Genomic DNA, 61,173 nt, shown 5'->3' with positions numbered 1-61,173 from the left:
ACTTCTCTATGGTCCCATTAGTAAGACCCGAAGTCCCCAAGTTAAAGATCTCTGGCTCCTGGGTAAGAAGTGTTCTGAACACTTGCTACACATAAGCTAGGGACATACGTTCAACCACTCATTAATTCCAATGTGTTGAGCAGCCACAGAACTAATGGTGGGGGCTAGGGGGTTCATTTATTAATCCATCCATTTATTTAGTCAGTTTTTTGAGGGTCTGCCATGTATTAGACCCTCAGTGGGGCACTGAAGACAGAGAGATAAATAAGGAGCATCATGAGACCTGTGCCCCGAGGCCTCATTGGCTAGTGGGGACAGAGTAGGGTCCTGTCTCTCCCATTGACTCCATCTCCACCTTATCCCAGCTCCCACTTCCCAAGAATGCATGCAGGATGGAGGTAAAGCTGGTGCAGTCAGGGAGGCCTGAGCTGACCACAGGGACCTTACCCCCTATTCTCAGTCCTTCGGCTCCGTCTCCACCCATGACCCCCAGGCCTGCCTGTGTGTTTGACTAAAGGGTAGGGATTGCTGAACCTGCTGGGTGAGTCCAGTTGAGTCAGAGGCAAATGGGGTGAGCGGGCAGGAGGGCAGGCGGGCAGAGGGAGAGCCAGTCGCCCTTAGGACAATGGCTCTGACCGTGTGTGTGCGGCGACTGACAGGGCTGCCGGGCACCCATGACCGACAAGTGAGGCTCAGCTTTCGGGGTGAGGCTTTTGTAGGGGTGTTCTAAGGATTTTCTTACTGGGGGGCTCCCATTTCTCCATTCCCTAGGCCCCCAATCCAGTGCCTAGGCATCTCTCCAGGCTGTCTCCTTCCTCCCCAAGCCCAGTTCTCTGCCTCTTTCCCTGTCCATCTTCTACCTTTCTTTAAGGGTGAACCCAGGGGGACTGGATCCTGGTCTGGGCGTGTGTGTGTGTGTGTGTGTGTGTGATTTCTTTGTGGGGAAGGGCTGATAAATGACTATTTCAATTCTGAGCAGGCTTCACCCAAAAAACAAGGAGAATTCGCTGTGGTCAAGAAGCAGATATCAGTGAGGTGAGTGGGGTTGGGTCCTGGAGGGGGAGAAGCTGATCTGTGTGCCATCTAAGTCCCTCTTTAGATGAGCTGGGGAGCACATTCCTGGGTTTTGGGAGCTGTATTCTCAGGAAGTGGGATCAGTCTCAGACTTGAGAAGCCACACCCAGTCAGAATCAAGATTGGGGGGATTAGTTCTTGACTGCTAGTTACCCTCCGATCAGCCCTAGTTTAGAGTCAACCCTGTGTTGGGAGAGGAGGGTTGGGTTCCAGGTTTAGGATAAATTAGAGAGCTAGCTCCAAGTTTGGAGATTTGGATCCTGTTTTAGGGTTAGGATAGGTTCTGGACTGGTGGTCAAGGTCAGCCCAGCCTCATGTATCACAAGATTCCTCCTATCCTCAGCTGTTCCGTTGGCCACACTATGGGGCTCCGCTGGTTGAGGAGTGCCTGTCTGTGCAGGTGGTTAACTGCAGCCGTGTGTTCAGCCCCAGGTGAGTAGGCCTGGGGGAGCCAAGGATGCAGGTGGGGCTGTATGTGATGTGGGGCTGGACGTGGTGTGGGGCTATCCCTGTGGGTCATTATTCTGCTCCCTGCCATTACCCACAGGTCTCTAGGGACCCTGGTGATCTCCCTGCAGCAGCTACAGAGTACTGGGCATTTGGTGCTACGGGAGGCTCTAGTCGATGAGAATCTGCGAGTGACCCCCGTGAGTCTGACCAGTCCTCAGCCTGCTATCCCCAAACCTGACAGTCCCTCTAGATAGAGTTCCATTTTTCTTATTTATTTATTTGACAGACAGAGATCACAAGTAGGCAGAGAGGCAGGCAGGCAGAGAGGGAGTGGGGAAGCAGGCTCCTTGCTGAGCAGAGAGCCTGAGGCGGGGCTTGATCCCAGGTCCCTGAGATCATGACCTGAGCCAAAGGCAGAGGCTTACCTACACTGAGGACCCAAGCACCCCAGAAAGTTCCATTTTTCAGAGGGGAAAACCCAGATCCAGACCCTCCAGCCACAGCTCCTTTCACTGTGGCCCCTAAATGGGTTAGCCCCTACATGGGCTAAGAGCCATGCTCAGCGCTGAGGACCAGGGGTGTGGCAGTGGGGGAAGAAAAGGGGCTCTGTTCTGCTCCCTGACCCAGGACCAGATCAGTTCTTCTGGGAGGCAAAGATGAACCTGGCTGGGTTTTCCTGGTGTTTCATGGAGGGTCATATAACCTGGGAGGCATGGACCTGGGTTCAAATCTCAGATCCACCATTTCCCAGCTGAGAACTTGGATAAGTTATTTAGCTTTACTAAGCTGTTTCCTCATTTACATTATGTGGAGTCATAGGAAATGTTGAACTTCTCAGTCAGTCTGTTGTTTGTTGCTCTGATTATAAGCTGTGCCAGGCAATGAGGATTGAGTGGTGAGCACAGCCAGATAAGGATTTGCCCTCTTAGAGTTCCATATCTAAAGAGAGAGGCAAACATTAAACAGATATTCACACAAATAAATGCAAAATTGTCCCTGATGGTTGTTATAAAAGAGCTAGGATAGTGTGTAATTTGGGGGTATAGTGTATTTGGGGGTCAGCTAAGGTTCCCGAGGAAGTAGTGCTTGAACTTGGAATGGAAGGATGATAGGAGTTAACTAAGTGGGAAGGAAGAATGCTCCAGGCAGAAGAAGGGCAGATGCAAAATCCCAGTGCTCTGAGAGAGCATAAGAGGGGGTGCAGGGCAGGAGCAGACCTCCTATGGAACAGGGCTGGAAAGGCTGTCAGGGGCCAGACCGTGCAGAGCTGGGAAGGCCACAGTCATGAATTTCCAAGAACAAAGAGAGAATTCTGGAGTCGTATTTGGCCTCTTCAAGAAAGAGGTAACTTGCACATGCTAAGTTCTTAATAAGTTGTCAATATTATTAATGATCAGAGAGAAACTACAAAGTCATCACAGAAGCAGGCCAGGAGGGTCTCTGGGTACAGGTGGAAAAAAAAAAAAAAAAAAGGCATTGTCTTTGGACTTCTCTTAGCCCCAGGCAGTTTGAGGGGCACTGGGACACACTGTGTGTCTGGTTTCAGATCCAGGTGGAGCTTGACCTGAAATATCGGCCCCCAGAGGGGGCAACTGGAGCCTGGGCAGAGGAAGATTTTGGGGCATCCATCCGGGACAGGTACCCCTGCCCCTCATCTCCCGCCATCTAAGCAAGACCAGATTGTTCCAGTCCAGCCAGGTCTTGGAAGGGAGAAGTGGGACCTAACTGTTCTCTGGATCTGCTGGACGTGGTGCCCCTTGGACCCGTGCTGCCCAGCCTGTCGCTCTGTAGTCCCTCACTGTCCCTCACTCCTCTCACTTATCCTCCTTCCAGCTCAGAACTGATCATCCCCAATGTGGGCTTCCAGGAGCTGGAGTAAGTATATGGAGCTGATCTGGGATCACCACGTCAGTCTTGGGACTAGGAGTCAGTGACCCAGGGTCAGTCCCAGAGTCTTGGCGGGGTGGGTGTCAGTATTTAATTAATTCTAGAGTGAGAAGTCAGTCCTGAAATCAGGAGTCAATTCTGGAATTAGGGGTCCATGGTTAGGGGTCAGTTCTGGAAATAGTGGGGTCAGTGTCATGGTTAGAGGTCAGTCCTAGGGTCAGGGAAGTCAAGGGGTGCTCAGAGATGGGTGACAGGTCCAGACACATTCCTTGAAGGCCTTTCTTATCAGACCCCGGGAGGCGCAGCTGGAGCGGCGGGCCGTGGCATTGGGCCACAGGCTAGCTCGAGGCCTAGGTCAGCAGGATGATGAAGACGAGCTGGAGCTGGAGCTGGAGGATGACCCTGATGTGGAGCTTTCAGGGGTCGTGTTCAGCCACCTCAAGAGGTAACTTGTACCCGCTGCACACCTGCTCCCACACCTACCAGCATATCAGCCTCACATGCTTACACATGTAGGCCCATGCTCCTCCATGCTCACAATCACACAATCCCAAGGTATGGGTGAGGAGTGGATATCCTGGGATCAAGCGTCGCCTGCTCCTAAACATACACCCTGCCCCACTCACGCACACGGTTACATTGGCACACGTGGAGCCCACTTAGGGGATGAAACTTGATGAGGGTAAGGAGTTTTGTCTCTTTTGTTCACTGCAGGGTCCCAGGGCCTAGAATAGGGCTGACACATAGTGGGTATTGAACAAATCTCTGATGAATGAATGAATGAATGGTTTCAGGGCTCCAGGAATGAGTCAAATTCAGGGTATATGGTTGAGATGGATGCCAGACAGACTGGAAGCGCTCAGAATCCAGAAGTTCAGAGGGAGAGGAGAGAGGAGGTCTTACCCCTAGCACTGAGCAAAAGTGTAGGTGGTCCAGGAGAGGAAGTGCAGTGAGAGCTGACCCTGTCTTTCCCGCAGCCGCGCTCGGGGCCTGGCTCGAGGGGATCCCTTCCAGGCATGTGAAGCTCGGGACTTCCAGGTACCGCTCTCCCTCTAGGCCCCAACCCTTGGTGAATACCACCCACTCTGCACACTGGAGGTTTTCCCCCTCCTTTGGCAGGGATGGCTTCCTTTTCTCTTGCTTCTGCCCCCTTCAGGTGGGAGTCACAGTGCTCGAGGCCCAGAAGCTGGTAGGAGTCAACATTAATCCCTATGTGGCCGTGCGTGTTGGGGAGCAGCGCCGAGTGACCGCCACCCAACGCGGGACTAATTGCCCCTTCTACAACGAGGTGCGTGCAACGAAGGAAGAGTGGGGCCTGAGAGGGACCCAGGATTTACCCGGTCAGCGGAGGGGGCGTGGGCTAGGTGGAATCCAACCAGTGCCTTTGGTGAAGAGGGGCTCTGTGAGGGAGGGGGTGCCAAGAGGCGCCAGGACAGGGGGTAGGGCGTTCTCTTTGCAAGAGGCAGGGGCCAGGGGGCATGAGCCCTTCACATATACTTTCTCTCACCTCTCTTGTTACCCCACTTCAACCTAGTACTTCTTGTTCGAATTTCATGAGACCCGGCTTCACCTCCAAGACTTGCTGCTGGAGATCACGGTGAGGCGGCTAGGGATAAGAGGTATCCTCCAGAGAAAGGGGGATGCTGAAGTTCCAGAACTAACCCCAACTTCCCCCAGGCTTTCCATTCGCAGACCCTCCCCTTTATGGCCTCCCGGATAGGCACCTTCAGGATGGATTTGGGCATTATCTTCGACCAGCCAGGTACTGAACTCTCCCCTCCTTTAGACTCATCTGCACCGACAGGGGAAATTGACCCTTTGGGCACTGATCCCTAGGTACTAACTTCGGAGACAGAAGCCTTTTCAGAAGGCTGACCTCCAGGCACTCCCGCTCCTCCTCCCTACCGAGTCGGACACGAACCCCGATCAGCGCAGCCCCACGACCGGTGCAGCCTGCGAGTGGCCCCTGAACTGTGGCTCTCCCCTCTGCCCCCAGATGCCCACTTTTACCAGAAATGGGCTCCGCTGCACGATCCCCGCGACACCCGCGCCGGGACCAAAGGCTTCGTCAAGGTCACTTTGTCCGTGCGGGCGCGCGGGGACCTGCCCCCTCCGCTGCCTGCCCCGGGCCCAGGGCACAGTTCGGACATCGAGAAGTAAGCCGGGGTAAGGGCGGGTGGGGTGGCGAGGTGGAGAGTAGGACGGGGCGTGGCTTCCAGGAGGCCGAGAAGGGGAGGGGCCGAGACGGAGGCATCCTCCGGCCTCAGCGCGTGCCTATCTTAGGAACCTGCTCCTACCGCGCCGGGTGCCGGCCCAGAGGCCGTGGGCACGGCTGCGCGTGCGCGTGTACCGCGCGGAGGGGCTGCCGGCGCTGCGCCCGGGGCTGCTGGGGAGTCTGGCTCGCGCCCTGCAGGAGCAGCGCGTCTTCATGGACCCCTACGTGCGCGTGTCTTTCCTGGGGCAGCAGGTTAGTCCCTCCCGTCCCCACCCGGCCGAGGCTCAGGTCCCGGTCCCGCGCTGACCCCTGTCCGCCGGCCTTCGCCGGGGCCCTTAGGGCGAGACGTCCGTGCGCGGCGAGACGGCGGCGCCCGAGTGGAACGAGCAGCTGAGCTTCGTGGAGCTCTTCCCGCCGCTGACGCGCGGCCTCCGTCTGCAGCTGAGGGACGACGCACCCCTGGTCGATGTGGCTGTTGCCACGCACGTGCTGGACCTGAGGCAGATCTCACACCCCGGCCGCGCGGGTGAGCGCATTGGGCCAGCGCCTGCTGCCTGCGCCCGACCGGCTCTGGGTCTCGCCCCGACGCCAAACGGCATCTCCGAGACCCCGCTCCGCTTAGAGTTTGGCCACTGGGTAACCCGCGCTCCAAGCCGGCCCCTCCCTTCGGAGCCTCACCTGTTGCCCCCAGACTACAAACTCCGCTGTCGCTCTCGGGTTGCCTCTGGTGACGAAATCCTAAGTACAGCTGCTTTTGCCCGGTAAACCCGCCAACTGTGCTCTCCCTACAGCAACACACGTACAGAAATAAGCCCAGCAACGTACATTGTCGATTTACCCCGACCCTCACCGGATCACCCGTGGCTCTTACCCAGCCGTGACTCCAGCCCCACGGCTTTGGCTCCGGCCCCGGCGCCACAGCTCCATTTTCCCTAGCGCCTTTGGGAGCTGCACTGGTTTAGAAGTGGCTCTCGGGTCTTGATCCGTGGCTGTCGGTCCGCAGCTGTTCTCAGACTTCCCTCTGCGAGCTGCCAATGCCCAATCTGACTCCCCGCCCCAGGAGAGAAGGGTGTGCTGCATAGACTGACCTGGTACCCATGGACCCATGCTCCCCTCCAAAACGCTGTTTTTGTCCCCCACAGCGGGGTTTAACCCCACCTTCGGCCCGGCATGGGTTCCTCTCTATGGATCTCCCCCCAGCGCGGGGCTCCGGGATGGTCTTCAAAGTCTCAATGAAGGCCTTGGCCAAGGCATTTGGTTCCGTGGCCGCCTGCTGTTGGCTGTGTCCATGGAAGTGTCCGAAGGAAGAGCTGAACCTGAGCCTCCCCAGGCCCCACAGCGACCCAGATTGTCCCGGCTCATGAGAAAGAAGAAGAAAGCCAGGCGGGGTCAGACCCCAACAGGGATCCCACAGCCCCTGGATGCCAGCTCCAGTGGTGATGGTCCTGAGATTCCCAGTGCCATGGAGGTGGAGGTGGAGGAGTTGCTGCCTCTGCCAGAGGTGGGGCCTGGGGTTTAGCAAAGCGACAGGGTCACTCTCAGCTAGGGGGTGTGTAACTGGCTCCCAGGCATTTAACACAGGGGGTGGAGTCTGAATGTTGGGGTCTGGATAAAGAATGCAGTGTGTGTATACACGTGCTTGCTCTTAAGAATATAGGGCAGGGGGTGACCAGAGTTAGGATGCTTGTAGTGACCTATATAGGCCTCGGTTGCAATATTTTTCTGTAGGCATTGTGGCCAAGCAGTCCCTGTTGCAGCCTGGGTAGGTGGGGACTGACTGCAGCCTGACCCTCCTTCCTCAGAATGCCCTGGCGCCCTTGCAAGATTTCCTGCTCTTTGGTGTGCTTTTCGAGGCCACCATGATTGACCCTGCCTTGGCCTCCCAGCCCATCAGCTTTGAGATCTCCATTGGTGTGTAGCCTAGCTGGACCCCTGAGGGTCATGGTTTGGAGGGTGGTGACTCTTGTTCCAGACTTGGGCCCCTGGAAGGGACAGTTGAGTCTCAGTAAGGGATGGGCTTTGAATATTATTGAGGCAGAGGAGGTCTGAAGGAGGGGTCAGCCCCTCAGCCTGGTGCCTCCTGACCCTTGCTGCTCTGGCAGGTGGCGCAGGCCGCAGGGAGGAGCAACCGGGCCGAGGTGCCAGGGCCGGGGAGGGAGCGGAGGGCGTGGCAGGGGAAGCAGAGCCTCTGCTGGAGTCCGAAGTGGGAGTCCGGCCAGTGGAGGAGGGGGAGGAGCTAGGGACCCCTGCCCAGCGACCTGAGCCCATGGATGGCAACGGGTGAGTGTACCTGATGGCTGGAAGGAGGGCGGTGGGGTCTCCAGCGGCCCAGGACTGCCCCTCGCAGCTTCCGTTCTTCCCTGGCCCGCACAGGCCCTATTTCTGCTTGCCCCTGCGTCACCGCAAGCCCTGCGTCCGCGTGTGGAGCCGCTGGGAGGATCACACGTGGCGCCTGCAGAGCACTAACTGCGTGCGGAAAGTGGCCGAGAGGCTGGTGAGGGCGAGGGGGGCGCCCGCAGGGAGAGGCCGCACGCAGCGGCGTCGGGAAGACTGCGGCCTTTGAAGGGGGCTCTGGGGCGAGGCTAATAGGTAGAGCACGGGGGAGCCAGCACCTTGAAGCCGCAAGGCTGGAGAGCCAAAGAGCACAGCTCCGGGCGAACTGAGAAGACCAGAAATTGTGGGAAGACAGGGCTTCAGAATTGCTACATCCAGGAAAGGAGCCGGTCGTGAGTAGAACAATGGGGGGTGCAGCCCCACAAGTGTAGAGCCAGGAGAGAGAAGGAACCACGAGCTGGGTGGAGCTAAAGAAGCGCTGCGCCCAGAGGTGCGGCCGAGGGTGGACGGGGCTCTGGGCGGGGGGTCGTCTAAAAGAGGTCGGAGTCTGGGACACTCGGGACTCTGTCGCGCAGGACCAGGGGCTGCAAGAGGTTGAGACTCTGCAGCGGAGGCCGGGAGCTGGCGCCTGCACGCGGCTCAAGCAGGCGCTGGAAGAGCTGGTGGCGGGGAGCAGGTGAGCTCGGCGCCTCCGCGTCGCTGCCAGGGGTCCCCGCCCCAAATTCCAGGGGGAGGGAGGCTCGAGGCGGTGTTTGGAGCCGAGGGCGGCTGGAAGCTGCGTTAGGTCAGCCCTTTTACAGAAGAATGAGAAGGTTGATGATTACGTCTATCACGGGAACTTGATGGAAATCACCGGGGTTTAGGCCCCTCCCCTCCAGTAGGCTGCCATTCTCCGTCTCCTAAAGACAAGCTCCCTTACTCACCCTCCCCTCAAATCTCCTTTGCTCTTTCCTCCACTCTTGTTAAAGCTACCGACCTCCCCTCCTACTAATGGAGAAAACAGGAGCCTCGCCGTCCTCTGTCCAATCTACCACCTTGCCAGCTCTGTAATCCATCTGCTCGCCTTCACTCCTGCTACAGCAGAGGAAGGGTCCCTGCTCCCATAGCCGTGGCTGTAATCTTGATTTCATCTCTCACTGGAGGAATTAGCTCTACAACTGTCCCTTTTCTCTCCTGCAGCATCAGCTGGTCCCTGGTTTGCCAGGTCATTATTGTAACCACATATACTTGTTCTAGTGACTTCCATGTTTGACCTTCACTGCCTTGAATTCTATAACCTGCTCCAGGTACTTCAGTGTTTTTCTGATCCTCTTCTCAAAAGATTTATCAATCCCTTTATTCAATAAATATCTATGGCACTTTACCGTGCCAGACACTGTTTTAGGTGCAAGAATAACAATGAAAAGGCATTCTTGCCCATGAAAAAATCCCGAGATTTATATTCTGGTGGGGGATAGGGCAGGAGTTGGATGGAAACAGATAAGAAACACATAAAGTGCAAGGAAGAAACATAAAATTTATGATAAGGATAGTGTTAGGGAGAAAGCAAAGCTAAGAAATATTAGAGAGAGATGTAGCCATTTTAGAAAGGGTGGTGAGGAGAGGCCATTGTGGAGGTGACATGAAGAAGCTGAAGGAGCAAGCTGTATCTGTAAAGGTGTTCCAAGCAGAGGCATAGCATGTGCAAAGGCACTGTGGTGAAACATGCCTGGTGTGTTTGAGGAGGAGGAAGGGAACCAGTGCGATGGCAGCAGAGTGAGCAGAGTAGATGAGGCTGCAGGGTGTGTGGGGGGGAAGGAAAATAATGGTGAAGAGAGGCATGTAGAAGCCTCATTGGCCATTTTAATGACCTTGGCTTCTTCTGTGATTTAGATCAAGAGCCACTGAAGATTTTGAAAAAAGAAGGGATATGCTCTAACTTATCCTTTGGTGGTGGAGGAATGATATAAGAGAAGAAGCAAAGAGATTACTAAGAGGGCATTGTAATAATAATCCAGGTGACCAATAATGATGAATTCAACCGAGGGTGGTTGCAGTGGACACAGAGTGACATGAATGGATTCAAGAGCAATTTGGAATTTGGAGGGACTTTGGTGGTACTTTGGAGGTGATGCAGGACTTGAGAATGGAAAGTATAGAGGATGAGGAAGATGTGCAGAGAGTCATGAATGACTCTCAAGATCTTGGCTTGCACAACTACATAGATGGTGCTATTTACTGAGTGATGGAAGACAAGAGGGAGAAGGTCTGATGGGAGCAAAGGCGTATCAGAAGCTCATTTTGGAGTATGTTAACTTTGAGATGTCTATTAGACTTATAAGCAGACATGTCTGCTGGGCAGTTAGCTCTCTGAATTGAGTTCTGGGGAGACTTCTAGACTAGAAATGAGAAATAGTGAGCTGTCATAACGTAGATGGAACTGACTAAGATTGTCTAGGAAGGGGAGAAAAAAGAAATCCGAGGTCCTGGAGGGCTCCAGCAAGCAGAGGTAAGGTGAGAGGAGGAGTCAGTCAAGGGCCTGGTTGTCAGCGGTCACTTTTCCTCATTTTTCAACCTCTTAGTGTCAGTGGGTACAGTTGACGCACCCTCCTCTTGAAAGAGTCTGCTGTTGGCTTCCATGCCCTTCATTTTCCTTCTGCTACCCTTGCCATTCCTTCTCTTTTGCTGGCTCCCTCTCTCTTCTTGACCTCTACTCACTGCAGATGTTTGTGTGATTATGTCCCAGGGCTTCACTGTATCTTTTCTCTACCTACATTGTCTATATCTCCAAAAGAGTAACCTCCCCTAATCCAATTTAATTCCTTGCTTGATTTTCCATACAGGGCAATTAAACTGCTTCTATTTTCACTTTACTAAAATTATTTTATCTTTCTTTTTTTAAAAAAGATTTTATTTACTTATTCGACAGAGAGAGACACAGCAAGAGAAGGAGCACAGGCAGTGGGAGTGGGAGAGGGAGAAGCAGGCTTCCCATAGAGCAGGAAGCCCAAGGCCGGGCTTGATCCCAGAACCCTGGGATCATGACCTGAGCCGAAGGCAGATGCTTAACGACTGAGCCACCCAGGCACCCCCAAAATTATTTTATTACTGAAATTATTCTTTGGCAGGGAAATTTCAATGAAAGATTTTTCCATATAATATTTCACTATTTATAGTGGTGGCCAGTGTGGTTTTCTTTTTGTGGTTATTATTTCTATCAGATCCAATTTCCCTGAATCCAATCTTGTGGATCTTAATCTTTTTTTTTTTTTAAAGACTTTATCTATTTATTGGACAGACAGAGATCACAAGTAGGCAGAGAGGCAGGCAGAGAGAGAGGAGGAAGCAGGCTCCCTGCAGAGCAGAGAGCCTGATGTGAGGCTGGATCCCAGAACCCAAAGGCAGAGGCTTTAACCCACTGAGCCACCCAGGTGCCCCTGTGGATCTAAATCTTTTTTTTTTTTTTTAATATTTTATTTATTTATTTGACACAGAGAGAGATCACAAGTAGGCAGAGAGGCAGGCAGAGAGAGAGGGGGAAGCAGGCTCCCTGTTGAGCAGAGAGCCCTGGAGGGCTCTGATCTCCCAGAACCCTGAGATCATGACCCGAGCTGAAGGCAGAGGCCTAACTCACTGAGCCACCCAGGTGCCCCTGTGGATCTAAATCTTATCAAGAAGATTTGACTCAGTTTTATTTTATTGATTATTTCTACCAATAGAAGTTTTGGGAGCAAGGAACATTAGTATTTTTTTTTTTTTTAGCAAGGAACATTGTTAAGCTAAAAGTGTAAACTCTGGGAGCAATATTAGGTGAAAAATTCTTGGAGTTATTTATTTGATATATTTTTGAAAATTTCCATAATAAAAACTTAAGAAATCATCGTGTGTTGTAAAGGACCCCAAACATGTCTCAAAAATAATCTGGGGGGGTGCCTGGGTGGCTCAGTGGGTTAAAGCCTCTGCCTTCAGCATCGGGCTTTCTGCTCAGCAGGGAGCCTGCTTCCTCCTTCTCTCTCTCTGCCTGCCTCTCAGCCTACTTGTAATCTCTGCCTGTCAAATAAATAAATAAAATCTTTAAAAAAAATAAAAAAAATAATCTGGGGTACCTGGTGGCTCAGTCCGTTAAGTGTCTGTCTTCGGCTCAGGTCATGATCCCGGGGTCCTGGGTTCCAGTCCCATGTTGGACTTCATCCTCCACTGGGGGTCTGCTTCTTTCTCTCCCTCTGTCCTTCCCCTCCATTTGTGCTTTCTCTGGCATGCTCACTTCCTCTCAAATAAATAAAATCTTAAAAAAAAAATCATTTTACTTTTCCCAGCAAATACTTTTTCAGCATTGATTAGGTTCCAGGGCCTGAGGGTACAGTGGTAATCAGAATGAGGTCCCCGTCCTAGAGAGTTTCTATTACTTTTTATTTGGAGAGACAGAAAGAGCACAATATGAGGATAGAGAAAGTGGCAGGGGCTGTTTAGAAGGGAGGATCAAGGAAGGCTTGAGAGGAGGTAACATTTGAGGAGAGGCCTGAATGGAGAAGGGACATGAGCCATGCAGAGATCAGGGGCCAAACATTCTAGCAGAGGGAGCAGCTGATACAAAGGCCTGGTGGCTGGGTGTGTTTCTGGAGGAGCAGAACAGCAAGTGCGACAGTGGTTTGGGCATGAAGGGACAGTAATAGTTAATAAGGACAGGGAGATCAAGGGAGCCTGATTGTGTAGGACATTTTTTTTAAAAGATTTTATTTATTTATTAGAGAGACATAGCGAGAGAGGGAACACAAGCAGGGGGAGTGGGAGAGGGAGAAGCAGGCTTCCTGCTGAGCAAGGAGCCCTATGTGGGGCTTGATCCCACTCTGAGATCAGGACCTGAGCCAAAGGCAGACGCTTAACTACTGAACCACCCAGGCACCCCTACATAGGGCATTTTAAATAATTCTGTTGTTGGGGTGCCTGCATGGCTCAGTCGTTAATCATCTGCGTTCGGCTCAGGTCCTAATCCCAGGGTCCTGGGATCGAGTCCCTCTCCCACTCCCACTGCTTGTGTTCACTCTCTTGCTGTGTCTCTCTCTGTCAAATATAAAATATAAAATAAAAATCTTAAAAAAAAAAAAAAAGAATTCCGTTGTTGACTCTGAGCTGAGAAACCCCTGGAGAGGAGTGAAATAGTCCGGAAAAGTGTTGACAAGATCCCTCTGGATGCTGTATTGAGACTATTCGGGGCGGAGGGAGGGAAAGTATAGATGTAGTGGGAGCAGCTAGGAGGCTGTTGCAGTAGTCCTAGGTGGGAAATGATGGGGGCTTGGACTCGGGCAGTGCTGGGAAAGGAGAAAAGTGGTCAGATGTGGAACGAATCTTGAAGGTAGGGCCTAAATAACTTGCCGACGGACTGATGTGGAATGCGAGTGAAAGAAAGAGCAGTGAAGGGCTTCTCTGAAGTTTTGAAGTAAAGCACGGTTATGGGGGGGGAGGGGTAACTGGATATTGTGCACTTGGTTTGAGCTACCTCTGGTCAGTTTAGGAACTGTCAGGCACAGCGCATCTGAGCCTTTAGTGTGCGTTGGAATCTGCCAGGATATAAGCTCGTGGGTTCTAGCAGCAGCTCTGGGGCTGATGCTGTGTTTCTGACTCGGTGATACTCATGCTGTTGGTCCTGGGCCAGCTTTGAGAAGTCAGGCAGTAGGTGGTTGCATACCAGTGCATTCTGGGGCTCCACTCCATTTGGGAGTGGTCCACATACAGAAGCCATGGTTGGCTTAGGAACATGAGAGAAAAGGGCTGCAAGCAAATCTGGGGGTGGGAGGTCTGCTCGGAGCGAGGTGGCTCCTAGGGGTCAGCATTCCCTCCTTTGACTCCCACCTGCCATGCCCGCCCCTGCTCGCTGCAGACAGTTCTGCCACAGTGCTGAGCGCAGGACAATGACCCGGCCCAACACCCTGGATCGCTGCCGAGGGAAACTGCTGGTGTATAGCCTGGTATGGTCCAGGGAAGGGGAACCCGGGCCATCTAGCTGGGGCCTTCCATTCATGTTTTCCTCCTGCCCTTCCAGAACCTGTTGGCAAAGCAAGGACTGCGGCTTCTACAGGGTCTGAGACAGGGCAATGTGCAAGAGAGGGTGGCACTGACCAAGAAGCTCTTGGCGAAACTCCACTTCCTGGCCCAGGAGGTAACCCCAGGCCACCATTTCCCTACTATGAATGATGGTTGCCCAACAGTGATTGCTGCACAACAATGTATTATTGAACTGTACACTTAAAAATGGTTGCAGTGGTAAATTTTATGCTACCCATATTTTATCAACCTTCCCCCCCCCCCAAAAAAAAAGAGGTTGGATGGGAGGTTGCCTGTGGAGCATCTAGGGGAGAGACGGCTAGGAAGCAGGTGGGCACATGGATCTGGGATTTACGGATCTGTGTCAGGGCTAAGATGGGTATTTTGTCCATCTGTCCAGTGGAAGCTGTGGGAACAGGTGGTCCCACCTCTATCCGTGACTCAGTTCTCTGTCCGCAGCCCCAGCCACCCCTCCCAGATGTGCTAGTCTGGATGTTCAGTGGGCAGCGCCGTGTGGCCTGGGCCCGGATCCCTGCCCAGGATGTGCTGTTCTCCGTGGTCGAGGAGGAACGGGGCCAGGACTGTGGGAAGATCCAGAGTCTGCTGCTCACAGTGAGGGGGAGTGAGTCGCTGGAGACTGGAGTGGGCTTGAAGCTCCAGGGGCGGGGGTGAGGGGCACAAGAGGGTGGAGGCCTATGGTTCCCAACAAGGGGTTCCCCAAAGTCTTTTTAAATGAAAAAACTTTATTTAAAATATTTTTCGATTAAAAATGTTTTAAGTTAAAAATGTTTTAGTTTTTAAATCTAAATTATTTTAAGAATGATTGTTTTTAAAAGAATACCTGAACTCTTTTCAGTTATCCCCAAAACCGAAAGAGGTTATGCCTTTACCTAGGTCCACTTTGATGTGAGATAAACACCGGGTTTTCAGAGCTCTGGGCCTGCGTTGGCCTTTTTGCTGACTGGGCTCTGGCAGACCAGCAGGTGGTGAAGATGGGAGAGTGACTAGTCAGTTTCTTATAAGTACAGCTGGTTTGGGGGCAAAATGCTTCTAACTGAGGAGTCCCTTGGAACAGACACCCACAGGGTCCCTAGTGCTGAGAAGCTGTGGCCCCTGGGGTAAGGGACAGGGAATCTAAATGCATTGGGGCGGAGGGGACCGAGAAGGTAAGTGTGGGGTGTGGGGGTCCTGGATGGAGGGCAGGAAGTGGGATTTAAGGGTAAGGTACAGAGAGTTCTCCTTGGGTTTGGCATCAGGGAATGATCTAGCGACACAGAGAGAATGGGCATGCCTTGGTAGAACAGGGGCTGGTCTAGCTGGGGTAATAAGAGGCAGATCCTAACATGCTACCTCCCTACAATAGGCACCCGGGGCAGCTCCTGGTGAGGTCTGTGCCAAGCTGGAGCTCTTCCTGTGGCTGGGGCTCGGTAAGCAAGCCAAGGCCTGCACCTCAGAGCTCCCCCGGGACCTGCTGCCTGAGCCCTCCGAGGGACTGCCCCACCACCTGTACCGGGATGGTGAGTATAGGGCCCAGCTGGATATTTGCCCAAGGTATGGGGCTAGATGCTCAGCTGGGGTTTGGGTGGGAGGGGTCTGGGGTCAAGGACTCCAGTGGTCTGCTGAGCAAACATCTTTGTGTTCTCCCCAACCCAGACTTCAGCTACTTCCAGCTCCGAGCTCACTTGTACCAGGCCCGAGGGGTGTTGGCAGCTGATGACAGTGGGCTTTCAGACCCCTTTGCTCGAGTTCTCATTTCTACCCAGTGCCAGACCACAAGAGTGAGGGCTGAACTGGGATGTGGGTTGTGGGGGGACTCCGGGAGACAAAGTGGGGTGAAGGCTGAGCTTTTCCTCTGACCCTAAGCCTCTTCCTGCCCTGGGTTTTCAGGACAGGTTACTGGTTTGGACTGCCCTGATTTTAGAGGGTGGTATAAAACTGGAGGGCCTTCAAGGTGAGGAATGGTTTTCTGGGGTTGACTGTAGGACTAGCCCCAAGGGTGGCAGATTAGTTAGGGGTCCCTGGTTGGGAGGGCAGGCTTCAACCCCAGTGTGAAGGGCATGCTCATCTTTATCACACTCCCTCCTTTTGGGATAGACAACTGCTTAAAGGATTACTTTAGGGCAAGAATGCTCACCTGGGATGTGTTTTGGGAGATCCTTTGGATGCCTGTTTTTGAGTCCCTCTCTGCATGGCCCCCAAGGTCCTGGAGCAGACGCTAAGCCCCCTGTGGGATGAACTCTTGGTGTTTGATCAGCTGATCATAGATGGGAGGAGGGAGCATCTGCAGGAGGAGCCACCATTAGTGCTCATCAATGTCTTCGACCACAATAAGTTTGTGAGTGTGGCCTGGGCCCCACCTGGGTTTCCACCCCTGAGCACGCCCACTCCTCATCTTGATGCCCCCTTCCCCTGGCTCCTGAGCATCTTCTTCTTTTATCTTCCTTGACTTGCTCTCCACAGGGCCCCCCTGTGTTCCTGGGCAGAGCACTGGCTTCCCCAAGGGTAAAGCTGATGGAGGACCCTTACCAACGCCCTGAGCTACAGTTCTTTCCCCTAAGGAAGGGGCCCCGGACAGCTGGGGAACTCATCGCCACCTTTGAACTCATTGAGCTGGACTACAGTGGCCGCCTTGAGGTCAGAACACCCTGGGTTAGCCAGCACAGGCTGTGGACCCCTCTTGTTATTTTTTAAAAATTATTTTTATTCATTTATTTGACAGAGAGAGAGATCACAAGTTGGCAGAGAGGCAGGCAGAGAGAGCGGGGAATCAGTCTCCCCGCTGAGCGGAGAGCCCGACTCAGGCTCGATCCCAGGACCCTGAGATCACAACCTGAGCAGAAAGCAGAGGCTTTAACCCACTGAGCCACCCAGGCGCCCTTCCTCTTGTTAGTCTATCAGGTGGTCCAGCTCCAGAGAATACGGAACATGGACATGTCCTGGGATTACTTCTCCAAGTACTTGGCCCCCAGAGAATACAGGCTGCAGATCTGTCCTGAGGTCACCTCATTGGACCTCCTGAATTCAGGGAACATTAGAAGTAGACACTCTGTAGGTTCACCTTGCCAGGCTTCCAACCCTGGATACGCAAGGCTGCAAGTGGATCCTCACGCCTCAGATGCCCACCCTCCCGCCTAGATGGGATATTTCCTGGGCTGCTCCCTTCCTGCCTTGCCCAGTTCCTCTGGATTGATATATCCCTGGGAGCTCTCAGTGTCCCCTCCCTGAGCCCAGATTTCTCTCCTTTGGCCTGATTCCTCCTTGACCTCTGACCTCTTGCCCCCTGCAGCCTTCAGTGCCCAGTGACGTAGAGCCCCAGGACCTGACACCCCTGGTCGAGCACCTCTCTGGACGCCTGTCCCTGCCACCTGACGTGCGTCCAGTGCTCAGGGAGTTCCGTGTTGAGGTATTGCCGGGCACACTTATATCTCCCCTACCCCCACCACACATGCATCTGGGTGCCCTCAGTCCGGTGCAGGCCCCTGAATTTCTCACTTCCTGACCCCAGGTGCTGTTCTGGGGTCTGAGGGGCCTTGGCCGTGTGCATCTGTTTGAAGTGGAGCAGCCCCAGGTGGTGCTGGAGGTGGCTGGGCGACGCGTGGAGTCTGAGGTCCTGGCCAGTTACCGTGAGAACCCCAATTTCACTGAGCTCGTCAGGCATCTGACAGTGGTGAGGACGTGGGCATGGAGCAGGAAATACTGGACTAAGAAGCGAAAGGGTAGAGGGATGATGAATTCCCAGCCAGTTATGTTAGATTAATCAAGGGATCAACAAACTTTCTATAAAAAACCAGATAGTAAATATTTTCGGCCATACAGTCTCAGCTGCAATTACTCACTTCTGACTTAATAGCGTGAAAACAGACTTAGACAATAAGTAAATGAATAAACATGACGGTGTTTCAATACAACTTTATTTACAAAAACGGGCAGTGGGCCAGATTTGGTTTGCAGGTTGTAGTTTGCTAATCTCTGGATTAATCCATGAACTGGTGGTGCTCTCTTGGTTCTGTTGAGGCGATGGGTTAGGTAAGTGTCATGAAGTATGGGTCAAAAGGAGTTGGTCTAGTCCCTGAGACACCATGCATTCTTCGTGTATTTTCTAATTCCTGTAGTATGGACTTTGGACTCAAGTTCTGGCAATGCTGCTTAGCAGCTTGTCAGATGGCTTGTCTTAGTTGAGCTTTAGGGTTTTTTGTTTGTTTGTTTAAAGGAGCAACAGGAACAAAAGAAAGAAAGATTGAAGGCAGGAGTACTCTGAGGAGCCCATGAGCGAAAGGATCTGGGTGAAAGTTCAGAGCACTGAACAGTGCTCTGTCCCAGCGAGGGGGAGCTGGGACAAAGTGTAGTGGTTTCAGACTGCAAGGGGGTAAAACCCCACAAGAACAAACAAACAAACAAACAAACAAACAACAAAAGTAACAGAAAACTTTAGCATTTTCTTGACTTTATTTCAGATGCAGGAGTTTTCAGTTTGAAAACTTGATTGTGCTGTAATTTGGTGAAGCTGAAAGCAGTTTGCTCACCGAACTTCTAGCAAGTGTTTCCTTTCATTTCCCATTTTCTATCCCTCTTTTCCATTGTGCCCTTGAAAAGAATGAGCTTTCTTCCGCTGTTGGGTTGAGTGCTCCGTGGGTGTCAGGTAGGTCTAGCTGGGTTGATAAAGTTCTGCAGGCCTTCTTAAGGAAAGCCTTCCTGGTGATTTTCTGACCCAGTAGTTCCATCCATTGTTAAGAATATGCTATTGAGGGCACCTGGGTGGTTCAGTGGGTTAAGCCTCTGCCTTCGGCTCAGGTCATGATCTCAGGGTCCTGGGATCGAGCCCTGCATCGAGCTTTCTGCTCAGCAGGGAGCCTGCTTCCCCCTCTCTCTCTGCCTGCCTCTCCGCCTGCTTGTGACCTCTCTCTCTCTCTGTCAAATAAATAAATAAAATCTTAAAAAAAAAAAAAAGAATATGCTATTGAAATCTCCAACTTTTTTTTTATTTTTTTATTTTCTTATTTTTTTTTAAGATTTTTATTTATTTATTTGATAGACAAAGATCACAAGTAGACAGAGAGGCAGGCAGAGAGAGAGGGGGAAGCAGGCTCCCCGCTGAGCAGAGAGCCCGATGTGGGGCTCGATCCCAGGACCCTGAGACCATGACCTGAGCCGAAGGCAGAGGCTTAAACCACTGAGCCACCCAGGCGCCCCGAAATCTCCAACTATTATTGTTCAGTTGTTTTTCTTACCTTTAATTTAGTCACAGTTTACTTCTGCTTTGAGAAGTAGGTGCATGTATGTTTACAATTGTTATAGCATCCTGTGAATTGATGTTTATCATTATAAAATGTCATTCTTTGCCTCTAGTAAAATTTTATCTTTTTTTTTATATATTTTATTAATTTACTTGAGGGAGAATGAGTGAGAGAGAGATGAGAGAGGAGAAGGTCAGAGGGAGAAGCAGACTCCCCAGGGAGCTGGGAGCCCGATGCGGGACTCCATCCTGGAAGTCCGGGATCATGACCTGAGCCGAAGGCAGTTGCCCAACCAACTGAGCTACCCAAGCGCCCGTAAAACTTTGTGTCTTAAAGTCTATTTTGCTTGATAGTATAACCACTCCAGCTCTCTATGGCTACTGTTTGCCTCATATATCTTTCCCCATCCTTTTCCTTTCAACCTATTTTTGTATCTTTCTAAAGGGTGTCTCTTAGACATCAGAAAGTTACATCTTTTTTTTTTTTTTTTTTAAGGTTTATTTAGTTGAGAGAGAGAGAAAGTGTGGTGGGAAGAGGCAGAGGGGGTGAGAGAGAATCTCAAGCAGACTCAGCATTGAGCACAGATTCCCTATGTGGGACTCGATCCCATAACCCTGAGATCATGACCTGAGCTGAAATCAAGGGTCAGACACTTTTTAAAAATTTATTTTAGGGGCGCCTGGGTGGCTCAGTGGGTTAAGCCTCTGCCTTCAGCTCAGGTAATGATCCCAGGGTCCTGGGATCGAGCCCCACATTGGGCTCTCTGCTCAGCAGGGAGCCTGCTTCTTCCTCTCTCTCTGCCTGCCTCTCTGCCTATTTGTGATCTCTGTCAAATAAATAAATAAAATCTTTAAAAAAATGTATTTTACTTATTTATTTATTTACTTACTTACTTAATTTGACAGAGAGAGACACAGTGAGAGAGGGGCAAAGGAGGGGGAGTGGGAGAGGCTCCCACTAAGCAGGGAGCCCAATGTGGGGCTGGATCCCAGGACTCTGGGATCATGACCTGAGTTGAAGGCAGAGGATTTTTTTTTTTTAAGATTTTATTTATGTATTTGACAGAGGCAGATCACAAATAGGCAGAGAGGCAGGCAGAGAGAGAGGGGGAAGCAGGCTCCCCACTGAGCAGAGAGCCCGATGCAGGGCTCCATCCCAGGACTCTGGGATCATGACCTGAGCCAAAAGCAGACACTTAACTGACTGAGCCACCCAGGAATTTTTATTTGTTAAAGAAGATTTATAGGATCCTGGAGGTCGGGCTAATGTTCTTTATGCCTCTCACAGAGTTCCCGGAGGAAGGTTACTCTGCCTGTCTTCAGTACTTGTTGATGGGATGCAAGGGAAATTTCATTTTTTTCTTTAGCCTTTGATTTCACATCAAAGCAACATCTGATGTTACTATTCCCATGGTTGGATTTATATCTGCTGTCTTCTGTTTGTTTCCTATGTGTCTCATTTGTTTCATGTCCCTCCTTTACCACTTTCTTTTGTATTAAATATATATGTATTAGCGTACTACTTTAGTTCATTGGTTGATTTTCACTTCGTAGTTGCTCTAGGGATTGCAATTTTCAGACTGATTTTTTCACCATCTACTTCAGATTAATACTGATTTTGTTCCAGTAAAACTTCTCCATTATAGCACCATTCTTTCCTTCCTCCTTTGTGCGATAATTGTCATATATATATAAAATAACCCAACAATACAGTACTTTAAGTATTGTCCCTCCCCCTCAGGATCCACTGATAGATACAGAATTCCTGTATTAAAGGACATACTCATTTTTATGGCTCTAGATCTGTGTTGGCAAACTGAACATTGGGCCATTATATCATAACCACCACCACCACGTTTCTGATAGCGATTTGTAGGCTCCAAAGTAGTCTTATATCTCTTATGTGATTTGATATTTACAACAGTCTTTTGAGTCCAGGACTGTGTCCCTTTTTTGCCGGGAAAGCAGGCTTAGTCGCTTACCAGACAGGACACAGTGAGGCTGTGATGGAGCTGAGCTGAGAAGGCAGATTTGGCTGCGTTGTTTGTCCGTCTCTGCTGCTGCCTCTCCCTCGTGCGCAGGCCTTCAGAGACCCAGTTCCCCTCTCCCCACCCCAGGACCTGCCTGAGCAGCCCTACCTGCAGCCCCCACTCAGCATCCTGGTGATCGAGCGCCGGGCCTTCGGCCGCACTGTGCTTGTGGGTTCGCATGTCGTCTCCCACATGCTGCGATTCATACTCCGAGGGCATGAGGACCTCCCCGAGGAGGAAGGACAAGAGGAAGAGGCAGGGGACCTAATGCTCAAGGGACCCCAAGGTAAGGGGCCACCACACAGAAGCCCCTCTGGTTCCTGGTTGAGAATTATTCCAGGGGATCCTCCTGCGGGGCATGGAGTCTCACTTTTACTCGCCTGACCTCCTCCTGGTGTCATTTCCCCTCTCCCAGGACAGAAGTCCCTGGGTCCCTTCTTGACAGAAGTAGGGATGCCCAGACGGCAACTGAAGGTGATGGGGTATGCGAGATGGGTGGAGAAGGGGCTGGCGGGGCTTAGGGTGGTGTTGGGTTAGGGGCAATGAGTTCTCTCTCCCTCAGGCTCCTCTGAAGAAGTTCCCCCTGGGGAGCCTCCTGAACCAGGGCCCTGAGCTGGAGGAGGAAGTCCCAGATCCTGAGGAGCTCGACTGGTGGTCCAAGTACTACGCATCACTGCAGGAGCTCCGGGGCCAGGTGGGGGCGGGGGCGGGGCCCAGGTCGCAGCTGGAGGCTGAGGCTGGTCAAGGCCAAGAAGGAGCTCAGGAAATGGGGCTCCACAGTTTTCAGAGCTCTTCATTAGACAAATCTTCTCATCTTTGTAACAGTTCTGGAGGCTGACAATTACTAATTCTATTATCTATAGTGGCGCTGTCAGAAATATGTGAGCCACATATGTCACTGGAACTTTTGAGGTAGCCAAATTAAAAAAAAAAAAAAGAGGTGAAATTGATCTTTTTTTTTTTTTTAAAGATTTTATTTATTTTATTTGACAGAGAGAGAGAGATCACAAGTAGGTAGAGAGGCAGGCAGAGAGAGAGAGGGAAGCAGGCTCCCTGCTGAGCAGACAGCCCAATACGGGGCTCGATCCCAGGACACTGAGTTCATTCATGACCTGAGCCGAAGGCAGTGGCTTAATCCACTGAGCCACCCAGGTGCCCCGAAATTGATCTTAATAATAGATTTTGTTTAATATGTCTAAAATATCATTTCAACAAGGAACTGTTATACAAAATTACTAAGGGGATATTTGACATTCTTATTTTATACTAAAAAGTTTTAGAATCTGGTGTGTGTGTTACACTTACGGCACATCTCAGTTCAGGTGCTCTCCAGGCGCACGCGGCTGGAGGTTACTGTCTGGGCAGCGCAGGACGAGGCAAACCGATTTGAAAATGCAAGTGGTTCACACAGATAGATCTTGAACTGAGATTTCCCAATTCTGTGTCCTGGAAAAGGGGTGGATTAAGGAGGTAAAGGGAAGGGAAGAATCTCCGACTTGCCCTTTGATTTCAGACCAACTTCGAGGAGGATGAGCTGGATGATCCCGGGGAATCAGGTAGGAGATTTGACTTTCTTGCTCCTGCTCTGTCTGTCTCCCTCCCTCCTCTGACACCAGCATTTTAAACTGCGGCATTCGTGCTATTCCCAGATGGGGTCCACCTCATATCTGTGGCTGGGGAGGCCCGAGACCAGGGTCAGGGTGAGGCTGAAGTCCAAGGCTCCGCCGTATCCCAGAAGAAAGCAGCCCCCACCCTGAAGGTGAGTGGGTGTCCGGGAGAGAGAATTGTGCTAGGATTCGGGCCATTGACCTGACACCGAGGCCCTTTCCCTTCAGATCTACAGTGGCACCCTGGAGGAAGAGTTTAACCACTTTGAAGACTGGCTGAATGTGTTTCCCCTGTACCGAGGACAAGGGGGCCAGGATGGAGATGGAGAGCAGGAAGGGTCCGGACATCCTGTGGGCAAGTTCAAGGTATGTTTGGGGAAAGCAGCGGCCAAGGAGTACAGGTGGGATGCGGAGGAAAGACTCTTTTCCCAGGGACTCTTCTGTCTCCCCCCAATCCAGGGGTCCTTCCTTATTTACCCTGAATCAGACGCAGTGTCATTCTCTGAGCCCCAGATCTCCCGAGGAGTCCCACAGAACCAGCCCATCAAGCTCCTGGTCCGAGTGTATGTGGTAAAGGTGAGCATCCTTCACCCAGCATGCCTCCGACTCCAGCAAGGGTAATGTGTGGGAAAGCTCCAGACTGCAGGAGTTGGAGGGAAACTCAAGGGTCAGAGTCCATCTCCTTCAGTTTTGGGGGAATCTTAGGCACACGTGAAGAGACTCCCCAGTGTTAAAGAGCTTGCTTTTGGCACAACCCAGATTTAGAACTTAGGTCTTCTAACTCCTTTTTCGTAGTTCTAGAACCTTAGTTCATAGCACGGCGAGTATAACTCCAAGAAGAATGCAGCTCTGAATCTCAGGTTTCACAGTGGCTTGTCATCCAGTTCCTTTGTACAGGTCCTTGCCTGGCTGTGGTTTTCATACAGCATTCAGTGGGGCCCTGAAGTTTCCTGGAAGGCATCTCAGGGGATGAGAGGAATGAGTGGGTTGCTTTGCCCCCTTCGATCCCAACCCCAGAAGAGATTCTGTGCTTTTATCTGCTTTAAATATAAGGATTCTGAGGAAGATGGAAATTAATGTTCTGTGGTATATCCTAGTGCATAATTCGATAGGAGGAGTTGTTTTAATCTGCTTCTAGCAGTAGCACAGACTAGATGGTCTGAAATAGCTTTCCGATGTAATACATCTAGAACCGCTGGATAGACAATCTTAAATGAATGCTAATCTCATAAGAATGGGCAATTGAACGGAAAAATAAGAATTCCCAATGGGCGTAGGAGGAAGAGGTAGTAGTAATCCTAATTCCTGAAGTACAAGTTGTCTTGAGAGGTTTATCCATGTCTGGACCCCGAGCCTTGGGTTCTAACAGCCTGTCAAAGATGGGAGCCACAACCAAGACCCTTGCGTGAAGCATGACCCTCCCCAGGAAGGGCTCTGCTCTTAGTGAAAGGTGGGCCAGAGGAAATCTACCTGCTAGGAAAGGAGCCTGTTAGGGAAGTGGTCTGTTTCAGTTTCTGCTCCAACTGGGAGAAATAGAAAACAATGTCTTCCCCAAGAAATGTATGATCTTACACAGTTCTAAAGGGCAGAAATCCTAAATAGGTTCTACTGGACTATATCAAGGTGTTTGCAGGGGTGCATTCCTTCTAGATACTCTTGGGAGAATCGTTCCCTTGCCTTTTCAAGTTCCTGGGGACTGCCTGTGTATCTTGGCTCATGGCTTCCTCCTCCATCTTCAGAGCCAGCAGCATAGCAATTTCAAATCTTTCTCCCACTGGTCCATCTTCCCCTTCCACTCATAAGGAAGGACATTTGTGGTTACATTGGGTTACCTGGATAAACTAGAATAATATCATGATTTAAAAAAAATTTTTTTTGTATTTTTATTTAACTGTTTAGCAGATAATTTACATATCTCCCCACCCTTTCCTTTAAGTTAGTGTGACAGTTTTCCACAATGAACAACTTAAAGAGAAGCTTTGGTGGAGAATGGAATGTTAATCTCATGATTCTTTTTTTTTTTTAAAGATTTTATTTATTTATTTGAGAGAGAGACAGTGAAAGAGAGCATGAGCGAGGAGAAGTCAGAAAGAGAAGCAGACTCCTCGTGGAGCTGGGAGCCCGATGCAGGACTCGATCCTGGGACTCCAGGATCATGACCTGAGTGGAAGGCAGTCATCCAGCCGAGCCACCCGGGCGTCCCAAATCTCATGATTCTTAACCACAACTGCGAAGTCCCCATTGCCCTGTCAGTAGCATATCCACAGTGGGTCAGGGGATTCAAAGGTGGACATCTTTGGTGGCAGGGGCACTCTGTTCTACCTGCCACAGAATGTAAATTGCTATAATGGCTTTGGAGAACAACTTGGCAATATTTAGGAGAAGGGAAGATTTTCATTGTCAGTGCCTAATAATTATACTTCTAGATATGATCCCAGGCAAATTCTTACATACATGTACAAGGAAAAAGAAGAATTGCTCATTCTAGGGCACCTGGATGGTTCAGTTGATTAACCGACTACCTTTGGCTCAGGTCATGATCCTGGAGTCCCGGGATTGAGTCCCACATTGGGCTCCTTGCTCAGCAGAGAGTCCGCTTCTCCCTCTGACCCTTCCCCTTCTCATGCTCTCTCTTTTTCTCTCTCTCAAATTAAAAAACAAACAAACAAAAAAAGAATTGCTCATTCTAGAATTATTTGTAACAAAAAAATGTTTTTAAAGATTTTATTTGAGGCACCTGGGTGGCTTAGTGGGTTAAGCCTCTATCTTCGGCTGGGGTCGTGGTCTCAGGGTCCTGGGATTGAGCCCTGCATTGGGCTCTCTGCTTGGCAGTGAGCCTGCTTCCCCCCACTCTCTGTGTGCCTCTCTGCCTACTTGTGGTCGCTCTCTCTCTCTCTCTCTCTGTGTCAAATAAATAAATCTTTGAAAAATAAAAATAACGATTTTATTTATTTATTTGAGAGAGAGAGAGATACACAGAGAGAGAGCACGGGAAGTGGGAGGGGCAGAGGGAGAAGCAGATTCTCCCCTGAGCAGGGAGCCAGATATGGGACTCGATCCCAGGATTCTGGGATCATGACCCTAGCCAAAGGCAGGTGCTTAACCGACTGAGCCACCCAGGCACCCCATAACAAAAATTTTTTTTAGAAATTGCCTCAAGTGGGGCACCTGGGTGACTCAGTGGGTTAAAGCCTCTGCCTTCGGCTCAGGTCATGATCCCAGGGTCCTGGGATCGAGCCCCACTTTGGGCTCTCTGCTCAGCAGGGAGCCTGCTTCCTCCTCTCTCTCTGCCTGCCTCTCTGCCTACTTGTGATCTGTCTCTGTCAAATAAATAAATAAAATCTTAAAAAAAAAAAAAGGAGGGCGCCTGGGTGGCTCAGTGGGTTGAGCCGCTGCCTTCGGCTCAGGTCATGATCCCAGGGTCCTGGGATCGAGTCCCGAATCGGGCTCTCTGCTCAGCAGGGAGCCTGCTTCCTCCTCTCTCTCTGTCTGCCTCTCTGTCTACTTGTAATCTCTGTCTGTCAAATAAACAAATAAAATCTTAAAAAAAAAAAAGGAAATGACTTCAAGTGTTAATTTTCCTAAATAGGAGAGAGAATGAGGCATACAACAGATACTACAGTTCAGTTGAACAAAGTATAGCAACATGTATCAGCAAGAATAAATCTACCCCCCGCAAAAAGAACAAATCTCCCAACATAAATCTGTGGGTTCTTTTGTTTGTTTGTTTTTATGTTTTTTTTTTGTTTTTAAAGATTTTATTTATTTATTTGACAGAGATACAACGAGAGAGGGAACATAAGCAGGGGGAGTGGGAGAGGGCGAAGCAAACTCCCCGCTGAACAAGGAGCCCGACATGGGGCTCCATCCCAGGATCCCGGGGTCATAACCCAAGCCAAAGGTAGACAATGACTGAGCCCCACAGGTGCCCGTTGTTTTTTTTTTTTTTTTTTTAAATTTTATTTATTTGACACAGAGAGAGGAGAGTACAAGCAGGGGGAGTGGCAGGCAGAGGGAAGAGGGAGGGTGAGAAGCAGGCTCCCTGTTCAGCAGGGAGCCTGACATGGGGCTGAATTCCAGGAGGGGTCATGACCTGAGCTGAAGGCAGGTGCTTAACCATCTGAGCCACCCAGGCGTCCCCAATTTGTGTGTGTGTTTAAGACTTTATTTGTCAGAGAGAGACAGCACAAGGAGGGAGAGCTGCGAGCCAAGGGAGAAGCAGGCTCCCCACTGAGCAAGGAGCCTGATGCAGGGCTCGATCCCAGCACCCTGGGATCATGACCTGACCTAAAGATAGATGCTTGGTAGAAGCAACCCACGCGTCCCTCCCAACATAAATTTGGATGAAGTCATGCATGGAGCTAGAGAGTATAATGCTAAGTGAAACCAGTAAGAGAAGGACAAATGCTATGTAATTTCACTCATATGTGGAATTTAAGGAACAAAACAAAGGAGCAAAGGTAAATGAACTCTTAAGTATAGGGGTGGGGGAGGGTGAAACAGGTGAAGGTGATTAAGGAGTGCACTTATCGTGATGAGCACCAGGTAATGTAGGGGATTGTTGAATCACTATATTATATACCTGAAACTAATAGAATGTTGTATGTTAACTAGCTGGAATTAAAAACTTACAGGGGTGCCTGGGTGGCTTAGTGGGTTAAGCCTCTGCCTTTGGCTCAGGTCATGATCCCAGGGTCCTGGGATCGAGCCCCATGTCTGCTCAGCAGAGGGCCTGCTTCCCCCTCTCTCTCTCTGCCTACTTGTGATCTCTCTCTCTCTCTGTCAAATAAATAAAATTAAAATAAAAACTTATAAAGATTAAGTTTGGGAGAAGTAACCAAATTGGATGACTCCCAGTTTGTGGAAGTTGACACCAACAGAGCCTTTCCCTTTCTTTTCCTAAAAATCGTCCAAAACCAAAGGGCACACCAAAACCCCAGCTTCTGATTTTGGTGAAATCAGGAGAACACTCTGACTGCAAACGAGCAGGAAGCCTGGAGGAGCTCTCCAGAGCCTCGTGGTTGAAGTTGTATGTTTGAGGAAGGGGGTGAGGACGTCACTCCATTTAGCTTGGGGTCAGCAGTGTCTGTGTCTCAGAGGGGGGGAAGGGCACACCTGAAGGGTTAAAGCTGAAAGCTAATACTGAATAAATCTAAAAAAACCTCTTTAAATGCAGTGCTGAACCTCCCAAGAAAATATGTGGTTTTAGAGGAAAAAAAAAAGGAGGAACTGTTTTAAAATCATGTAGCCAGGATTTTGTTCTTATCCATGGATGGGGAGGTCAACAGATCAGGAGGTGATTGCCTTTGAAAGATAGTTTGTTGTTTTTCTTCTCAAGAGGGGGCAGGCTGGGCTGTGCAGGGCCACTCAGGGAAGTCCAAAGGAAAAAGCAAGGGCTGGGCGCCTGCGTGGCTCAGTGGGTTAAGCCTCTGCCTTCTGCTCAGGTCATGATCTCAGGGTCCTGGGATTGAGCCCCACCCACATAGGGCTCGCTGCTCAGCAGGGTGCCTGCTTCCTCCTCTTTCTCTCTGCCTGCCTCTCTGCCTACTTGTGATCTCTGTCAAATAAATAAATAAAATCTTTAAAAAAAAAAAAAAAAGGAAGAAGAAAACGCAAGGGCCAGAGCCTCTGTTGTGGTTTCTGCAGGAAAAGCAAGGCAAGGCAGAGTGAGCAGGCTTAGGATTGGTTAGTGTGAATAATTCCAGCAGGTTCTTGGGTACAGGGGCTGTCTCACGGTCTCTAATGGTCTGGTGCCTGGCTCTGGGTGATTAGGGCAGAGGAACTTACTTCCTGGAGTAGAAGAGCCCGATGGGGGAGACAGTTCAGAGCATGGGCTCTGGACTGGTTGGTTTCCATATGAAAGGTGCCTTGGGCAGTGAGCTGTCATACACAAGGTGAACTAGCACAGGCAAAGGTGCTCAACATGGCTCGTCATCAGAGAAATGCACATTAAAACCACAGTGAGTGGCCACTTTGCATACAGTAGAATGGTTAAAATTAAAAAGACTGACAATACCAAGTATTGCTAAGGATGTGGAGCAACTGGAATGCTCATACACAGCAGACAGCAGTGTAAAAAATACTAAAAATGGGCGCCTGGGTAGCTCAGTCAGTTGGTCATCTGCCGACAGCCTGGGTCATGATCTTGGGGTCTTGGGATAGAGTCCCGCAACGTCCTTGCTTGGTGGGGAGCCTGCTTCTCCCTCTCCCTCTGCCTGTTGCTCCCCTGCTTATGCTTGCTCTCTCTGTCAAATGAATAAATAAAACCTTTAAAAAAACCCACTAAAAATATATTGCGTATATAATTATACTTCAATAATTTATGTTTTGTATTTATTAAATTATGTAGTTATCAAGACAGAAAAGTAAGTTTAATACGTGAAGTTAAAAAAACATGCAAAATGGTGCCATATATTGCTTAGGGATATGTGCACATGCGGTAGAAGTATTTTCACTTTTGTGTGTGTGTGTGTGAGTCCTAAACCCCAAAGTGTCCTGGCTACTTCAGGGATGAAAAGAGAATTAAATCAGATAAGGAGATTCCATTTGTTGGTAGCATTTTCTTTATTAAGCTGGGTACTCATGTGCTCATTGATTTATTCTTTTATAAAATATCTTTATCATTATAAAAGATAAAAGTGAATAATATAGGAAGTTATGATTGGAATATTAAAGCCCTATACATCTTTCCACATATCTTCTGTTTCATTATATTTTTTATTGTATCCATTTGTATGTCTTAACATTTCATAATGAACTTAAAAGTCACCTTGTCCAGCCTCTCTGTTAATTCTTCATGGTGGGAGATGTCTCCTCGGTAACCCGCTGCTTACACTTAATCTGAGATTTCATTCAGCAAGGGTAACGCTGGGTTATGACAGTGACACTTTTCTCAGCCCCACTCTATTCTGTCCCCCTAGGCTACCAACCTGGCTCCTGCAGACCCCAATGGCAAGGCAGACCCTTACGTGGTGGTGAGTGCTGGACGGGAGCGGCAGGACACCAAGGAACGCTACATCCCCAAGCAGCTGAATCCCATCTTTGGAGAGTGAGGCTGGGCCCTGGGTGTGGGAATGGGAGCACCTTTACCATCTGACCGCGTGGCCCCAGGGCTCCCACTCAGGCAGCTGCCGTGGTGATGGTGAGGGAATGGATAGAGGCTGATGAGACCCCCGGAGCCCCTGCCCCCACAAGACCACCTCCTAGGGCATGGAGGTGTCTTCAGCTGTTCTCCCTCCCGGCCAGGGTCCTGGAGCTCAGCGTTTCTCTCCCTGCTGAGCCAGAGCTGACTGTGGCTGTGTTTGATCATGACCTCGTGGGTTCTGACGACCTCATCGGGGAGACCCACATTGACCTGGAAAACCGATTCTATAGCCACCACAGGGCCAACTGTGGTCTGGCCTCCCAGTATGACGTGTGAGTCCTATAGACCCTCAGGAGCCTTTCTGAGTCTGACCAAAGACATTCAAATTTACATTCCCATTGGTGTCCAGATCCTTTGATTTCATTGAAGGGGACCACCCCATGACCAAGACCTTATAGTGTAGTGGGTCAAGGCCTGGGGTTAGGATTTGGGATCTTATAACTATTAAGTCACTTGATCTCTCTGAGTCTCTGCTTCCTCAGCTGCAAAATGGAGGTAATATCAGTATCCCCTCCATTGAAGCATGTGGCATACATCTTTGATTTTCATGGCTACCATTAGTGAGGACTAATCTGTCTTGCATTAGAGTTATAAATCTGGATCCCGTGTCTTCAGGGGTCCCCATCCCTGCTCCTGTGCCCAACTGTGTCCATATGCTGACCCCAACGGAGGCATTTTTCCCTCTCTGCCCACAGGGACGGGTACAATGCCTGGCGTGATGCATTCCGGCCTTCGCAGATCCTGGCGGGGCTCTGCCAACGCTGTGGCCTTCCGGGCCCTGAATACCGAGCCGGGGCTGTCAAGGTGGGCAGCAAAGTCTTTCTGACACCGCCTGAGACCCTGCCTCCAGGTACCAGCCCCTCTCTGATGGACAACCCAAGGAAACAAGATTGTTAACAAGGTACAGGGCACCCCTGGGGCCACTCTAATGTGTGCCCAAAAGAGCCTGCCTCCTTCTGCAAGCAGAGGAAGTGAGTTTGGCTGAGTCAGGATGAGGTTCTTGGATGGCAGGGAGCAAATGGTCTTTGTGGGTGAGCATGATCTTCAAAGAGCCCTCAGGAAGCCCTTTCCCCATGACCTTTACCTGGGCACGACCTTTATCTGGGCACGACCACAGCTAATCAAGCTTCCAGAACATTGGGTGGCCCATAGAGGATCCCATATGACAAAACATGGCTGCAGAATTGAGCTCATGCCTCATAACTGGCTGGTGGTCTGTCCCTAAACGAGAGTCTTCTCAAAGCCATGGCCCATCCCATCCCACTGGCCATCCACTGCTGGTGTTTCACTGGCGGAAGTGGTTGGAGAAGCATCTTCCCACTTTCTGAGCCTCGTGGACTTGCCCTCCCAGCCCATGGGCTTTGTCCCAAATAGCAGCTGCCTCAGCTTTGCACCTCTGCTGAGGACTGGGGGAGGAAGGCAGCAACGTTGGGAGCTGCGCAGAACCCAAGCTTGCGCACCTGCAGCTCCCAAGCTTGCGCACCTGTTGTTGCAGGTAGAGGGGGCCCCAAGGTGGCAAGTGAGGTCCCCGAGGAGGCACAGGCATTGCTGGTGCTGCGGCGCTGGCAAGAGATGCCGGAGCTTGGGATCCAGCTGGTGCCTGAGCACGTGGAAACTCGGCCCCTCTACCATCCCCGCAGCCCAGGGCTGCTGCAGGTGAGGGAGGGTTCAGAACCCCAGAACTCCCACCTGCACCTGGACCTTGGGCCTTCCCCAAGACCTTTACCTGGGCACGACCCAGCCACTTCTGATTTGGCTCCTGATCCTTGTCCCCAGCATTCCCACTCCAGTCTTAGACTCCCATCCGGGACTCCATACCTCCACCCCCGACTTTGTTCCTTCAGGATCCCCCACCCCCACCCCGGGCCACCAAGGCTAAGAGCTGGCACTCCCAATCTGACCTCAACCACAGGTCCCTGGGATCTGGACCTTGGGAACACCAGATCTTACTTTTGATCTCAACCTTCCACTCCAAGGCCTGATCCTTAACCCAACCTCTGCACTGGAAGCCCCTCTTTCGGACTCTACCTTCATCCTTACCTCCACCCCCACCCCACCGCAGCCAGGGATCTACAGGACTGGCCCTCTTGACCCCAGCTCTTCTCTCCTTTGGCTGTTGCTGGAGGAGGGGTCTTCAGTGGAACCCCTCAGCCTGGTCCTGTGTTCCCAGGGATCCCTTCACATGTGGATTGATATCTTTCCGCGGGATGTGCCTGCCCCACCCCCAGTTGACATCAAGCCTCGACAGCCAATCAGGTGAGCGCCCCGACCCCTCCTCCCCTGGGCAGGCGCACGGGGACTGCCCGCTGCCGCAGACTGCCAGTGAAACAGGCAGAGGCTGCTGACCCACGCTTTTCTGTTGGGCGAGTCATTAAATACCCTTCCTTCTCATAAGCCATTGTGAGTAGGGAGCTGTCACTTGAAACCAAAAGAGTTTAAATGCCAATAAACCCTTTTCCGAGTTGAGCTCATCAGAGTGGAATTTGGTGTAGGGGGATGTGCTTCAGATGTTGTCCACAATCTGTCACTTTCTACCTCTGGGCTCTGCTTTCGTTGCTGTCACTGTCGAGGAGGCTTCTGCAGTCTGGGGGCGAGGTGGCTGCTAACAGTGCCAGGCTTACATCTTGCCAACTCAACTCCTTGAGCAGAAAAATAAACGTTGTCTTTACCAGGCCAAGCAAAAGTCTCAGGGCTGACTCTCCTCTATCAGCTTGCTTCAAATGCTGGTCCCTTAACCAACCCCTTAACCAACCCGCGTGGTTGGGGGGCTGGCCTCCGCCACCTCTGGAGCCTGGGAGAGGTGGGTCTTCCCCACTAGAATCACACAGACTGACAGTGTGGGGATATCCAGGAAAAACCCTGGCAGCCATGGACAGGGCTATTTGGGGTAGTACAGGAAAGCTGGAGTCCCTCCTTCTGCCTCTCAGGGGTCGCAAGCCCTCATCCCCGCTGTCTCTCTCCCCCTCCCACTTGTGTCTGCAGACTGGCTCTCCTCTGCACCCTAGAACTGCAGCTTGCATGTCAGCCTGCTGCTGCTGCCTCCAGCTCTGTATCTGAGGTTATAGTCAACCTTGTCATGGCCATGGCCGAGGTCCTTCCTGCTTCCTGCCGCCCCTCTCAGGAACCCCTCAAGAGTCTTAAAACTCTCTTCCAATACATTTCCCAGCTATGAGCTCAGAGTCATCATCTGGAACACGGAAGATGTGGTTTTGGATGATGTGAACCCGCTCACTGGAGAGTTGTCCAGTGACATCTATGTGAAAAGGTGAGTCTGCGGGCACCCAGGCCCATGGCTGCGGACTAAGCGGAGATTGCAGTCAGGGGCTGGGGGCTTGGGCCTTGGGCTCACCCAGAGCCCTGTCCCCTAGGCCCACGAGGGGTGTGGGGAGCTGGGGAAGCGGCTGGCCTGGTGTGGGGTGGGGAGGCCAGCTGGGGGAGAGCGGGTCTCTGGGTTGGGTCTCTGCGCTGGGGTCCAGCCCTCCGCCTGCCCCTCTCCCCTGCCTGTAGCTGGGTGAAGGGGCTGGAGCACGATAAGCAGGAGACAGACGTTCACTTCAACTCCCTGACTGGGGAGGGGAATTTCAACTGGCGCTTTGTATTCCGCTTCGACTACCTGCCCACGGAGCGGGAGGTGAGCGTTCGGCGCCGGCCTGGACCCTTCGCCCTGGAAGAAGCCGAGTTCCGGCAGCCGGCGGTGCTGGTCCTGCAAGTCTGGGACTATGACCGCATCTCCGCCAATGACTTCCTTGGTACGGCTTCGCCTTCCTCCTGCCTCACCCCGAGGCCCCCATTTCTGCGCTTGTTGCCCCTGCTCCCCGTCTCTCGGTTCCCTACTCTAGCCTAGCCCTGGATGCTGGGTTTCAGACCCTAGGTCACTCTTCTTGGCTTTCTGGCCTCCTTACTGAACTTAGCCCAGAGCACAGACCTCTATTCCCACCCTATAATGTCCCCAATCCAAGGTCACTTTGGACTCGGACGCCATGGTCCCTGCTTTGGCAGTCCGGTTCCATCCTTGGCTCTGTTTGGCCGGGCTCTGACAAGCTGCTGCCACGAAAGCCGTGCTGTGTGGCCCGCTGCTGTGGCCTGAGCATCACCCAGGAGCTTCTGAGCCCCAAGGCACAGTCCTGCTGTGTGTGGGGGTTGCTAGACAGACCTTGATCTCTGGCCTAACCCCAGAGCTCCGGACTTACAGGATCCCTGGAGCTGCAGCTGCCAGACATGGTGCGGGGGGCCCGGGGCCCCGAGCTCTGCTCCGTGAGGCTGGCCCGCGACGGGGCCGGGCCGAGGTGCAACCTCTTCCGCTGCCGCCGCCTGCGGGGCTGGTGGCCTGTGGTGAAGCTGCGGGAGCCGGAGGATGAGGAACGGGAGCAGCGGGAGGCTCCAGGCGGCAAGAAGAGGCAGAGGAAGAAGAGGAAGGGCCGGCCGGAGGATTTAGCGTTCACGGACCCCGGAGGCCACGTCCACGTGCTCACGGTGGGTGAGGCAGACTCCTGACTGCGGGCTGCGGCGGCAGACTGCTGACTGTGGGGGGGCGGGGGCGGGGCAGGAGGGGCGGGCCTAAGCCCACCTCCGAGCCTGGCCTCTGTTTCCCCTTTCTTTAGGGGAAGGTGGAGGCAGAGTTTGAGCTGCTGACCGAGCCTGGCCTCTGTTTCCCCTTTCTTTAGGGGAAGGTGGAGGCAGAGTTTGAGCTGCTGACCGTGGAGGAGGCGGAGAAGCGGCCGGTGGGGAAGGGGCGGAAGGAGCCTGAGCCCTTGGACAAGCCCAAGTGAGGGGGAAGCGGAGCTCAAGCGGGGCAGGAGGGGCGGGAGGAGGGCAGGGGCTTTCTGGGCATTCTGACATCCCCTTTTCCCCCGCCCCCACAGCCGCCCGAAAACTTCCTTCAACTGGTTTGTGAACCCACTTAAGACTTTCGTCTTCTTCATCTGGCGCCGGTACTGGCGCATCCTGGTGCTGCTGCTGCTGCTGGCCCTGGTCACCGTCTTCCTCCTCCTGGTCTTCTACACCATGCCCGGCCAGATCAGCCAGGTCATCTTCCGGCCCCTCCACCAGCCCTGACCCCCACTGACCCTGCATACTCTTCCTGAATCTCCAGCCCCTCAAATCCTCCTGGGGAGTTCTCACCGACAGGAGCTGTTGGGAGTCCACTGCTTTCCTTGAATAAACTTGGCTGTGCCTCCCCTCTGATGCCTGAACTTAGGGTGTACATAATACAAGGGCAGAAAACAAACTGTCCCCGGGTGACAGGTGCTGGGGAGTCACCCAGGGGTGTGAGGCTGCTCAGAGGAAGAATGGGACCTGGCAGGAAGTTCAAGGCCAAGAACCCTGGCCACCGAGCTATCATGCCTTCTGAGCGGCCCACCTGTTGCTCTTGCTCCGACAATGACATCCCTTTCACTTAACCTGCTTATGGCTTCTACCATTCTGTGACAGCTAAGCACTTACCTACTTCTGATATGCTGAGAGTAAGCATATCAGCACACTTCTGGTTGCAAATAATAGAAATCGCAACCCAAACTGGCTGAAGCAAAAAGGCATTTTGGGGAACTGGCACGGTTGTGATTCCCAGGGCTTAGCCGGCAGCCTGTCCCAGGGGTCAGAAGATGTCACTAGGACCGGTTCTCTGCCTGTGGGCTCAGCTGTCCTCTGGGGGCTAGGTCATTTGTAGAGAGCCCCCCCCCCCCCACCAGAACTGCAGGATGGCGGCACCAACCTCAGGTCTCCCCACATTCACATCCTTGTTTTCCCAGTACCGACGGAGCCCAGAGCTGGCAATGTCGCACTGGGGGTGGGGGACATGTGGATTGAGACCTTGGAGCTTAGGGTGGGAGATCAAACCTCCTTCCAACACAGAAGTTGAGAAGGTAGACAGGGAAGTTTCTAGAGGAAACTGGGGTATTATTAAGAAGTAGAAATGGTTTCCAGCTGACGGAAAATACAAGGCTCGCTACAGCGCGCAATCTGATCTGTAACTTGCAAAGAAGACCTGGCCAAGGTCACATAGCTCGTGAGGGATCCCATCAGAGCTAGATCTCAGGTCTTTCTGCCTCTAGACGTTTTGCTCTCATCGTCCTACCCTGCTTCCTGTCCTCTCTACTTCCCTCCCTACGAATGTCTTACCCAGACCCTCCCTGAGAAACGATCAGGTGAATTGCCCAGTGCTAATGTCCCTGCTTCCTGGGGCTGCCGTGCAGTGGGCTCCCGGCCCTGGCTCTGCACACATACTGTGGGCTGTGATGGGAAGCCCTGGCCAGCTCCAGAGCTGGGGATCTGACGCCAGCCTGCCTCCAGAACGGCCACTGCTAACACGCCTCCGTTTTCCAGTGCTGCCTCCACCTTGGAGACTGCGCACGACCTGCCTGGATCCCGCTCAGGAGAATGAGCCAAGGGTGGCAGGGAGAGGCCCTGGCTTCAGCTATCACGGAAGAGGTGGCAAGCCCCAGCCTGCACCCAAGGCCCTAGTACCACTGGGTCAGCCTGTCATAAGCCTGCGGGCCGTGGTGGCTCCGGGAAGCTCCTACTGGAAAGGTCCATCTTCACCCTGGAGCTGAGCCCCAAAGGCCAAAGACAACCGCACAGGAGGGACGGAGGACAGGGCTGTGGGACAGACATTCATCTGGTGTGACTAAAGCCCCATGAGCCAGGGGATGTCCACGTGGGGCTCCCAGAGGGCACCTGGCCTGATCTGTCAGTCCTGACTGCCTTTGGGAAGTGGCTGTGATGAGGGGTTGTTTCTAGGCTCCAACCAGACAAGAACCACACGGAGACCAGCCAGTACTATCACAACCAACAGATTTATGAACCTGCACTGAGACCGACGCCGAGTGGGGGTGGGGTGGGCAAGAGGCTGCGAATGACCACAGGGCCAAAGGGAAACAGGAGAACAGAACAACAGAGGGGGAAGGAGACAACTATGTTGTCTTCCCGAGGTCAATTTTCTTCTGGATGGCTCGAGCCGAATGGTAGATGAGTGAATCGATGAGTCCAGCCACTGGGGAGAGACACAAGGGCTGGTGCTGGCCCCGCTGGGCCCTTGACTGGATCCCAGAGCCTTGTCACTTGACCAGCTAGGCCAGCATCTCCCCTTGGTTGTTGAGGTAGTCTTCCTTCCCCAAGTAAAACTCCAGCAGGGAACCCAAGCTTCACATCCCCCCCCACGCCCCAGCCCCACACAGACGCCCTTGAGCTTCGAACCTGTGAACATGCCCCCGATGATGGCACACACGCCTGTCAGGAAGTGCGTGAAGGACCTGATGGAGGGACAGGCAGGGGGTCAGCAGGTACCCCTCCACCCCGCAGTCCCAGGCCCCTCCCTCCTGCCACACTCACCTGTGCTTCTCTGTCAGCTTTACCATCATGGGTGACAGCTCATACAGCACAAAGACTCCGGGAAGCCCCTGGTCACCCATCAGCCCGTTGGCGACCTTCTCGTGCCTGGTCACAGAAAACTGATTTGTCCTCAGCACCTGGGACAGGAAGAGAGTCTGAGCCAGGGCCAAGTCTGTGACCTGGCTCTCAAACCCTCTCAGCCCTACACCTGCTCCTGCCCTTGTCCGTGGCACCTGGACTGTGTGGGAGAGAAAACAAGGCCCCACGTTGCTAATGACCACCCAAGACCCAGGGGCCACCCAGACACACTCTCAGCCTCACCACCCCGCCTTTCCCTGGGTCACCAGCTCTCTACAGTTGACCGATCCCAGCTACATGGGGTGGATTCTCTCAGTGGGGGTTCACGGGATGGGAAACAACTTGCCAAGGCCGTACCATGAGTTCCTGGCAAGGCCAGGCCTGACTTCCTGTCTGCCGAGATGCTGCCCCATAGGCCACAGCAGAAAGGGGAGGAGGGCCCCCAGGAAGGGTTAGCCCCCAGCCCAGGGCAGACCACAGGGACGGTGAGCACCAGAGGAATGGATGGAGGCAGTGAGGGCAAGTAGAAAGTTAAAGTGCTTTCAAGTCTGACAGCCTGGGCCCTGCACTCTGGCTGTGAGGGTGTATTACTCCCCCGACCCCAGCCTGCCATCCATCATCTGGGGATAAGAGCAGCACCCCACTTCCCAGGTCAACAGGACTCAAGTGCTTGGCACCATGAGGGACTCTGACAGCTGAGCTCCTGCAGACTCACCTCCCCGTCCACCTTCATGTACACTGTGGGTACCACCTTCACGAAGTACTGGAACATCATGGAGGCTGCAGGGGGAACAGAGCACTGGGCATGGGTGCTGGGCAGGGCTCTGGCAGCCAAGGGCTACCTCCCAGGCTGGTACCTTGGGGTGCGGTGACATTGGTGCGGTCCAGGGGGTTCACAATGCCCGGGTAGTCCTCCCCGAATGACAGATGCCGGATGTAGTGGGTCATGTTGATCTGAAAGCAACAGCAGCACGTGAGCCTTGGCACTCAAGACCCCACCAGGCCTCACCCCATCAACGGTTCCGCAGGACAGCAGCAGACAGGGATGCTGGGTCTGGGGCGGGGACGTGTGCAGACGGTGGAGGGAGGGAGATGTCCTGCCTGGGAGAACGTGACCAACACAGGCACCCCTACACCCCACTGGGGAACTCCTTCCTCACAGAGTCCACGGCCTCTGGGCCTCCAATCTGAGGTTCTGGTGGCATTCCACCACAAAGCCAGTAAAGGCTGGGCACGGACAGGTGTGGCAGGTGCCTGGTCTGCCTGAAGTCTCAAGCCAGGGGAGCCTAGCCTGGGGGTTGAGGGGGCCAGACTTCCCAGCTCCGACACCTGTCCTGCTCTAGTCTGTATCAACCTCAATCATCAGAAGGTCTTTAAAAACATGCAAATCTGATTACATAATCACCCCGCTTCAAGGACCAATAACCTCCACTGCCTGCAGGAGGAAGACCAGACCGCTGCTTGGCCTGAGGCTTGTGCAGTCTGGTCCGAGCCAACCTCTCCAGCTTCCTCCTCCACACCCGCCTCTGCAGGTTCTGAGAAGTTCTCCACTCCCTCCTGACTTTGCCAGAGGATCCCTTTGCCCAGGACGCTCTTGCCCAGCCCTGCCCATCTCTGGCCTGTGCAGACCTCAGTTCTCTGCCCTCAGACTGCCAGGCATGGCAGAATATGGTGTATTTTTCTCTATTCCCCCATCCCAGGACATCCCTGCAGAGACAAGAAGGCAGCAGCCATCCCCCATGCCCATCCACCCCGCATGGCTTCTGGTGGTACGTACGTTGTCGAGGCCGAAGCTCTGCAAGTCATGGACTAGGAGAGAAGGGAGAAGGGGTCACCAGATGGGGTAGCACCAGCCTCCTGGCTCCCTCAGCGCCCTTGCTCAGGCCTCCACACCCCTCTTGGAGTGTGACTGCCTAGCTCCTCTGACCCTCCACCCCCCAGCCCGGCCCTGCTGGAGGGCCGCCCGTCAGGCCCCCCTTGGGCCTGTGTGCGAGTCCAGACCCTCCTCGGACCTTAAGAACACAGACCCCATTTCCCCCCGACACATACAGGGAGCCCTCTATGGCCGTCTCCCAGGTTTCCACTCCCACCAAGTCCCTGCTTGCACCTCTGGAGACAAGCCCCGCTGACTCTGGTCTCTCACTAAGTACAGCTGAGGGCCAATTGCTGAGCCCCAAGGTGAGGTGGGCCCTGAGAAGGCTGTCCAAGCACTTTCCCCGACCCCCGGACCCTCACCCTCAGAGCCCCCAAAGGAAACACTATGGGTACCCTGTACTGTCTATTCCAGAACCAGTGCTTCCTGCCCTCTGGCCCTGATCTCTCCTATTTGAAGGAACCCTACCTGAAAAGTAAGACCCCCATCCCAGGCCCCTCCAAACCTCCTCCCGTCCTGAGAGGGTAGGCTGCCCCAGAAGCGGGGGCTTGGCCTCCCTGAGGGGCAGGGCCACTTACTCTCCACAGCATGGACTGCAGCATGGGGGAGGGCAGGAGAGAGACGGGAGGAAGAGAAAAGAGATTGAGAGCTTCACAACGAGAACTACGGAGCAAGACACATGGTAGAAAGGAAGGCTGGAATATTCTGGCTCAGCAGCAGGGTCTGGGCCCTGCTAACAAGGCTCCTCCTGGTCTCATCCCCAGGGGAACTCTTCCCTGGCCAGGGAGGAATGCAAGGGCTCTTGGGGGCAGAAGTACGCTGGCCTAGGAAGAATAAAAGATTTAGAGGCCAATAAGCCACTTTCCTAGCTGTATGACCTTGGGCAAGCAACTTGCCCTTTCTGGGGTTCAGTGATCTCTACAAAGGGCTGTCCTGAGGACCAGGTAGGATCTAAGATGGAAAAGCACAAGGTAAACTTCATAATCATCCCCCCATAAAGCAACAAAGATGTCAGAAACTAGCTCCCAGACCTTCCATTCAGCCAGACCTTTGGCCTCAGGCAACTGTAGCCTAGTGTTCTGAACACCCTCCCGGGAGACAGAGCACCTCTGCTCTGGGCTCCCTGACTCGGGCTGCAGCCCACGTGGAGCAGCAGAGCGGACCTCTCACTGCGTGCCTCCAGAGCCCGGGCCAGCAGCGCGACCCTGACTGTCTCCCAGCGTCGCTGTGAGACTACCCTTCCCCTGACCCCTCCAGAAGAGGGGGCTCTGGACCCACCTCTCGCCCCTACCCAGCATTCAGCCCCATCCCTGCACACCGCCTTCCACACCAGCCACGGCGCTGCCCCCAGGAGGCCCGTTCCTCCTGCTCACCGCAGTCCCTGGGCCCTCAGGACCGCCAGCTCATCTCTCACCCCCGGACGCCCGTCACACTGTAGCTCTGTACATCCCCCAATACAATCCCGACTCCCAACCCTCCCAGGGGGCCCCATTACTCATCAGGGAAACCCCTACTTCTTCAGCCTCTATGCATTCAATTCATTGTCGCGCTCCAACCGCAGCCTGGCTCTCTCTTGACAGTCCTTTCCCTGCAGCCCCCTCAGGGGTGACGATTTCTTCCCCACGCTTAGCCTCCTCCGTAGCCCAAAGTGAGGCCTTGCTTCTTAATGCCATTCCAGATCATGGTCCCTCGAGCTGCCCTAAAAATCCCCAGCTTTGCAGCTGGCAAAGTATACTGACTCTCCCTACTCGTCTTAGTCCCTTCGAGATCCACACAGAAGCGCAGGCTGGCCCTTCGCGCCTCTCAACAGCTCTCGGCTCTCGAGTCTGGCCACCACTCTCTCCTCCACAACCCTGTCACCCTTCCCGATGATCTCCTGATCACCAGCTGTCATCCTACCTGTCCCGAAGTGGTCAGCCTTTCCTCCCGTCGCCATGTTTGGACTTTCTACACTTCTAGGGCACTCGGTTCTGTCTTCTTTTTCCCTCTCGAGAACTGGAGCAGGACTGGCTGGCTCTGTGGCACGGCGGACTGTTCCCACTGCATATCACCCACTGCTGCCTCGCACAGCTTGTCCACCAGCCCCCTCGAGTCTGGCCCTTGCCCTCTAGGTCCAGCCCACCTCTTCCCTTTCAAGCAAACTCCACAGAAGAGTGGTGCTTTCTCACAGGCTCCAACCCCTCTCCCTTTCCTTCCTGAGCCACACAGTGCGTGCTCCCTATCACTCCACGAAAACTGCTACCAACGTCACAGTGACCACTGCCAGGTCATCCAGCCAGTGGGCGACTCTCAGTCAACGTGCAGAAACATCGGGTCTGGGTTTGGAAATGCCTCCTTCTCCAGGCTTTCAGGACACCCCCTCTTCGCTGGCCTTCCCGTCTGACCAGCGCTCCATACCGGTCCAGCGGCTGCTTCCTCCCAATGCCCGTGTCCTCTGACAGGGGAGGCGCCACGCTCTGTCTTTGGAGCTCTCCTCCTCACTGCCTACCCTCACCTCCACGCGACCTCATCCTGTTCCACTGTTTTACATACCCGAGGACTGCCATCTAAGTATCTCGGGGCCGGACCTCTCCCCTGACCTCCAGATCCAGCCAGCTGCTTACCAGCATCCGGACTGTCTAAAAGGACACCCGGAGCCCACCAGCCTGAACACATCAGTCACCGAATTCCTGCTTGATTTGTCCAGCCATCTAAACACGTTCTTCTGAAGCTTCCCCTCTCCCGAAACAACTTCATGCCTCTCACTCCTCAGGCACAAAACTTCGGAGCCATCTTTGACCCCATCCCTTCCCGCATCACCACCGCCACCCATCAGCCACGCCTCTCGGCCTCTCCCTCCAACGTCAGCCAGCCCTGCTTGTCCCTCCCCGGCTCTGGCCCGGCCCCCATCATCCTGTGCCCAGATGGATCACAGCCATGGCCTCCTACCGGCCTCTCTGGTTCTGTCCTGCCCCCAGTCTCGTCCACGGAGCAGAGTGCTGCCTACCTCTGCCAAGTCAAGTCACAGCACGTAGCACCTTCTCAAAGCCCAACGATGGCTGTGTGTCTCACGGAGAGTAAGGGCCCTCGTCCCTGTGGTGCCCTCCCAAACCCTGCAGGCTGTGGCCCCGTTACCAGGCTCACCTTACCCCTAGCCACACTGCCCTGCTCGCTGTGTGCCAATCCCCCGCTTTCTTACTGCGTCTCCAACTCACCAAGCCCGTTCTCAGCTCAGAGATTTGCATTTGCTCTTCTCTCTGCTTCAGACACCTCTGCCCGGACACCCCAGGGCTAGCTCCTTCACCTTCTTCAGGTCTTTACTCAAATGCCTCCCCATCAGTCCTTCCCCGCCCACCCGACACCAATGGCACATATGCACCGTCTCGCCAGAGCCCCTCGCCTCCGTCATCTTGATCCTGCCTTTCTTGGGCTCACAGTACTCAACAGTAACGTTTGTGGTCTGTTTCTTTACTACACGCTGAGGACAAGGACTGTGTTCCGTTTGGAGCTGCGCTGTGAGCACCCAGACTAGAAGGGGCACGCGGTGACTACCGCATACCCAGTGTGTGCATGAAGGAACCCGGGAAGGAACAGAAATCCCACTTATTCATCCGTGTGAACAACCTGTGTGTGTGTGTGGGGGGACTAGTATCTGCAGCCCCATTTTAGAGAAGAAATTGAATGGGGCTCCATAGTCCCCAAATCTGACCTAACTTGGGAGGGGCTGACCCTGTGTTCGAGCCCTGCCCTGCTGACCCCCAAGCCTCCCACACGGCACACCTGATCCTGAGAACTACTCTGAGACAAGTGCCCCCCACAGCCGGGCTCTGGGCCGCAGCCTTCACCCGCACAAGCACCCTAGGAGAGAAGGACCAGCCTCTCCATTTTATAAAATAGGAAACGAGCTCAAAAAGGTGAAGGAACTTCCTCCAAGTTTCGCACAGCCAGTAAGGTCTGAAACTGAACTCTGAACCCAGGCAGTCTGGGTCCCCAGCCTGAACTGTGCTCTGAACTGTGTACCAAACTGCTGCCCCGTGATGAGGGTCTCCCCCGGGCCGAGGACACACAGCATCGGGCAGGCGCAGGGGCACTCAAACCCACCAGGGCATCCGGGGTCTAAAACCCCCCAGCGAAGGCAGGTGCACTCACCATGCACATGAGACTGCTGGAAGCTCTTCCCGGGAGCAAAGTGGAAGTTTCCGGCCACCTGTAGGGGATATTCCCACTCATTCTCCAGCCGTCTCCTCCCTTCCTCTGGTCTCCTGAGGGCCTGAGAGGGCCCTCGGTTCACCGAGGAGCGAGGCCAACCCACAGCTCAGCTGGCCCTTTCCCACCTCAGTCCCTCCTGTACCTTGTTGACTTCTAAGAAGCCATACACTTGGCAGCCTTCGTTCTTCTGCTCCTGCATCTTCTGGCTGAAGCCCTCTCGCCGGCACTGCTCGATCGTGTCTGGGTTCTTGAAGGCCCAGCCCCGACGCCGATAGGCCTCTCGCACATCTTCACAGGTGTTGCAGCACCTGCGGGCAGGGGGGAGGGGTGGGGCATGCGGTGAGAGCCGCACAGAGGCACAGGCCGGGAGCCGGGACCTCGGGAGACAGAGCAGTGCTGTCCACGAACGAAGCCTCTGCCAGCCTCGCCCCCGGCCACCAAATGTTCTCAAACCACGTTTGCTCAGAGGCAGCAGGACTGTTAAAAATGCATATTCCCATTCTGTTGGGGATGCCGAAATGTTTTAGGACAGAGAGCAGTGACAGCTGCCCAACACTTGAATGTAGTTAATGCCACTGAATCCAACACGTGAAAATGGTTAAAATGCTAAGTTTTAAAAGTCATACATATTGTACCACAATGGGAAAAAAATATTAAATACACACTCCCAGGCCCTACCCTAGACCTGCTGAATCAGCTTCTTGGGGGCCAGGGCCCGAGGAACAGAAGCAGTGGCCACCTATCACAGGTCTCATTACCTGGACTGGGCCCACAATCCCAGCTCTTTACATACAGTATACCCTAACCCCAATGTGACTGTTCTGGGAGACGTGTTCTCATCAGCCCCCTTCCCCAGAGAGGTTATGTGGCTCTGCCCAAGGACCCAAGGACCCAGGCGGCTGGACTCTGAACTGGAGCAGGGACCACTTCAGCCTCCACCCGTCTCTGGCCCCACGCAGGGCCTGGCCATAGAGCCCCAGGCACGTGCACCAGGAGCAGTGACTGAGGCACACATCCCCACTCAACTCCCGGTCCAAACTCCCCCACCTGCCGTGAAGCCCGCCACAGACGGAGGATGGCTGACACACGGTGCCTCGTGGGAACCCCCCACCCCGGCCCCCAGGGTCCAGCTCACTTGATGTCTTCTGTTTCGGCACCATAGCAGCTCTCACAGCGATCAGGGTCCAGGGAGTCAGGGTCAAACACCTTTACCTCGACTTTCCCGAGCTCTAAGGGGAGGACAGAGGCAGGGGCATCAGCTGGGAGCAGACAGAGCGAAAACGGCACCCCTGACCCCTGCACAGGCCCTTTGGTCTGTGGCCTGGGCATAATAAAAGCTACAATAATAGCTAATACTGGAGCGCCTGGGTGGCTCATTTGGTTAAGCGCCTGCCTTTAGCTCAGGTCGTGATCCCCATCAGGCTCCCTGCTCGGCCGGGAGTCTGCTTGTCCCTTTCCCTCTGCCCCTCCCCCTCTCTTGCAGTCTCTCAAATAAATAAATAAAATCTAAAAAAAAAAAAAAAAGCCAATATTGGGGCGCCTGGGTGGCTCAGTGGGTTAAGCCGCTGCCTTCGGCTCAGGTCATGATTCCAGGGTCCTGGGATCGAGTCCCGTGTCGGGCTCTCTGCTCAGCAGGGAGCCTGCTTCCCTCTCTCTCTCTCTGCCTGCCTCTCTGTCTACTTGTAATCTCTGTCTGTCAAATAAACAAATAAAATCTTTAAAAAAAAAAAAGCCAATATTTATATGGTGCACACATGTGTCCAGCACTAAGCACTTTGGCACATGTATTATTTCTCGAAATAAAAGTACAAGTAATGAAACAGTAACAGCAAATACTAAGTGTTAGCTGACTACAGGTCACTGTGCACAGAATGTCTTTCACCGCACACGGATCTGAGGAAGGTTGGGATGATTATTACCCACATCGTACTTGTAAAGATTGGGAAACTCAGAGATGAGAAGTGGCTCTGCCTAGGGTGACACAGTTAAGTGGCAGATTTCAGCCCTAGTTTCCAGGCGTGTGCCTTTAACCACCTCACCTTGGTGCTACACCTCAGACCTTTCTCTCCGCGCTCAACTCCCTGACTCTTAACTACCTCCTCCTAACCGCAGACTCCAATATTCAGTAACGCAACCTCCTGCCTTCCCAAGTCGTATTTTGTCCTCCCATCTGAGCCTCATTCCCACACGCACACCTAGACCCTGTTATTTCCCATGACCGCAAACCTTCCACAATTCAATTTCAAGTATCCCAATCTCTGACTCCTTATCCTTATGTTCCCAGCTCACTACCTCCGGTACCCAGAAACCACCAATTCTTTGACAACAATGACACCATCACCCCCTCACGCCCTCGCTTCCCTCTTTATTTAAATTCCATGGTCCAAATGGGGAACGGACTGTCTTCAATAAATGCTGCCGGGAAAACTGGATGTTTATATGCAAAAAACGAAACTGGACCCCTATCTTACACAACTCACAAAAATTAACTCGAAATGATTAAAGACTTAAATGTAAGACTGATAGTGTAAAACTTCAGAAAGAAAATAAGGAAAGAGCTCCCTGACATTGGTCTTGGTAATTATTTTTTGGTTAGGACACCAAACGTATACGCAACAAAAGCAAAAATAAACAAGTGGGACAACACCACAATAAAAAGCTTCTGTATTGCAAAAGGAACGATTAACAAAATGACAGGACAACCGATGGAATACAAGAAAACACTCACAAATGATATATCTGATAAGGGGTTACTATCCAAAATACATAAGGAACTCATACAACTCAACAGCAAAACAAATGAACATCAAAGGATCTAATTAAAAATGGACAAAGGAAAGGACCTGAACACACATTTTTCAAAAGAACACATACAAATGGCCAACAGGTAAATGGAAAAGAGCTCCACAGCATTAATCATCAGGGAAATGCAAGTCAAAACCCTAAGAGATCACCTCACACCTGCTAGAATGGCTGTTACCATTCATAAATACAAACAAACATGACACCTGGGTGGCTCAGTTGGTTGGGCGACTGCCTTCGGTTTGGGGTTGTGATCCTGGAGTCCTGGGATCTAGTACCACGGGGCTCCCTGCTCAGCAGGAGTCTGCTTCTCCCTCTGACCCTCCCCTCTCTTGTGCTCTCTTTCATTCTCTCTCAAATAAATAAAATCTTTAAAAAACAAACAAGAAATAACTAGTATTGGGGCACCTGGCTGACTCAGTATAGATGGAACTCTTCGTCCTGGGGTTGTGAATTTGATCTCCACATTAGGAGTGGAGCCTACTTAAAAAAAACAAAAACAAAAACAAAAAAAACGGGGCGCTTGGGTGGCTCAGTGGGTTAAGCCTCTGCCTTCGGCTCAGGTCATGATCCCAGGGTCCTGGGATTGAGCCCCACATTGGGCTCTCTGCTCGGCAGGGAGCCTTCTTCCCCCCATCTCTCTGCCTACTTGTGCTCTTTCTCTCTCTGTCAAATAAATAAATAAAATCTTAAAAAAAAACCCTCTTTAAAAATAAAGCAACAACAAAAAACAAGAAATAACTAGTATTGACAAAGATGTGGGAAAAAGGGAATGCTCATGCACTGTTGGTGGGAATGTAAATTGGTGCAGCCTCTATGGCAAACAGTACAGAAGTTCCTTCAAAAATTAAAAAGAGAACTACCATATGTTCTAGCAATTCCATGGCTGGGTATATATCCAAAAAACCCCAAAATCGTATCTCTTATCAGTATCTGCAGTTCCATGTTCTTTGCAGCATTATTTACAACAGCCAAGACATGGAAACAATCTAAGTGTTTGTCAACAGATGAACAGATAAAGAAAATGTGGTGCATATATACATAGTGGAGTATCATTCAGCCACTAAAAAGAAGGAACTCCTTTATCTGCAACAGCATGGATAACGGTTGAGGACATTATGCTAAGTAAAATAAGTCAGAGAAAGACAACTTCATGATCTCATTTACATGTAGAATCTAAAAAAGCCTGTTTCATAAAAACAGACACTAGAATGGTGGTTGCCAGGGGTTGGGAGGTGGGGGAAACAGGGAGATGTTGATCAGGGGGCACAGACTCCCAGTTATAAGATGAGTAAGTTGTGGGATCTAATGTATAGGATAGACTGTAGTTAACAACACCGTACTGTATACTTGAAAGTTGCTAAGAGAGTAGATCTTCAATATTGGTTCTTACCAAACACATAAAACGTAACCATGTGAAGTGATGGATATGCTAGCTAACCATACTGTGGTAATCATTTCATAACACCTGTGTAACCCAATCATCACACGATACACCTGGAATACAAATGTTTAAGTTTACAAAATGTTATTTTTTTTTCTTTTTAAGTGGAGCCTGAACCCATGACCCTGAGATAAAGGCCTGAGCTGGGATCAAGAGTTGGACACTTAATCGATGGAGCTACCCAGATGGCCCCATGATGTTATACATCAATTATATCTTTTTTAAAAAAGATTTTATTTATTTGACAGAGAGAAAGGGAACACAAGCAGAGGGAGTGGGAGAGGGAGAAGCAGGCTTCCCGTCAAGCAGGGAGCCTGAGTGGGGCTCGATCCCAGGACCCCGGGATCATGACCTGAGCTGAAGGCAGATGCCTAATGACTGAGCCACCCTGGCGCCCCATGACGTCACTTTCAATTTCCACGATGAACAGAGAAGCAACAGAGCCCACCTGATCTCCCTACCAAATCCACCAGGCCACCTGCATTCTCTGTCAGCCCCTACCCTACCTTCACTGCTCTCTCTCATGGCAAAATACCTGAAAGTGGTTTTTTTTTTTTTTTTAAGATCTTATTTATTTATTTGACAGAAAGAGAGAGAGAGAGATCACAAGCAGGCAGAGAGAGAGAGAGAAGCAGGCTCCCTGCTGAGCAGAGAACCAGATGAGGGGCTGGATCCCAGGACCCTGGGATCATGACCTGAGCCAAAGGCAGAGGCTTAACCCACTGAGCCACCCAGGTGCCCCTGAAAGCGTTATTTTTACTCAATGCCTCTCTTTCCTTTTCTGTTCTTTCATCAGATTTTCATCCTCAACAGTATCGAAACTGTTCTTTGTAAAGTCTCCAGGGGCCTCCATGTTGTCAATTGCAATGATCAATTCTTACTGATTTTACAGGACTATCAACAGCTTCTGACAGATGCTCACTCTCTCTTCTTGAAAGTCTCTGCCTCCATTTGGCTTTTGCAACATCTCTTGTTTCTCTTCTACCTTAATGGCTCTCAATCTTCCTTCCTGGATCCTCTTTTCCTGACTTCTAAATATTGGAGGGGCTGAGGGTACAGTCCCTAGACCTCTACTCTACTAACATTTTTACTCCTTAGGTCTTCTCCTTTAGTCCAATGGCTTTAATGCCATCTGCATGCCGATAACTCCTACATTTATTCCCCAGCCCTTCTCTAACGTCTAGACTGGTAGTCTAACTGCCTCCTGAACATCATAAGGTATAAAATGGGCACCCCAAGTTTAACATGCCTCAAACCTGAAATCTACCCCTCAATCCTCATCCTTCCTTGTGAGACCAATCCCCAAGAAGTCCCCAGTGATCACCACTTCCTGGTATTCACATCCTTATGTAGTTCCACCTCCCGTAATGAATAGGGCTGATCTGTGTGACCACTTATATACTGCAGAAATGATGGTGTCCAACTTCTGAGGCTAGGTCATAAAAGAAGCTGCAGTTTCTACCTTGTGGTTTCCCAGATCACATGCACAGGGAGAAGCCAGATGCCATGCCTTGAGGACACTGAAGCAGCTCTATTGAGAGGCCCGTGTGCTTAAAGGCACTGAGGCATCTTGCCAACAGCCATACACCTGAGCTCTTAGGAGCAGACCCTCCAGCCCCAGTCAAGCCTTCAGATGACTAGAGCCTCAGCCAAAAGCTAGACTGCAATCTCATGAGAGACCCTAAGCCAGAACCACCCAACCACACCAGTCTTGAATTCCCAACCCACAGAAACTGAAATAAAACAATGTTTGTCCTATTAAGCCACTAATTTTGAGGATAATTTGTTACATGGCAGGAGATAGATAATATTCCCTGTCTCTCTCTCTCTCTCTCTCTCTCTCACACACACACACACACACACATTCTCTTTCTCCTCTCTGGTCATGCCTATTGCATGTCATTCATTTGCTCACGGCAAAACCCTTGGAATCAACCTCCACTCTGCTTTCTTATACCCTATTTACAATGCTATAGCAAATTCCTTGCTCTCTGCTGGACAGGAAAGAAGTTAGGGTGAGCAGCCACACTGTACCAGGTATCACACACATATGACTTCATTTGATTGTATAATTCCATGTGGTTGGTACTAGTGTTTATCATGGCTTTATAGGTGAGATCATAGACTGCAAGAGACAAAATTATACATTTGTCTGAATTACATTCAGGCAATCTAACTCAAGAATGTAAACTCTTAACCTTGAGCCACCCTTGGAAGTGCCTTCCAGAGGGGAAGAACACTAAAGGCTGAATTCAGCTATCGGGATGGGGAAGCGAATGCCCAGAGAAATGTGGGTCCACCTAGAGGAGTTCTGCCAAGGTAACAGCACATAAGACCCATCCTGAAACTTCTGTTACTCACCTGTGATAGGCAGGGATTGGAGACCTCTGAGAATGATAGCCAACTAGACTACTCTACTAAGCCTGGATTTCAGGCCACTCTGATTCTTAATAACAGGGGGACCCTAAGCAAGCCACTTGACTTCTCTGGGTCTTAGCTGCTTCATTTGTCATTTGGCCAGCCACATCCCACTTGCCAGCAGGAAGGGCTTGGGCATGTCCAGCTCTGGGATCTGAGATCTGGCCTCCTCCCCACAGTTACCATGACGCTCGGCCTCTGAGCTCACGGGGATGCCATCCTTATCTAGCCGTTGCTTAAACAGGTTGTGCTCCACATCCAGCTGCTGCTCCCCAGCCACATCCATGGCATCGATGCTCAGATCTGGAAGCAGGAAGTCAGGGTAAGGTACTGGGAACCTAGGGCAAGGGGAGAATCTGGGTTTTGGAGGATAAGAGGATGCTGGGACTGTCTGGGGGCAGCAGTGGATTAGGGGGAAGGGGCTGTCCTGGAATCCCACCCAGAACCTAAGGCTGGAGGTGTGAATCTGGAAGCCCACCTGAGAACTTGCAACTCCCAGCCCTGGTGGGTACTCACAGGCACAAGGCATATGCGGAAAAAACACGTCGATGTTGATCTTCAGTTTATCTCCCCGTGACTTGTCCACATAGAGTTCAGGATGCACCTGGAGCAGCACTACCTCAGTAAGACTTGGCCCTCCGCCTCTCCTTCCCCACTCCCATCCCTAGAATGCCGAGCCCCGCCCACGTACTAGGCCCGCCCCTTACCTCAGTGGTGAGGTAATACTGCAGCTCGGACAGAAACAGTAGCAGCATGAGGAGGCCACTGACAATGGTCACTGCGGGGAAGGGAGCGAGGGTCAGAAGGGCCTCTGCTCCATTCTCTCAAGCCCCCCATAGGCCCAGTCGTGTCCAGGCGCCCAGGCCAAGCTCTCGGACCCCCATGTCCCCGCGACCCCGGCCCTGTAGCGGCCTACCCGTGGCGCCCCCGCAGGTCTTAACCCGGAAGTCCTCCAGAGTCTTGGGGTAGGCATCGAACTGCTTGAGCTTCCCCAGCGCCTCCATGGGGACCAGCCGGAAAGGGGACGCCAGCCGGCCCGCCCCGGCGGCCTCCTGCTTCCGGCCAGGAGTTTGAGCCACGCCCCCTCTCCTTGCGCACGCAGGCGCACCAATGCGCACGCTTGGCACCACCCCTCGCTCGAGTTCTCGCTCTGGCCGCCCCGCCCGCCGGTGCTGGGGGCTGCAGTCTGAACTGGGTGGTGGGGACTGCTCCCGCGGACTGGGTAGTGTGTCTTGTGGACAGGGCTCCCGGAGGTGACTCTGCGGGGGCAGAAACAGTAATAGCAGCATTCGCTTCCCTTGACCTAGGAACTGAGCCGAGAATTTCCCATGAGACTCCTGGAACAACATGAACCTCCTAGAACAGTGGCTTTCAAAGTGTCCCCAACTAGCAACCTCATCATCACCTGGGTACCTGGTTAAAAATGCGTATTGGCCCTATCACAGACCTGCTGAATCAGAAACTAGGAGTGGATCCCAGGTGAATCCCTGCAGTTAGTTTGAGAATCACTGCTGTAGAAAGTAGGTGGGACTTTCAACTCTCATTTTCTGAAAGAGGAACTGCCCGGAGAAGCTAAGTAACTTGCCCTGGATCACAGCCAGTTAATGGCGGGGCAACTCAACCACACCAGTCTTGAATTCCTAACCCGCAGAAACTGAGAAAGCAAATGTTTGTTTTATTGAGCCACTAATTTTGAGGATAATTCCTCACACAGTAGCAGATATATAATATTCCCCTGTCTCAGACACACACACATACACACACACATTCTCTTTCTCCTCTCTAGTCATACCTGTTGCAAGCCATTCATTTGCTCAGAGAAAAACCCTTGGAATCAACCTTGACTCTGCTCTCTTATACCCTGGGTCGTGGCTGGGTTGATTCCAGACCATTTCTTCTGGACCTCAAAGTAGGTAAACAAGAAATGTATATACATTCCACTTAAAAATGGTTAAGATGGTGGGGCGCCTGGTGGCTCAGCAGTTTAAAGCCTCTGCCTTCGGCTCAGGTCATGATTCCTGGGATTGAGCCCCACATAGGGCTGTCTGCTCAGCAGGGAGCCTGCTTCCTCCTCTCACACTCTCTCTCTCTCTCTCTCTCTCTCTCTCTGCTTGCCTCTCTGCCTACTTGTGATCTCTGTCAAATAAATAAAAATAAAATAAAATCTTTTAAAAAATGGCTAAGATGGTAAATTTTATGTTGTATGTATTTTACCACATACACAATTGGGAAAAGAGTAAATAATAATTAAAAAGCAGGGACGCCTGGGTGGCTCAGTCAGTTAAGCATCAGACTCTTGATCTCAGCTCAGGTCTTGATCTCAGGGTAGTGAGTTCAAATTCTACACTGAGCTCCACACTGGGCATGGAGCTTACTTTAAAAAAAGAAAGAACGAAAGAAAGAAAACTAAAAAGAGGAATGTGTCTTGTACTGTGAAGCAGATAATAAGGAAACTATAACAGTGACAACAGGGGTAGGGACTTTCTGTTTTAGGAATTCCAGGATTAGATGGTCCTTCTCTTTCCAGAATTCTTTTAGGTCGCCATGACAGGAGACCAAAACACTGACTCGTTAGAGACTTCACTCTGCATAATATCAGGCTTTATACTAATGCTTCAAACTTCTCCATCAAGGCAGGCTCCTCCAACCTTTGGAGCAGGTAGGGACTGCACAGGACTGGTTCCCCTGTAGAACAGGTCACTGGTCCCCTGTAGCTGCTGCCTACAAGCCCATCCAGAGAAGAGGAAGGTTTCAGTTCCTTTCATTGGTTCCTTCTGCCATGTCACAGTCTTCTTTCACCTTATTTTCACACCGATAAATAAACTTCTCCTAATTGTTAAATAAATAAATACATTTGCAGATCTTCCATGTTCTCCTTCCCCAGTGTGGTTGGACCATTTTTCTCTTGGGAGAAATATGGAGACCTCAGTGTCTCTGGATTGAAAACAAGAGTCACAGGGTAGAAATCCCATTGCTTCCACTGAGAAGGAAGAATCATAACAGAGCTGGGGCACCTGGGTGGCTCAGTGGGTTAAGCCTCTGCCTTCGGCTCAGGTCATGGTCCCATGGTCCTGGGATCCAGCTCCACATTGGGCTCTCTACTCTGCAGGGATCCTGCTTCCCCCTCCCCCTCTCCCTGCCTCTCTGCCTACTTGTACTCTTTCTCTCTCTGTCAAATAAATAAATAAAATCTTAAAAAAAAAAAAAAAGAAAGAAAGAATCATAATGGAGCTGTGTCAGTGTGTCTCAGAGTCCAATTAGAAGAGCTTCTTACAAGGGCGCGCGGGGGTGGTGCTCAGTGGGTTAATACTCTGCCTTCAGCTCTGGTCATGATCTCAGGGTCCTGGGATTGAGCATCGCATCGGGCTCTTTGCTCAGTGGGGAGCCTGCCCCCCCACCTGCCTCTCTGCCTGTTTGTGATCTCTCTCTCTCTGTGTCAAATAAATAAATAAAATCTTAAAAAAAAAAAAAAAGAGCTTCTTACAGACTTGAGTAATACTGGGGTCAGGGAATGGACCCAAAGATGAGTGACATTTAAAATGACACTTGAAGAGAAGGAAGAAACCAGAGAGGTGAACTACTAAGTGGGAGGGAGTAATGTGTTCCAGGAAGAGGAATTACAAGTGCAAAGGTCCTGGGACAAGACAGAACTTGGAAAGTTCTAGGAAGAAGGAAAAGCCAGAATGTCTGGAAAATGTGAGATGAATGAGGATTTTGGATTTTATTCTGCATGTAATGGGATGCCATTTTAAGGATTTAAGCAAGAAATTAATTTAAGATCATGCCAGTTGCTAGGTGAAGAATGGACAAGGGATGGATAGAACAGAAGTAGATACAACAGTTAGGATGCGATTGCAGGGAAAACATAAGCTTCTCTTTAGAAAACAAAAATATAATTAGAATATAAGCTTCCATTTTATTTATTTATTTTATTTTATTTTTTAAAAATATTTTATTTATTTGACAGAGATCACAAGTAGGCAGAGAGGCAGGCAGAGAGAGGGGAAGGGAAGCAGGCCCCCTGCTGAGCAGAGAGCCCGATGTGGGGCTCGATCCCAGGACCCTGAGATCATGACCTGAGCCGAAGGCAGAGGCTTTAACCCACTGAGCCACCCAGGCGCCCCTAAGCTTCCATTTTAATAGAGAAATTTTTTTTTTCTGTAAAATACGTCCTGACTAGATCTATTAAGCCAAGACAGTGGTTCTGAAAGTGGGGTCCTCTGGGCCAACTGCATTGTCCTCACCTGAGAATTTGTTAGAAATGCAAATTCTCAGGCACACCCTGGAAAAATTAAATCAGAAGCTCTGGGGACGAGGCTCAGCATTCTGTGTTTTTATTAAGCTTTCCTGGTGATTCTGAGGCATACCCTTGTTTGAAAAGCACTGGACTCAGAAAGGACTCTCAAGCAAATACTTTCTATGTGCAGTATGGCTCAACCCATATAAAGAAGGATCGTCTTTCAATATTTGTAAAACATTCTTTAAATAATTACACAAATCAAGGGTGCCTGGGTCACTAAGTCGGTTAAGTGTCTGCCTTTGGCTCTGGTCATGATCCCGGAGGTCCTGGGATCCAGTAGGGTCAGGCTGTCTTCTCAGTGGGGAGTCTGCTTCTCCCTCTCCCTCTGCCCCTCCACCCCGACTCACGCTTTTTCTCTCAAATAAATAAATAAATAAACAAAATCTTTTTAAAAAATTTACACAGATCATAAGACAATGACCAATGAGCAAGCTAAGTATAAAGATTCTAGTTCCAATAATATGTAGATTTAATCCTGGAAAACTTCTTGCTGAGAAACATCTTGAAATGCTAAATAAAAATTATCCTTTGGAACATACATCTGACTCATGAAAAAGTAAGAGAAATTCCCAGGGGCTATAAGTGAAAGAGTTGAAAAAAGCAGTAAACTCGTGAGCTGACTTTGCAATTCTGGGGATGGGACAGGGAGAGGTGGCTAAGGGACTTGGAGTGTCAGTGATCTACAAGCTTGGGTTTTCTTTTTCCTTTTCTTCCTTTTTAGCATATAATAATTCATAGTAACATAGACGTTTGGAGCTCACAAAGCACTTTCCTATGAAAGATCTTCTACATTGGAGAGTAACATGTTGGTACCTATAATGTGGTAGGATAATCCATTAATTTAGGAAGGCTTTGGAAGGAACTGATTTTTTTTATTATAATCAAATAGATGGGAAGAGAATGGTTTCATAAAATATTTTTTAGTTACTGTGGCCTGAACTTCCCGTGACCATACTGTTCTTGCCTTATAATCATTGTCAAAAATAGATAGGGAGTGTCTTTTTTGGGTATTGGCTATTAATGCCTATATAGGGAAAGCAGATGATACCTCCAGGCCTCAATAAAAAGATGGCTTCTTAACAGAGCTAGACCCATAGGAAAAATGTAGGCCAGAACAAAACAAAACAAAACAAAGCATCCACTTGTACAGGAAGAAAAAGAGAATGCTCAAGATTGTCTCTACTTGTGTCCTTGCTAGGAAGACAAAAAAATATAAAAACAAAGCACTGCTGGGCTCTGTAACCACAGACCTGTCCTCATATAAGTTTGGGGTTTGGACTTATATTCTCTGCTTAGTCTGGAAGCTCCAAGGTGGAGAAATTTACTTAGAGTTGAGAGTGCCTGGCAGAGCACGCACGAAACTGTTCTCAGGGAACACACCTCAGCCTAACCCACACAGCATTCTCAAGTATAAAACCCTGCTAAACCTTCCAAAATACTTAAAGACATAGTCCCTTATGAGCAAGACTCAACAGACACCATCAGCATGATTAGATTTCCACAAACTTGAGATAATGGATCTTTTAGATAAAAAAAAAAACTCTGTTTAGAATGACTAACAACATTTAAGAAACAAGATGTAAAAATAGTATCACATCAGGAAGACTTGAAAGTAAATTAAAATTTGAGGCACCTGGGTGGCTCAGTTGGTTAGGCGTCAGGGTTGGAAGATTGAGCCCCTCATCAGGCTCCATGCTGGGCATGGTGCCTTCAGATTCTCTCCCTCTGCCCCTCTCCCACTTCCTTAAGAAAAAAAAAAAGAAAGAAAAAATATTAAAAATAAAAAGAATTTCTAGAAAAGAAAAAAAAAGTAATTTAAGTTAAAAAATCAGGGGGGGGGGATTTTAAATAGCCAATTAGACATTATGGTAGAAGAAGTCAGATACAAGAAACTACACACTGTATGATGCCATTTACATGAGAGGATCAAACAAGGCATCTTGTTTGATCTATATATAGATCATATATATATAGATCTATATATAGATCTATATATAGATCATATAGATCAAATCTATAGAGGAAGTGGGTAAGAGGTTGCCTGGAATGAGGAGTAGGAATGACAGTAGCTGTGAATGAGGGGTTTCTGACGGAAATGTTCTAAACCAGGCTGTGGTGATCTTTGCACAATTCTACAATTTTACTAGAAAATCATTGAACTTAAAAATGTGTGGACTTTATGACATGTAAATTGTGCCTCAACAAAGGTGTTAAAAAGAGAAGCAAAGCTAATAGTTTGAGATGTTTTAACTTTTAAGACATCCTACCTAGGGGTGCCTGGGTGGCTCAGTCACTGGGCATCTGCCTTGGGCTCAGGTCATAATCTCAGGGTCCTGGATCAAGCCCTGCATCTAGCTCTCTGCTCAGAGGGAAGCCTGCTTCTCCTCCTGTCTCCCCTGCTCTCTATCTCTCACTCTGTGTCAAATAAATAAATAAAAATCTTAGAAAAAAAAAAAGAGTCAACCGAATGAACCATCCAGGTGCCCCTGTCATTTTGTTTAAAAATATTTTCCGCTGGTGAAGATTGAATTGAGGGGGTGGCAGTGGAGATGAAGAAGGTGATAAGAAGAAGGTGGAGGGGCGCCTGGGTGGCTCAGTGGGTTAAAGCCTCTGCCTTCAGCTCAGGTCATGATCCCAGCATCCTGGGATCAAGCCCTGCATCAGGCTCTCTGCTCAGCAGGGGGCCTGCTTACTCCTCTCTCTCTGCCTGCCTCTCTGCCTACTTCTGATTTCTGTCTGTCAAATAAATAAATAAAATCTTAAAAAAAAAAAAAAGAAGAAGAAGAAGGCGGAGACAGAGGTGCCTGGGTGGCTCAGTGGGTTAAGGCCTCTGCCTTCGGCTCAGGTCATGATCCCAGGGTCCTGGAATAGAGCCCTGAGTCCGGCTCTCTGCTGGGTGGGGAGCCTGCTTCCCCCTCTCTGCTTGCCTCTCTGCCTACTTGTCATCTTTGTCCGTCAAATAAATAAATAAAAATCCTTAAAAAAGAAAAGATAAGGAAGGTGGAGACAGAAACAAATGAATGGAAAATGGTTTTGAAAATCCAGGAGAGCACAACAGAGGTTTCTGGCTTCAGCAATTCGGTGACCAGAGGGATGTTTATCAAGATGGAGGAGTCTTGGGCAGGGATTGGTTTAAAGGGAAAATCACGAGTTCAGCCTCAGGCTTGTTCAGCAGAAGAGATCTCTGAGACATCTAAGGGAAAGTCCACTGGGTTGTTGAATATGAGGTCTGGAGAATAGAAGAGAGGTTTGAGCCAAAGTTACACAACTGGAGAGGGGCCATCACCCTGACACTAACTAGTTTTTGTTTTTTTTTTAAAGATCTTATTTATTTGACAGAGACAGTGAGAGAGGGAATACAGACAGGGGGAGTGGGAGAGGGAGAAGCAGACTCCCCACTAAGGGGCTTGAACCCAGGACTCTGGGATCATGACCTGAGCCCAAGGCAAACGCTTATCAACTGAGCCACCCAGGTGCCCCTGGCACTAACTAGTTTTTTAAGACTTTTTTTAATTTATTCATTTGACAGATAGAGATCACAAGTAGGCAGAGAGGCAGGCAGAGAGAGAGAGGGGGAAGCAGGCTCCCCGCTGAGCAGAGAGCCCGATGCGGGACTCGATCCCAGGACCCTCGGATCATGACCCAAGCCAAAGGCAGAGGCTTTAACCCATTGAGCCACACAGGCGCCCCTTGTTTTTAAGTTCCCTCTCAACTCTGCTTGTGTGTTCCATGAATACTTATTAGGTGATTCGAAGTCTTAGGGAAGTGGAGCTTAAAAAGACAGAGAGGTTCGGTGCCTGTCCTTGTGGGTCTTACATTCAGTGTAGACCACAGGTGTTTGGCGGACAGGACAAGGTGGTTGCTTGGCTCGGTGGGGAAGGAGGTCACAATGTGTGTTTTGTGATGAGTGCTCTGGTATAAGTAGTGGCACGTAGGACCACCCTGAGAGCTCGGGATTCCTCCTGTGGGGAGGATACAGGCCCTTCTCTGACCTCCATCCCAGGGCCAGTCGTAGTCCTCTCTGGAGGTGAACCGATGCCTAGGGAGGGAGGAGATGAGGGGCTGGGAGGTGAGGTGTGCAGGGTTGGGGAACCCTGGGGGCCGAGGGGATAGAGAAGTGCTGGGGCCTCAGTTCCTCCTCCTCCTTCCCTGTCCCAGGCAGAGAAGTCCGTGCGCGACTGGCCATAGGACCCATCCTCTGGGCGGAACATGAAGCACTTATGGCAGATTTTTGTCCTGTGGGTCTTCTGGGTGGTTCCTTTGTGGCTGATGGCCCCCTGCCTGGATCTCAGACCTGAATCAGCCCCCCCAGGAGAAACTGATGGTCTTGGTACCACGGCATTGCAACCACCCCTGGCTCCAACTCAGGACAAGTGGCTGCCAATCTGAGATGCTAAACTCCTCCCTCTGGCACCACGGAGCTGGAGAACGGACAGGGTTTGCTGCCTGCTATGAGAAGACCGTGGAGTACCTGACGAGGACGACAGAGTCTCTGACCCCTAACACTGTACTCTGGTATTTGGTCAGTGGGCAACTTTGAGCCCAGTCCCACCCCTTGTCCTTTCAAGGCCTAGCCCATGTCCCACTTTCCCACCCAAGCCCTCGCCCTGGCTTAGCGCACCTCTCATCTTCACGGCCTTGACCCCTGACCCCAGCGTGGGGGCCTCACCCACTACCAGGTGATACCCCGGTCCCAGCCCCCAATCTCCCTTCTGCTGTTCCCAGGGCATGAACTCAGAAAATGGACTTGGCAAAAGGTGGGAGAAGCTGTTCAAGGTGATTGGCCCTCAGTGAGCCATTTCCATCTCTACTGTGGGACTTGTGCTTTGGTGGGGAACCCCAAGACTCTACAGGCTTCTGGCCTCAGCCACAACATCAACCGGTACCCCACAGCCTTTGGGTGGGTGCTGGAGAGAGGGCAGGGCATGGGAAGTTTTCAGGGGTATCCTCAGAGTGCTGGCAATTCCTGCTCTCCTCCCCAGGATGAACCAGGGTCATGCCCAGGGCTTCGAGATGGCGCGGAACCAAACCTCAGGATGCTTCGTCTACCCTGGGAATGCCAGCATCCAGGGCTCCTGGAGATAGCTGGTGCTGCTGCTGAAGCTTTCTGGTCTGGTGTGGACTTCAGATGATCCGAGTGAGGAGGTGATAGTCTGGGAACTCAAACGTTCTTAGTACGGGGGTCAGGGGAGGTCACTGCAGTGGAGGACAGAGGGGTTCCAGGGAGACCCTCTGCTGGCTTTTTTTTTTTTTTTAAGATTTTATTTATTTATTTGACAGAGAGAGATCACAAGTAGGCAGAGAGGCAGGCAGAGAGAGGAGGAAGCAGGCTCCCCACTAAGCAGAGAGCCCGATGCAGGGCTCGATCCCAGGACCCTGGGATCATGATCTGAGCCAAAGGCAGAGGCTTTAACCCACTGAGCCACCCAGGCGCCCTGACCCTCTGCTGACTTATTAAGGGCACCTGCAGAACCTTCCCAAGTCTCAGACTGCTGAAATTCCCCTATCACCCAATTCTCTTAGATTCTGGAAGGTGGTCCAGTTCCCTAGTGGAATGGAAGGCAACCAAGACCAGGTAAGGGGACAGGAGGGAGTAAGACGGGCTGTGGGCTGCTGTGGCAAGGGGCCCAGTTCTCTTCTTCCCCACCCCCTGGTGATCAGCCCCACTTCCTCAGGTATAACCAGGGCAACTGGCTGGGTGATTGGGGTCAGTATGCATTCCTGGTACTCATGGCTCTGCTCTATCCTTGCACACCTGCAACCAGGTTAGGAAAGATTCTGGTCTATTTCTCACACAAGCAGAGGGTCTAAAAATTCTTTCAAGATCCTACATCATCTGACCCCCTCCCCCACCTTCCTCTCTCCCAGGTTCCCACATGGGGATTCTTGGTGTTCCCCAAACCCCAGCTGCGTCCTGCCTTCTCACACACTGCCGCCTCTGCCAGGAATGTCCTTCTCGTGTCTCCCTGGGGAGTCCTCTCTCTTCCTCCAATGTGAGGAGGACCCGCTGGTTGATGCCCTCTTTGCTCGGCTCTGGGGTCACACTGTGTGTTCAGAAGGCGAGCTCTGCTCTCCCATCTCTAAGAGGAAGCCTATCACACTAGATGTTCAATGAGTGCTGAAGCATCACTGGCAGACATGGGGGCAGGACAGGATCCAGCCTGTGACCCTGGGGCTCTCTTCTGTCTTATCCTATTTTCCCAGGTGTTCTTATTTGGTTTTGGGACAGACCAGCTCATGAGGTGGTCCCATTACTGGGATGATAAATATTGGTTTGAGAGTAACATGCACAGTTTCAAAGAAGAGCAGAAGGTCATCCTCACGCTGCAGGGCGAGGGGAAGTTTGCTATCTACAGCTGACATGTTTTCCATCCTGTTTAGTCCCCGGAGGCCCTAGGAGGGGGGGACCATGGAGTGTCAGAAAGAGGACCCCATATATAGATCACTCTGCTGCTAAATAAAACTATAGCTTATTTCTCTCATTGGAGTCCTGGTGATATTAAAGGGCTACATCCTATTTCAGATTCTTTTTTATTTTTTTAATTTTAAAGATTTTATTTATTTATTGGACAGAGAGATCACAAGTAGGCAGAGAGAGAAGGGGAAGCAGGCTCGCCGCCAGGCTGAGAGCCCAATGCGGGGCTCCATCCCATGATCCTGAGATCCTGAGATCATGAGATCATGATCTGGGCGGAAGGCAGAGGCTCACTGCCACCCAGGTGCCCCCTATTTCAGATTCTTAACAGCAT

General features: G+C 51.3%; 3 protein-coding genes across 5 annotated transcripts; 2 read left to right on the top strand and 1 right to left on the bottom strand.

The window, feature by feature from the left end:
• Positions 1-605: 605 nt before the first annotated feature.
• On the top strand, positions 606-35,155 carry LOC132021870 (fer-1-like protein 4). Of its 2 annotated transcripts, XM_059406889.1 has the most exons (45): positions 606-704; positions 980-1,035; positions 1,418-1,506; positions 1,622-1,721; positions 3,071-3,162; positions 3,358-3,399; positions 3,701-3,856; positions 4,389-4,449; positions 4,568-4,699; positions 4,946-5,008; positions 5,089-5,173; positions 5,408-5,567; positions 5,695-5,878; positions 5,966-6,152; positions 6,769-7,127; positions 7,429-7,537; positions 7,729-7,906; positions 8,000-8,120; positions 8,536-8,636; positions 13,818-13,905; positions 13,980-14,096; positions 14,441-14,593; positions 15,345-15,498; positions 15,635-15,759; positions 16,182-16,316; positions 16,442-16,615; positions 17,268-17,384; positions 17,487-17,648; positions 21,332-21,530; positions 21,660-21,718; positions 21,807-21,938; positions 22,758-22,800; positions 22,894-23,003; positions 23,080-23,217; positions 23,311-23,427; positions 29,772-29,899; positions 30,097-30,267; positions 30,691-30,845; positions 31,491-31,651; positions 32,166-32,251; positions 33,162-33,260; positions 33,503-33,744; positions 34,188-34,468; positions 34,660-34,760; positions 34,858-35,155. In XM_059406889.1, exons 1-45 carry the CDS (start codon positions 626-628, stop codon positions 35,048-35,050), a joined length of 5,994 nt encoding a protein of 1,997 aa, XP_059262872.1. In that variant the 5' UTR covers positions 606-625; the 3' UTR covers positions 35,051-35,155. The 2 variants fall into 2 exon arrangements, with proteins under 2 accessions (XP_059262872.1, XP_059262871.1); XM_059406888.1 differs by lacking the exons at positions 606-704; positions 980-1,035; positions 1,418-1,506; ... (5 more) ...; positions 4,568-4,699; positions 23,311-23,427 and having other exon boundaries at positions 4,953-5,008.
• A 1,612-nt stretch (positions 35,156-36,767) lies between these two features.
• Positions 36,768-51,204, bottom strand: ERGIC3 (ERGIC and golgi 3). 2 transcript variants are annotated; one of them, XM_059406886.1, is made up of 14 exons: positions 51,041-51,204; positions 50,832-50,902; positions 50,641-50,728; positions 50,308-50,427; positions 44,596-44,689; positions 43,603-43,768; positions 43,401-43,458; positions 39,851-39,865; positions 39,177-39,208; positions 38,257-38,353; positions 38,115-38,179; positions 37,322-37,458; positions 37,187-37,242; positions 36,768-36,983 (listed from the first exon to the last, which is right to left on the bottom strand). In XM_059406886.1, the coding sequence occupies exons 1-14, from the start codon at positions 51,126-51,128 to the stop codon at positions 36,904-36,906; spliced, it is 1,167 nt and encodes a 388-aa protein (XP_059262869.1). In that variant the 5' UTR covers positions 51,129-51,204; the 3' UTR covers positions 36,768-36,903. The 2 variants fall into 2 exon arrangements, with proteins under 2 accessions (XP_059262869.1, XP_059262870.1); XM_059406887.1 differs by lacking the exon at positions 39,851-39,865 and having other exon boundaries at positions 51,041-51,203.
• A 7,429-nt stretch (positions 51,205-58,633) lies between these two features.
• C7H20orf173 (chromosome 7 C20orf173 homolog) lies at positions 58,634-60,784 on the top strand. Its single transcript, XM_059407690.1, is given in 6 exon segments — positions 58,634-58,729; positions 58,731-58,946; positions 59,150-59,207; positions 59,210-59,324; positions 59,407-59,569; positions 60,629-60,784. Coding segments are annotated over 6 exon segments (804 nt in total).
• The last annotated feature ends 389 nt before the right edge of the window (positions 60,785-61,173 follow it).

The sequence above is a fragment of the Mustela nigripes genome, chromosome 7, assembly GCF_022355385.1.
Source record: "Mustela nigripes isolate SB6536 chromosome 7, MUSNIG.SB6536, whole genome shotgun sequence".
In the NCBI taxonomy this organism is placed as follows: domain Eukaryota; kingdom Metazoa; phylum Chordata; class Mammalia; order Carnivora; family Mustelidae; genus Mustela; species Mustela nigripes.
This window is presented reverse-complemented; position numbering and strand designations above follow the sequence as displayed.

Coding starts and splice junctions, on each gene's coding strand:
- LOC132021870 (XM_059406889.1), top strand. CDS start 626: ATGGCTCTGACCGTGTGTGTGCGGCGACTGACAGGGCTGCCGGGCACC. Junction 17,385..17,486: donor TCAGGGAGTTCCGTGTTGAG/GTATTGCCGGGC, acceptor TCCTGACCCCAG/GTGCTGTTCTGGGGTCTGAG. Junction 29,900..30,096: donor CTGAATCCCATCTTTGGAGA/GTGAGGCTGGGC, acceptor CCTCCCGGCCAG/GGTCCTGGAGCTCAGCGTTT.
- ERGIC3 (XM_059406886.1), bottom strand. CDS start 51,128: ATGGAGGCGCTGGGGAAGCTCAAGCAGTTCGATGCCTACCCCAAGACT. Junction 50,903..51,040: donor GACCTGCGGGGGCGCCACGG/GTAGGCCGCTAC, acceptor CCTTCCCCGCAG/TGACCATTGTCAGTGGCCTC. Junction 38,354..39,176: donor AGAGCTTCGGCCTCGACAAC/GTACGTACCACC, acceptor TGTTGCTTTCAG/ATCAACATGACCCACTACAT.